Source organism: Theobroma cacao, chromosome 9, assembly GCF_000208745.1.
Source record: "Theobroma cacao cultivar B97-61/B2 chromosome 9, Criollo_cocoa_genome_V2, whole genome shotgun sequence".
NCBI classification, from domain to species: Eukaryota; Viridiplantae; Streptophyta; class Magnoliopsida; order Malvales; family Malvaceae; genus Theobroma; species Theobroma cacao.
In genome coordinates, this window is record NC_030858.1 from 8,443,183 (window position 1) to 8,515,271 (window position 72,089).

The window sequence follows — 72,089 nt, forward strand, 5'->3', positions numbered from 1 at the left end:
TTTGAAAGAATAAAACACATTAACATTGACCATTACTTTATAAGGGAGAAGGTTCAACAAGGTGTTACAATCCCCCAACATGTATCCACTACAAATCAGGTTGCTAACTTGTTTACCAAAGCTTTTCTGTCACGACCCGGAACTCCCCATCGAACTCGTGACAACCGCTGCGAAGCCTCGACAAACATTCTTCACCCCAAATGCCGATCGAAACCCCGCAAGGCTTAGCATCAACTTTCGCATCTCCCCGGTGAGCAACAATTATTAAATCTCGCATTTAAAAAAATTCATAAGTCATTTTCAAATAAAAACAATAAAATATTATTTTTTGGCTTACAAGGGCATTTTCATCATTTCATTTTCTTTTGAAAATCTGAAAACTTGCTAAAAATGTAGTAAGTAAGTAGAAAATATATATTTAATGATTTAAAAACAAAATAAGTATCTAAAACGTTCATTTGAAAGCAAAATGTTGACAACTAGTACTATTCAAAAATAATCAATAAAATATTTTATTTTCTAAAAAAAATAATATTTATAGAAAAATTCGTAAATAATTTTTCGCACATGAAATTAAAGTAAAAATTGTATGAATAGGAATACAGATAACCAAAATATAAGTTTGATCTGCAATGACACGTGAGCCCCAATTGACCAAGAGGATGTAAGACTATGAACTCTTACTTTCTATAATGCAGTCCCGAGCTTAGTTCTCGTCCTACTCGATTATCTACAAACTGTCCTGAGCCTGAAAAATGTATAGGAAGAAGGGGTGAGATTTTATAATCCCAGTGAGTAAACAGATACCATCTAAAGTATCTAAAGCCGAGTAAATGGAGACAATTAAAATAAGTCATCATACTGTAATTTCATTACCTTTCAGTTCATTTCAACCAAATAAAATCAATCCATATAAATCGAGTAATCAACTTGGCTTATGAATTTCTTAAAACTTTGGCTCGTGCCAAAACTCATACTCGGTGATACCTTGCGCAGGGCATCTAACCGAGTCCGCCAAGGCTATTAAAATTTTGTATACACTTAAAATATATTTTAGTTTGAGAAAAATACAGCCGTTCCTTGGCGTTGGCTGAGTTCCCCTTCACGTGGTGGTTTGGCGTGAAGTGAACCCTAAGCTTTACCCCAGGAGATACCCTACGCGCCTCTCCGTTCGAGGTAATAATATAATGGAGTTTACCGTGCCCCTCTAATAGGCTGGTCCACGGAACCCCCTCTGCAGTAAATAATTAATATATACTCCACCAATTCAATAAAATTCATTCTAGCATGGCATGGCAATTTATCGCAATCTAGCCTCTCAAGGCTGAATACACAATATAAATAATTCTGACACCAAAATCAGTTTAGCCATTCATGCTCATATATTGTCATAAGCCATTCAATTTAAAACCATAAATTTACAACACAAGCAGGCAGTCTCCAATTACTCTATTTTCAAAACCAATATTCGATTTTTCAGAAAATTTATAAAATCATTTTATAAAATCACAATTTCTCTTAAAACATAGCAATTTACCATTTAAACTCATTTTTTTATAAAATCACACAATTGTATAAAACTACTCTAGATAATTAAGACGATAATAAGTTTACTCACAGTATTAGGAGTAGAAATACTCCTATCTTCCGCCCTCGGGTGCAGTCTCTTACCCGAAACAATTGACTCACCACCTATCCATAATCCATGATACAAAATTCAATAAATTGTGTCAATTTATCATAAATTATTTCAGGCTCTTATCCATGCGTATGCACTAGATAGGATTTGAAATGTCTAGACAATCGCTTAATTGCGGTGTCCGACCTAACTCGCCTATACACGGTGTAAATTCCTAAAATCCCCAATTCGACTCCAATTCCATCCATTTCAATTTCAATTATCCAATTATATCCACAATACCTCAATGACTGTGAATTTGGTCCAATTTATCAGTCCGGACTATAAATTACGCTTTTACCCCTAGTGGGTAAAAATTTCAATTTATTGCACCGAAAATTCCCATTTAATTTCCAACCTCATAATTCATCATTTTTCCACCCAATTCTCTTAAAATAAAGTCAACCTCATCCTCACATACCATTGGCTAGATTCGGCCTAGGGAAATTCATGGAGAAGATAAATATTTTTCTTGTTGTTTTACTCATAAACATGCTAAACTAACACTAAACACTAACATAGCTCAAAATCAAATTTATCTAACAACTTTCTCTCTCTAAACCCATATGACCAGAATTCAAATCATCCTCAAATCACATGATTCAACCATGAAAAATGATGGAAAATGCATGGGAAAGGTAAAGCACAAGACAAATTTAAGAAATGTTACCTTTTTTCACTTGATTTTTGAATTTCCACCTATTTTCCCTTTAAATTTCTTAGCTAGGGTTTTATTTTCTCCTTTCTCTCTCTTGTTTCTTGCTTGGCCGAATGTTGAAGAAGAAGAATGGGTGGGCTGATTTTTTTATGCCTTTTTTATTGTTTAATGAAATAATATTATTTTATTCATATTTTAAATATTTTATTAATTCATTTTTTTTTCTAGCCATCCATTTGTCCTACTTTTTCCACCATGCATTCCCTTTGACTTATCCAAGTCTTAAGTGAAATTTCCAGATTTTTCCAAAGTTTTGGTGGAGCAAATTCTTCAAAATTACACTTTTGCCCCCGAACTTTTCAAAAATTACATTTTTGCCCCAAAAATTGAAAATTTGCCATAATGCATAATTTGCACTCCTCATACTCATTTCACACTCCAAATAATTAAATTTGATCAAAATCCTTTCAAAATTAAATTTTCGATTTCGGATGGTAAAATTACCATTTTACCCTTTTACTCCGAATTATACCGAAATTAAAATTTTTCACTTCTAAACTTCAAATCTTACTCCAATAAGTCAAATGGGGCCAAAATTCTTTTCTAAAAATTTTCATTTTGTCCCCAGGTGGTAAATGATCATTTTGCCCTTAGATAGCAAAAATTTCAATTTGACTCCAAATTGATCCCTGAACTCCGAATCACCATATTAAACCATTCTGGGACTTTAAAATTCTTAATTTCATTGTAAATTCTCTATTTGATCTAGTTCGAGGTTTAACTCAACTTTGTTGTACCTCTAGGTACAATACCGACTTTTGTAAAAAAAATTTTCAAGACTCTCTTAGCATGCAAACATGCTATCCATCACATGTATGTCATGACAAATATTTTTATAGAGTCGGGCTTGTCATTTTCTCCCCCACTTGGATCAACCATATGATCCTTCTTCTTGATTAACTTCGACATCCGGTTAAATATTAATATTTTAATATTATTTTATTTATAAAATATTATTTTATTCTAAAAATTTTATCTTGTCTCCTTTGTACCCAAAATACCTTATTATGCCTCACTTGACTTCCAAATCGCCTTTTATCTCACAAATTCTCCTCCGATAAAATTATTATTATTTTATTGTTATTTTGTCACTTGCGAAATATTTTATCCTAAACTACTCCTTTCGTCTTTTATCACTTCTAAACATTTTAATTGACCTCAATTTGTATTCGATCAACTTTATTTATCACCAAATCAAAGTATGGGATATTTCATCTTCTGTCTGCACAACATTATAATTTGTTGAACAAGATGAGTATAATTGATATACATGCACATCATAATACTTATCTTGAGGGGGAGTTTTAAAGATAACAAGTCTTGTAGCTAGTGTAAATATTTGAATCTCCTTTATCTATCTTGTAGCTAATGTAAAGATTTAAATTTCCTTTATTTTTTCTTTATCCTTAAGTTTGTTTAGATAGTTTGAATTTCTTTTCTTTCTTTTATCTTTTCCTGATTTTTTAATGGTTCAAAGCTAAAGCCAATCTATATTTAAACCATCATTGTAGATACTAAGAAATAGATTAAGAGAGTTTTTGTTTTCTTCATTTCTATTTATTGCAAAATTCACACATTCCAATTTCTTTTGACTCACCCCATCAATGGCAATCATCCCAAAGGCTAATGAAGTCTTCAACCAAATTGGGACACACTCATTCAACCATCCACCACCAACATACCAAACACCTCATATTCCATGGAAAATTACACAATAATAATAATAATAAATACACACAATCATCCTCTACCATACAACGCCAGGGGCATAACATTAAGTTGTCATAAAAATTAACTCCTCTAAGCTTCAAGGAATACTTTGTGGGTATACCATTAAGAATGGCAAACCACATAAAAAAAAAAAAGGAACCTTGAGGTGTATTAAGAATTTTCATAATGAAAAGACACATACCTTACATTGTCTCACTACCCAAAAACAAGCTTTTTCCAATTGAATTATCCGTTGAAAAAAGTTAAAATTATGTTGGAAATATGTTTTTTCGACGGATTTCTAATGGAATTTTTTGTTGAAAATTTCATCGGTAAAAGTCTCATCGAAAATACTTTCTGTTGGAAATTCGTCAAAAATTTTCAATGAAAATTTCCTTTGAAAAAAAGAGATAATCTGTGAGCTATTCCGTTGGAAATTTCCAACGGAATTTTTAGTTGAAAAAGCATTTCCCACAAAGAATTTCGTTGGAAAAGCATTTCCCATAGAAAATTTCGTTGGAAATTTCCAACGAACTTTTTTGTCCGAAAGACATTTCCAACAGAATTCCGTTGAAAATTTCCAATGGAATTTTCTGTTGGTGATGTATTTCCAATAGAAATTCTTTTACTAATTTTCAAGTGCAGTTCTGTTAGTATTTTTTCCAACAAAAATTACCAATTAAAATTTTGATAATAAATTATCAATTGATATCCATAATTGACTTTCAAAATATATAATAAAAACACACATTAAAATCTAAAATACAAAGTCAAGTTCATACAATTAAATATTGTCATAAACACACAGTATCTAAAAATGTTAAACACATAACCTTATATAAAGCTAAATGTGTTATTAAATACCTATACTAAAAAGTATTTAAGTCTAGAAATGAAAAAAAGACATCATATCATGAAATGTTACCTTCTTACTTGTCAAGATTTAAACTTGAAGTACCCATATTTTCTTATTTTGAAAGCGCATTAGTCACGATCATTGTTTCCATACGTGCCATAAATTCACTCATGTTTTCCGCCATTGCATTCTTAATTTCTTCACGAATTTTCTCACGTATTTCCTCACAAATCTTACCCAAGTTTTCTGATAGATTTTTCATTTTTTCTTCTAATGCAATTACGGGACTGGTAGCGTTTGAGTTGATAGGGCTACACGCAGACTCAGATGTTGCTACATTGCTTTGTGTTCCATTAAGTAAAGTTGTAACAGGCACCCGAGTACCAAACCCATATACGTGAGTGTGTGTAATCTCTATCCCTCCAATTGTTTCAGTCTAAGCATACAGATTAAATTCTGGCTAAGAAGATGAATCTTCACCATACTTCTGCGATAGTACAGAAGTATACATTTCCTACATAAAATATTAAATAAGATTAGTATTCAATTATATTGTCAATTTTGAAGTAAAAATTAATCCATTTTGTACATACTGCCCGTTTGGCCTGATTTGTTTTTAGCTTATCTACTACTTAAAAGCAGAAGTTAGACCAATCAAGATTTCGTAAAAAGCTCTTTAAAAAATAGCCTTTTTTTAAAGAATAAAATCTGAAAAAAATGGTTAAAAAAAAGCTCTAATTAAGAGCTTTTTCTTCTACTTTAAAAAAAAAAAAAACACGCCAGCTTATTAAGAGAGTTATTTTTTTCCAAAAAGATCCTCCCTCCCTCTCTCCCTATCGATCTTCTTCTCTTTTCTCCTTTTCTGTAAATCATCATTCTAGGATTTTTTTTGTTCTTACAAAAATTAAGAAAAAATAAGATCTAACATTCAAAACTGCATTCAAAACTGCATTCAAGTTAAAAAAAAGCTAGGCCAAACGGGCACATGCACTCGTAGATTTAGACTTGTTATCTATAAAATCACAGTGACTCGCCATACGCTTATGGGTGCGATTGAACACTTCCAAAAAGCTAACATCTCTTTTCATCTCAATTGCCTGCATTTATTTACAAATATATATACTCAATTATAATCCATATATATAAATAACATGTAAGGAAAAAGTAAAGTCAAACTACTAAACATACAATTTAAATGTAATTTGAAACAAAACCATACATATAAATGTGAAGTAAGATTAATTCATACTATCATTTTTGCATAAACAACAAATGGAACTGAACTGCTAGTGTGCTTTGGAATGCTTCCTTTTTTTGGCATTAAATGATTTTGCCTTACTTTTCTCGATTTGCTTTGCCATTCTTCTGTGCCCCATATCGTATCGATAAGGGCATCTCAAATTTCATTTGTGATCCATTCCCTTGACATGCCTTTGCAATCCCGAATGTTGTTTGTTTTGGCTTTTATCATTGCTTTATTCCTCTCTTTTGAAAGCATGTTCTTAACCAATCGGAACAAATTTTATCTCATATTCATCGAACCAAAACATCTTGATTTATAGGCCAAACACATTTTTCCTACATCAAAATAATATAATAAGTAAAAAAATTGATACAAATTAATTGAAAATAAAAACTTATAATTTAATTGAATAACAAACATAGTACCTGAAATTTTTTAAACATTAGCTCCTTTACATCATTAGGCACTTTCCTCCATGCCGGCCATGGACCATTGAAGTGATTTTTTATGATCCTTGTTATTGTAGTCGTGACCCCTCGCTCGAAAAAAGTAATTGTACAAGATAAAAGAAAATTATTGCATAATAAAATATATAACAAATATAACTATCTCATTATAATACAAGACAACATACCTTTCTCTAACAGGAGTTATACGCAATCTTTCGGATGGATCTATAGGAGTCTGTAATCCTACACCAAGCCCCATACCCCTTGACCTTGAGGATGTACCATCTACACTTGCACCTAAATCAATAGATGTGGATGTCTAAGGCATAACCAAATGTTTCAAAGGCTAATGTAAATCGTTTGATGGTGAAGCGCTATTGGGGTCATGCATCGATCCAAAGTAATCTATCACACCTCCCATCATTAATTGTCATCTTCATTAGCTTTGATTGAAGCTCACTCATAAGGTTCTCTTCTCAAACAAATAACCTTTGTCTAAAAGATATATTCCAATGGCCTTCATACCATACTTCTGTCAGTTAAAATTCTACTACGCAAGTATACGTATCCAATAGATAATATATAAGTAAAGTATAGTATTGATCCCACAGAGAATTGATCTAAAATTTTACTAAGTACTAAAATTAGAACAATTTAATCTTATCCAAATAATCAAAATTAATTAACTAAATTAATTAACTAAAACTAATTAACCAAAATTTAAACTAAAAAAATCGAAATAATATTAATTTGAATAAAAATCAAATCAAATAAGCTTAGGATTATAATATCCCTCACACTTTATCTAAATCTTAACTACCTTCCTTAACTTATTTCAATGGGTTGAATGGCTAATCTAGAGTCCTCAATTAAGGTTTCCCAACTCATGTTATAAAAATATCTATTTTAACCAAAACATTGTATCCTTATATGAATTGAAATTAAAATAGACTCATTAAGTTTAGGCTCTAATCTGGCTACATATGGCCTATAGGTATATCCCTATCCTATACGCAAATCAATTAATATGATCATATGCTATCTCAATTTTAATCTACACTAAACTCCCTTTCCCAAGTTTGTTTAGGTTCCTAAATCAATTTAATTGGTGACCAAGCAATTAAAAACATTAAAAACAAATTGGAATAAACAATTCAAATCCCATTAAAGATAAGTAAAAAAGAGATTAAAAATTTAGCTTACATATAGTTCAATTGCAATCCTAGAAAAAGAAAATTAACTAGTTATGATTGAAAAGACATATAATATTATATAAAATTCAACCACTGAGAGTAACAAGAAAAAAATAAAAGCTAAGGAAGAAACAAAACAAATATTTGTAGCCTTACTCTCCAAGTTTCAGCCTCCACTTTTAGCTTATTGAATCTCCCAAAAGTTGTCTCCCTCATGTCTCTTAAAAATATATTATTTATACTACCAAACTTAACCTATAGTTCCTTAAGTTAACCTACTAATTTAATAGGGCTTAAAACTGTAATATGAGGCCTAAACATCAATTGTCAGTTTTAAAATTACCATTCTCGCAACAATACACCCAGCCATTTTTTGATACGATTTTTTGTATCTTCGAAGCATAACTAGGTAAAGTGATCCTCATGAAAATTTAGCTTTGTCTCTTAGCTTTCCAATGGTCTAGGAATTGCAGCATTAGGAGTTCTATAGCACGAGTTATAATCAAAACACTGAAGCATATGCAAACAAACTTCTGAGTCTTTTAACACCTTACTTTTTAAAATTAAGCTCAATCTCTTTAAATCCTACAAAAATATAAAAACTAATAAAAAATAATCAAATTAAAGGAAATAAACATAAAATTAAAATGACTCACTTAAAATAAACTAATTATAAAAATAACCAAAAATACCTAAATTATAATTGAAAATTAAGGACTTAATTAATATTAAATAATAAAATTGGATTAAAATAATTCTAGAAAATAGAATTATCAACTTCTACCACCTTAGTGTCCTTATCATAAGCCACACAAAAAAATAAAAGTCTAACATATGTAACATTTATGAGTGTCCAAAAGTCATATATCCAATCAAAAATGATCTTGTTATTACTAATCACAGCATGAATCACCTTTCGTAACCGGTTGGCATGTAGTTTGGAAATAAGATTACTGGTCTAAGTAAAGGAGGAATTTAAACCCTTCTCAAGTTTCCCTGTCACCCAAAGGTCTGCAACAAACTCATATAAATGCCTATCAAGCTCCGAGATTTTTTCAAGAAGTTAAAATTAAATCCGTCAAGTCTCATGACTTTAGACCCATCACACTCGGAAACCATTTTATAACTTCTTCCAATGTAATTGAAGCTTCCAAACTCCTTACACTATCATCATATATTATTGGAGTTCTTTTTTTAAATGGGTCCCATGGATAAAGTATTTTTGATAATAAACATCTTCATAATTTTAACTGTTTTTAGCTAATAGAATTAAAATTTAGACAAAATTATCCTTAATGAAATCGACCTATTTATTTGACTCCGCGCCTCAACCTGAAAGCTATTAACGGGTCAAGTATATTTAAGTCTACACCTCAAACCGATTCAGATTCTTTGAACTTTTCTCGCCAGACTATTCATCTCTAGAGTATTCCTTACCAGAAAGAAAAACGTTTAAACATTTTGAGTATTTTGGAATAGTTTTTGATACAGAAAGAAAACCTTTGAGCATTTTTAAGAATTTTAGAGTGATTTTTGATATATAAAGAAAAACCTTTGAACATTTGGAGCATTTTTTGTCAAATAGGCATATTCATTAATTATGTTGTTAAATGGAATATGGTGTATTGTTTGAAGTTGTTGATCTTGTTAGATGAAATTCAGTAGTTTTGGTGGTTTTTAGGCATTACGTGACTAGTTTTTAGGCAATGCGTGACTGACTTTGGACATTGCGTGGTTGACTTTGGGCATTGCGTGGTTGACTTTGGGCATTGCGTGACTAGTTTTTGTAAGGTATTGCGTGACTAGTTGATAAGTATTGCATGACTTGTTAGTAAGGTATTGTGTGACTTGTTAGTAAGGTATTGCGTGACTAGTTAGTAAGGCATTGCGTGACTTAGGCATTACTTAAAAATCAGTCACGCAATACCTAAAACCAATCACATAATGCCTAAAAACTAGTCACGCAGTGATTGAGTTACACAATGCTTAAAAACCAGTCTCGTAATACTTAAAAATCAGTCTAACCAATTTTAACTCCTCAACTTTGGGATTCTATAAATAAACTAATAAACTCAAGAACCTAAAACACATACTTTTTTTTTTTGCTAAGCCATAAAATTGTGCATTTCATAAAAGATAGGTTACAAAACTCGATAACCTTCCAAAGCAAGACAAAATATAGGGTTCTTTTTTTAAATGGGCTTTATGCATAATGTGTTTTTGACAATAGACATCCCCATAATTTTAATTGTTTTTAACCAAAAAAATTAAAATTTGGACAAAATTACCCTTAATGAAATCTCTCATTTTTTTAGCTCCGCATCTCAACCGAAACCTATTAACGGGTCAAGTATGTTTAGATTTGCGTCTCAAACTTACTCATATTTTGTGAGCTTTTCTTACCAGACTATTCATCTCTGGAGTATTCCTTACCAGAAAGAAAGACGTTTAAGCATTTTGAGCATTTTGGAGTAGTTTTTGATACACGAAGAAAACCTATGAGCGTTTTGAGTATTTTTAAGCATTTTGGAGTATTTGTGATATATAAAGAAAAACTTTGGAACATTTTGAGCATTCATATTCGTTAATTATATTGTTAAATGGAATATGGTTTATCGTTTAAAGTTGTTGATCTTATTAAATGGAATTCGGTAGTTTTGATGATTTTTGAGAATTACGTGACTAGTTTTTAGGCATTGCGTGACTGACTTTGGATATTGCGTAACTGACTTTGGGCATTGCATGACTAGTTGATAGGCATTGTGTGATTAACTTTGGGCATTGCATGACTAGTTTTTGATAAGACATTGCGTGACTAGTTTCTGATAAGGCATTGCGTGACTAGTTGATAGGCATTGCGTGACTAACTTTGGGCATTACGTGACTAGTTTTTGATAAGGCATTGCGTGACTAGTTGATAGGCATTACGTGACTTGTTGATAGGCATTACGTGACTTGTTAGTAAGGCATTGCGTGACTTGTTAGTAAGGCATTGTGTGACTTAGGCATTGCTTAAAAATCAGTCACGTAATGTCTAAAAACTAGTCACGTAATGCCTAAAACCAATCACATAATACCTAAAAACTAGTCACACAGTGATTAAGTTACACAATATCTAAAAATCAGTAAACTCAATTTTAGGGTTCTATAAATAAACCAATAAACTCAAGAACCTAAAACACATACGTTTTTTTTTTTTTTGCTAAGCCATGAATTTATGCATTTCATAAAAGATAGGTTACAAAACTTCGTAACCCTCCAAAGCAAGAGAAAATATATCTTTATCTGGAGGCCTTGCTCACTCCTCTTATACAAAAACAAAATATACCCTTTTTACAAAATATTTCATGAACAATTTCAACTCAAAATCCCATAAAAAAAAATCAAAATCCCTAGCAAACATGCTTAACAATCATCCCAATCCCAGACACAACAAAACCGTGAACCACCATAAAACCCATCAAACATGCTTTAGCTGTTCTTTCTCCCTGAGCAAAATCGTTGCCTGCAAATAGCAAAATCGTTGCCTGCAAATAGCAAAATCGTTATTCATCACCCTTAAGAATCCCAAGATACACCATCCAAAAAAATAAAATAAAATAAGAAAGAGCTTGATGTCATCTTTGCGAATTGGATGGCGAGATAGACATATTTGAACAGAGAGAGAAATCGAGATTTAATTTTGAAATTTTTATCTGAGTTGCTGGGAGAAAGAAAATTGAAACCATTTTAATTTGTCTGAAATTGTTTAAAGGGTATTATTGTCAAGTCATGCCAAAAATTGACCAAAAATAGTTAAAATTATAAAAAATGATATTTTTGAATTGGGCTTATGAGGAAGGTTATTTCTCACAATTTTCTCCAAAATATATCCCTATCGGGAGGGCCTTACTCATTCCCCTTATGCAAAAACAAAACATACTCTTTTACAAACTATTCCCTGAATAATTTCAACTCAAAATCTCATAAAAAAAATCAAAATCCCCAACAAACATGCTTAACAATCATCCCAATCCCAGACACAATAAAACTGTGAACCACCATAAAACCCATCAAACATACTTTAATTGTTCCTTGTCCCTGAGCCCATCATCTTAACCAATCTGATCCAACTCATCAACATAGGCATCTCCATCGCAGCACACATTTTGAAGCAAGTCATCACCAGAAAGCATCCAGTTACTGCATTCATCATGTTGCTTGCAATCACCATAGAAGAGCAAAATCGCTGTTCATCTCCCTTGGAAACCCTAAGATCCGTCATCTAAAAAAATAAAACAAAATAAGAAAGAGCTTGATGTCATCTCTACTCTTTGGATGGCGAGATAAACAATATTTGAACAGAGAGAGAAATCGATATTTAATTTTAAAATTTCTGTCTGGATGGCGGGATAGAGAAACTTGAAACCATTTTAATTTGTCTGAAATTGTTTAAAGGGTATTGTTGTTAAGTCATGCCAAAAATTGGCTAAAATTAATTAAAATTATAAAAAATGATATTTTTTAATTGAACTTATAAAGAAGGTTATCTCTTACAATTTTCTCTATATTATTTTTAGTTTTTACAACGTATTTTCAATTTTTTTGAAGAAATATAATATTTTAGTGAAAATACAAAAGAACCAGTAATTAATAAGTAAAAATTAAAATAGGTATGACATTAAAATCATTTTAAAAAATTATACTCAATTGACTTGGGTCAATAAAATTAAAATCTGATGTGTTATAATTTTTTTCATTAACTCAACAGGTAAATGTGAGTTTTTGACTTTTTGTAGGTCAAATGCATAACTAATCAAATTAAAGAATCGACTCGTATCAAGAGTTGAGTCACCAAATCGAATGATCCGATCATCGAGCTGGTCTACTTTGGTAACTTTAGGATATTGTTTATTTAGTTTGATATTAAATAAAAAATAGTTTTTGTGAATGAAATTTTTAGGTGCTTTGATATGTTTCTGGTTGATTAAAAAGTTCATGTATCAAGCCATGTGATTATGCCACGTCACTCAATTTAACGATTAGAAATTCTAACCATAATGATGGGACTCAATTTGACATATGATGAAAGAATAAAATTAAATAAATTCACTGAAATTGTGATAGAGGTACTATAAATCCTTAAAATTAAGATAGTATACATATCAATATTTGACATCGAATCTTTTAATAGGGTTTTAAAATCAAAAGACAATTTGCACGCGTAAGTCGTACGTCCTAAAATAATTAATACATCATAATTATTATTAAAAAAGAAAAGAAAGAGGGAAAACGAATTAATTACATAAAATACATTGACATCTGCACAGTTAATACAAATATATTATATCATCCTTTGCTAGCTTCAGTACTTTTGCATTGCCAATTTGCCATGGTCTTGAACTCCATGCACTAGTAATTCCTCAGTTGAGAAGCATATGCGTAGATCTGCTCGGCGGAGTCTATTCTCTTTGCTTCCTCAGAGTTGGCATAAAAGAGGAAGTCCATGAACTCAAACTCCTTGAAAACTTGAGGATGTTCCTCATTTACAAGCTCTTTTGGTGCCTTGATTATCGTACCCTCCAACGGAATTGCAAAGGCTCCCAGTGAATACCGGTCTCTGTCTCCTCTCATCATCACTCTATGCTTCGCCGCTTTCATTCTGCCATTACTCCATGCCTTCATTTCAAGGTTTGTAATGTTCAATATATCAGTCTTCCAATCTCCATTTTTAGTTTAATTTTCAATAATTAGGTAAGATTTTGGTTTCCATTTTACCAAAGGTTAAAGAAACCAACTTTCTAGCTAGACTTGTATATATATATATATATATGTAATTAAAAATCAAACTCATTCATTTAGTTTAAAATTGATGTGGACACCCGCTACGAAACTGATCCGATCCAAATTCAATAATAAAATAAAATAAAATTTAATCATATTTGTATTTAATTTGTCAAAATTAAATAAATAAATTCAAAGTAAACTTCATAGTTAGATCATTTATAAATTAAAACAAATAATTTGTCTGTTATAAATAATACATACATTAAAAATGATATAAAAATTAAAATAAATATTAAAAAAATCATCGATAATTAAGTTCGGATAACATATGTTGTTCCAATAGAACAATTTTTAAAGTACTATAAAGGGAAGTTAAAATTGCCCTTTGGCAAATATCATGAAGAAGTGTTATTGGATGTAAAAGCTGTTTAATAATATTTTTATTTATTTAAGAAAATAAATATAAAAGGCTTAACTTTATTAAACAAAATCATAAGTTTTAAGGTGAAAAAATAAATAAAATAATTTTTTGTTAATTAAAAATAAAAAACAAATGAAATCAAGAGAAAAATTAGATCATCTAAAAGGATGAATATATATAAAAAAATCATTCTCTGTGTAATTTTATAAATTATTAAAAGATAAAGTGAGAGTGTTAAAAAATTTATTAAATAGTTATTACTACATATTAACACTTTTTGAAAAATTTTGATTTATAATTTCGTTATTAAATAATTTATAATTTAATTATGTTAGGACCAAATTCTTGGATGCCTAATAAGTTATGGCTTTATCATAGTCCCTCCTTCCCATTATTAAAGTTAGCCGAGTCATCAAACCTAATAAATTTTTGAAAAAAAAATGATAAAGGGCCAAAGGTGGCCTGCTACCCCTGGTAAGGATGTCGGCTTGTCGCTATTTCCATGGGTCCAGGAAGCAAGTAACTAGAAAGACAGAGGAACTGAGTAAATCTTGTGGTTTACTGCCTTCTGACAAAAATGAAAAGCATTTGTAACTGGATTCTTGGTACAAAGGAGTAGTTAACATAAGTTAAGGTCATTTAAACCAAATTATTGAGCATACCATGAGAGGATCTCCAACAAGAAAGACAAAGGAACAAGATGACGGTAACACCTTGGTCCACTCTCCGTCCTTAATTTCAATTTCCAGTCCTGAAATTTGATCCTTACAAACGATTGCACTGGCTGGTTTATCAGTATGAGCGTAGAGCCCTTTCACATAGTTCCCCGATTGAGGGGCCATGTATTTCATCATTCCCAGCAGCATGTAACATCTCATGATCAATTACTCCCATTTCTCCCCCAACTCATAACTATCAATAATCATCAACCAGATTATATGGTCAGCTCCTCCAATTGCTTGGCCATAGTGTTCACGGTTTGGCTGCTCAAAAGGAATGAACACGTTAATTAAGACTACAAAACTACTTAGAATTCCTTCAAATTTGTAACTAATCTAAGTCTAATTCGAGTATCTGATGGATGAGCTTTGATAATTACCAAAAGTGATGGTGGCCATCAGGCCACATAAGTTGAGCAAAGCTTTTAACCGAATCATGGTTGGAGGCATCTTCAATTCCGAAGCCCTCCTATAGAGAAGCCTGGCTGCATGGTCCAAAGTAGCTATGGTAAGGCTTTGGATTAACATTTTTCTGCTTTCTCTCCAACGGGACTTCAACAAGTTCTCCTACCAAGGAAAACGTCTCCTTCCGGAGTTTCCTTGGTATCCTTTCATACACCACCTGGAAACAACCGTAATTCTCACAAGCCTCTCGTACCCTCCTGCACAAACGTTGCCACCCTTAAGTTCCTCGCTCCGAATCCGGTGAACCCTCGGTCGGTAACTCGATAACTGGAATCTGAAATTCAGCATCGGAACCCATTTTGATTATCCCTAACAATATTAATTTCTTAGACTAAATTAGCTTGTATATGTAACAATGGTCTTTCGTTGTTGCCTCACTACCAGAGGGGCTCAACTCTTTTATATGGCATTGTTTCTAAAGGCGACAAGCAGATACCACCAAACTAGCACCTATGAACTTCAATAAAAGCATCTAAAGCAGAATCATATATATATATATATATATATATATATATATTAGTAATTATGAGTGTGTAGTATATATAATTAGNATATATATATATATATATATATATATATATATTGGTAAAATTCTGAGTGTGTAGTATATATAAATTTAGAGTCCCATTTGAAATGCAAGAGTTTCAGTTTGTTTAGAAATTCATTTTGTCCGTTTGTATGCCATGCACATTGATCGGAAGAGAATGAAAGTGACGTGTGGGAACTAGGAGTTGAGCTGGCTCATATTTGTTGCGATGAAGTCACCTTATGGACATAGCAGAGCTGCGCGTGAATGTCAGGTGCAGGTTGGGTAATTGCTGTGGGTCTTTTCTCGACAGACTTGGTGCTAATGTTTGGATATGTTTTGAATGAGCATTTATAAGGTAATATTCAAGTGTTAGTTCTCCGTCCTCGATATTCCCAAATCTGGGATATAATCTTTTATTTTATTTTTATCTTTTCATTATTGTAAACATAAAAGATCATAGTTTTTTCTATGGCATCTAGCAATAAATTGAGTAATTCTCAGAAAAAAAAAACACCTAATTAGTTTTTTTTTCTTTTTTCAAATAAAGCTTTTATAATTTCCCATAACAATTAAAATCTATGTGTCATGCTTCTTTTGGAAACACAATCACATATTTGGCTTTAACGCATAGACAAGCTAATAAGCAGAAGGCAAGATACAAACATATCTTTCGTCATATTAACCAAACCTAATATATTTGCGATGTTTCCATGCCTGAAACCCTTTTACAACTTAATTAATTTATTGGCTGAGCTGCATAACTGAACACCTACTTTGCCGAGTCCAAGTGCATTGCTTCCTCTGAAAATTTGAGGAAGGCCATATAATAGAAGCCCCTAAAAACTTGAGGATGGTCCTCATCTTCCAGCCCCTTTGGTGCTTTGATGATTGAACCCTTCACAGCCACAGGCACTGCAAATGCTCCAAAGGTATACCGCTCTTTGTCTCCACTCATCATCACCCTATGCTTCGCCGCGTGCATTCTGCCACTGATGATTTTTTTTATTTTTTACTGTATCTTTAGTGATGTCAGCAGCAATTGAGTTTAAAATTTCTATTGCACACTTCACCGTATAGAAGTCAAAGGTTTTCATTGTCATAACATTGAACGTTAACATCAATTAAGCAGTAAATCTTTACTTGATGATCATCAATTATTTCAAGGCTTTACCTACACTACCTAATGATAAGTATTTGAAGTGGTTGCCACCTTAAATCAAATATAGAAGTCAAAGGTTTTCATTGTCATAACATTGAACGTTAACATCAATTAAGCAATCAATCTTTACTTGATGATCATCAATTATTTCAAGGCTTTACCTCCTTAAATCAAGGTTATGAACAAATATGTGAATGTCCATTATGTTATGACCCAAGAAGTGCAAACCAAGTTAAACAGCCAAATAGGCAAGATACAAGAAATGTAATATGATTTGAACATTTAGATAGAATTAAATTAGGATTATAATTCAAGAGGTTGTTGCCTATAAATAGGTCTCTCACTTCATTTGTAAATACATACTTGAATAAGATATTCTTACTCCCTCTAAATACTTTCACTTATATTTCTCTTATAGTTGTTCTTTTCAGATTTATTTCATAACACGTTATCAGATCCTCTTTGACCTCTTAAGTTTCGAAATTATTTTGTTTATATCATCTTCAAGCTTCAAAAGGATTTTAATGATTCGGTTTTGATTTATAGTTTTAGCAAATCATGTAAGTATTGCTATTATTTTGTTTTCATCATCTCTAAGCTTTAAAAGGATTTCAATAGTTGGTCTTCAATTTTTGGTTATAACAAATCAAGTAAGTGACTTGATATTTCCTTAATATTTTTATTCCCTAAAAATCAACCTTAATATTAATTTTAATATCATATAGTATATATTATATTCTGTCCCTTGATTGAAAAGTGAATTTACTATTATATAACTATTAATAAAAAAAATCATAATATCCATTCCCTGAAGTGAATGTGACAAACGAGCTACTAATAAAAAATTATAAATTTGTTTATTCCCTGAAGTGAATGCGAAATTATTTAATAATAATGGTCATGGTCATGAATCTATTTATTCCTGAAGTGAACGCTACATCATCTAATAATTATGATCATGGATATGGAAGAGGTCGTTATAATAATTTACACTATCACTAGTTTAATTCTAAAAATAATTTTACCATCAGAAGTGGATGGATAATTTTACCATCATAATCTAAGGATAACTTTGCCACCAAAAATGGATGAATAATTTTACCATTAAAAGTGGATTGATGTCGTAACCCACTAACCCACCAAAAGTGAATAACCCATCAAAAAAAGTGGATGAATACTTTCAACCCACCAGAAGTAGATGAATAACGAAAAGGCAAAAATGGAAAAAATAAAAAGAATATAAAAAACGTATTATTGTTAATGTGGCATGAAAGACCATTGGTTACGTAGCTGTTGTGCGTCTTGAATTTTATCAAGCATCATTAAAAACTAAAATATCTTGTGATGATTTTAACAATAGCCAAGTTGATATAGCACATCAAAATATATGTCTACCCTAAAAGATGAATTGATTATATGATTGGTAACGGAAATATCCATTGTTGATTTTCTTGTCCTGAAAAAGGAATTGATCATTTAATTGATAATGGAAATATCCATTATTGATTTTCTTATCTTGAAAAAAGAATTGATCATTCAATTAGTATATTTTAGTATAACTATATTATGAAGATGTTTTAATATGTTTTCATTATATTTAAATGATATATTCTTATTATGTGTTTTAATTTTATATTTAATATTCTTTTATATTAACTTGCAAGTTTTTTATTGTATATATCTTATTTTATTTTAAAAAATATGAATATTCATATTGTTGGATCCAAGATCTATTATGTAAATATATGTCTAGTAGACATTACTATAACACACACTATATTTAAAAACAAGAAATATTTTTTCTACTTGACAACAAAAAAAATCATTGTCAATTCAATATCTGGTAGTACAAGATTAATTAAAGGCTCTAGAAGAGATAATATTTTACGACCTTGAGGAATAAAGTAATAGAGGATGTGTTATTTTCTATTAAGTCTCAAAGAAATTTATTAAGTTTTAAAGATATTCGTCTGAATAGATAGCATATTGAGACAACGAATGAAAGAGATACTTAATACCTCTATATTACATCTATTGTCTCAGGTAGAAAGTATGTGTTGAAAAAAAAATTACTCGTTCTGTTCTCAGAATTAAACTATACAAATATTAGAATAATTGAAACCCATAGTAAACCAGAAGTTGCTAATGATTTTAATATTTGGCATGACCGTTTGAACCATCTCGAATCAATAATGATGCAAAAAATGATTGAAATTTTATATGATCATTCATTGAAAAACCAGAAGATTTTTCAATCTAATGAATTTTATGTGTTGCTTGCTTTGAAGGCAAATAAATTATAAGGCTATCACCAGCTAAAGTTGGAATTGAATTCTCTATCTTTTTTAATAATATTCAAGGTTATATATGGATTTATAAATCCACCATATAAATCATTTAGATATTTTATGGTTTTAATCGATGCATAGACTAGATGGTCACATGTGTGCTTATTATTAGCTTGCAATTTGGCATTTGCAACCATTCATTTGCAAGCACATTTTTCTAGTTATATAATCAAGATTATTTGTCTTAACAATGCTAGTGGATTTACATCTCAAGCCTTTAATATTGCATATTAGTTAGAATAACTATTGAACAACCCGCTGCATATGTTTATACAAAAAATGGTCTAGCAAAATTCTTTATTAAACACTTCCAACTGATTGCAAGGCCATTACTGATGAAATTCAAACTCTTAATGTCTACTTGGGGGCATGCATTTTGGATATAGTAACATATGTACGCATTAAGCCAAATGAGTTATTATAAATTCTCCCAATACAACTGATTTATGGTCAAGAACCAAATATTTTTCATCTAAGAATTTTTGGATGTGCAGTATATGTTTCAATTGCTCCACCACAACGCACAAAGATGGGTCCTCAAAGGAGGTTAGGAATATACGTTGGATACGAATCTCCATTTTTAATTAAATGTTTAGAATTATCAATAGGAGATTTATTTATAACAAAGTTTGTCAATTGTCATATTGATCAAACAATTTTTTCAATATTAAGGGGAGAAAAATAAGCGGTTGCAAAAGAAAATTTCTTAGAATAAATTATCATTACCTACTTTTGATCCTCACACAAATCAATATGAACTTGAAGTTCAAAAGATAATTCTTTTACAAAATATAGTAAATCGGTTACCAGACGTATTTACTGACCCAAAAAAATAACTAAATCTTATATACCAACTGCAAATGATCCTATTAACATTAATGTCCTTGTAGGATAAGGCACGCTAAAAGCTTTGAGACCAATTGGTTCCAAAGATAAAATCTTCAAAAAAGAAAATGAGCAAATATTTAAGATGGTAAGAAAGAGGAAGTAGAAACTCTAGAAGAGACCCTTGACATAATTGATAAACATTTCAAAAGACATTCAAGTACTTGAAATCAATGAAAATAAAGAGATCTCAACAAATTATGTCATGATAGGAAAAGATGAAATCAGTTAATAAACGTCGACGATATTTTGTATATAATATAGAACTCAATATTATGAAAGCAAATGAGGATCTTGAACCTACATCTATTGAAGAATGTAGACAAAGAAATTATTGGCCAATGTGGAAAGACGCAATTAAAGAGGAATTGAATATATTTGTAAAACATGAAATTTTTGGACCTGTAGTCTGTACACCAATAGTGTTAAACAAATGAAATATAAATGGGTATTTGTGCGAATATGAAATGAGAAAAATGAGATTATGAGATATAAAGTACGGTTTATCGCACAAAGTTTACCCAAAGATTTGGTATTAAATATGAAGTAATATATTCTATATGGTGGATGCAATTACAATTCTATATTAACTAGCCTGGCAATATATGAGAAGATTAAAATGCGTCTAATGCATGTAGCTACAGCCTATTTATATGGCTCATTTGATATTGATATTTATATGAAAAACCCTGAAGGATTTAAATTGCTTAAAGTATAAAAATTTGAATTCTCAAGAAATTTACTCGATTAAGTTAAGTAAATCTTTATATGGATTAAAGCAATTCAAACACATGTGTGGCATAATCCCCTTAGTGCATATTTATTGAAAAAATGCTATAAAAATAATCCTATATGCCCATGTATTTTATAAAAAGGTTTAGATATGAATTTATTATAATTATTGTTTATGTTGATGACTTGAACATTATTGGAACTCCTGAATAGTTATCAAAAGCTGTGGATTACTTAAAAAGAGAATTTAAGATGAAAAACCTTGGAAATAATAAAGTTTTGCTTGGGTCTTTAGATTGAACATTTGGCAAATAGAATTTTTGTCCATTAATCAAATTATATTGCAAAAATTCTAAAACAATTTTATATAAAGAAAGCATATCCATTGAGTTCACCAATGGTTGTAAGGTCACTAGATGTGAAAAAAGGAAAAGACCTTTTTTGACCTCATGAGGATAATAAAGAACTTCTTGGTCCTGAAGTACTGTATCTTATTGAAATTAAAGCACTAATCTATCTTGCTAGCAATACATGACTTGATATATCAATTGCTGTGAATTTATTAGTAAGATATAGTTCTTCTCCAACTCTAAGGTATGGGAATAGAATTAAACATATACTTCGATATCTCCGGGGAACAATGGATATAGGCTTATGTTACTCAAATGTATCAAAATAAAATTCAATTAGTTGTGCAGTGCAAGATATTTATTTGATCCACACAAAGCTCGATCCCAGACAGGTTTTCTTATTCATATGTGGAGGTATGACTATTTCATACTGTTTTGTAAAACAGATGATAGTTGCTACTTCTTTTAACCATGCAGAAATTTTAGCAACTCATGAGGCAAGTCGTGAATGTGTCTGGTTAAGATCTGTAACTCAACATATTTAAGAAATGTGTGGCTTATCAACCAAAAAGGAAATTCCAACAATGTTATATGAGGATAATACTGCTTGCTTAGCACAGTTAAAGGAAGGATATATTAAAAGTGATCGAACAAAACACATAGTTCGTCAAAATTCTTCTTCACTCATGATCACCAAGAAAAGGGTGAAATTAGTGTTCAACAAATTCAGTTAAGTGATAATCTAGTAGATTTGTTCACCAAAGCCCTTCTTACTGCAACAATTGAAAAGTTGGTATAAAAGATTGGAATGCATCATTTTAAAGATCTTTATAATGCAGTCATTAGGGGAAGTAAAATACGCACTGTACTCTTTTCCTTCATCAAGGTTCTTCCCACTGGGTTTTTCTTGATAAGGTTTTTGATGAGGCATATTTCAAAAGCGTATTCTTGAAAAGATTATGTACTCTTTTTCCTTCACTTGGATTTTTTTTCCATGAGGTTTTTTCCTTGTGAGGTTTTAACGAGGCATATTCTTAATACAATAGACATTCAAGAGGGAGTGTTATGAAAAAAAATGTGAATGTCCATTACGTTACGACCCAAGAAATGCAAACCGAATCAAACAACCCAATAGGCAAGATACAAGAAATGTAATATGATTTGAACTCTTAAATAGAATTAGATTAGGATTATGATTTAAGGGGCTTTTGGCCTATAAATAGGTCTCTCACTTTATTTATAAATACATACTTGAATAAGATCTTTTTACTCCCTCTAAATACTTTCTTTCCCTTTAAATACTTTCTCTTATATTTCTCTTATAGTTATTTTTTTCAGATTTATTTCATAACAGAGTTCAATATTAAAATTTAATATCAAGTTGTGGCCACCTACTGGGCTAAAATAGTGACATAATAATAATTAATATAGCATAAGTAGTTTGATTGATGGATGAGAATAAAATAATTAAATATGCTAAGTGTTGACATCATACATACCTTGCATGAGACAATCTTCAACGATAAAGACAAAGGAAGTGGGAGATGATAACAGCTTCAACCATTGTCCGTCTTTAGTTTCAATTTTGAGCCCTGCAATCTAATCCTCTCACAGAGGAGTACACCAAAAAATTTATTAGTAAGAGGAAAAAGTGCATTGGTATAGCCTCCGGAAAGGGAGGCTAGATATTTCATCACTTGTAAAAGCATGAAATGTGTCATGAACGACTCCCGTCTCCCTCCTAAGTCCTAAGCCATAACTATGGATGATCATCAAACCAATCATCTAGCTTTGCTCCTCTCCAATCGCTTCATCATAGTGTTAAATAGAAAATAAATAACACATTGAAATTAGTCAGCAACATCAACACAGTAAATGAGCCCTTTAATCTACAAAAAAAAGAGTGAATTTGGATTACCAGAAGTGATCGTGGCCATTAGGCCACATAAAGTCAGCAAAGCTTTTAACAGAGTTGCAGTTGGAGGCATCTTCAAGTCCAAAGCTTTCATATGAAAAAAATAAAAGGCCTGGTTCATAGTGGCCATGGTACGCCTTTGGGTTGATATGCTTATTCTTTGTCTCCAATGGAATATTGAAGAGTTGCTTTACTGAGGAAAATGTCTCCTCTTGGAGATGACTTGATAGTTATTAGATTTTAATCTGTGGTAACATTGTAAATAAGTGCAGTGGTATTGTTGTAATTAGTTTAGTAGTCAGTTTATAGTTTTGTGATTGCCTTTCTTCCATGTACATAAAAATACTGCTTTCTTTCTCATATGTAAATTAAGTTTGAGTAATGATGATTCCAGAGTATTCTCTTCCAAATGGGTCTTCTTGTTTTTTTTTTATTCTTGAGATTTCAGCAACCTACGATCTTGGTTCTTACATGGTATTAGAGTGCATTGATCAAGCTTGAAATTTGTTCTTTGATTTCTTCCATTAACCTTCTTTGTTTGTTTACAATTTTCTTGATTCTTAGACTTCTTGTGATTTTTCAATTTTGCATTTCCAGAAACCTTAGATCTGTGATTTTTTTTTTAGATCTATAACACGATCTTTCTAGATCTGTGACATTTCTTTCTAAATCTTTTGATCAATTTACTCGTTTGGTTATTTAATTGTGTATCTGTTGAAAAACCATGGCTAACATTTCAACTTCAAAGTTCATTTTCTCTACTATTGATGATCCTTAGTCTCCATATTACATTTATCATTCAGATCATCATGGTTCAGTGATGATAAATCCAAAGTTGAATGCGAACAACTATGCATCATGGAGCTAATCTTTTATTTTGGCTTTGTCGATCCGAAACAAGTTAAGGTTTATTAATGGTATGATTGTTAAACTAGAACCCAGTGATGAGATTCATGTGCAATGGCTAAAATGTAACAATCGAATAGTCGCATGGTTGCTGGAATCGATTTCTCCTCTAATTGCAGCAACGATTTTCTACATCAACTAAACGGCACAAATTTGAGAGGTTCTGAAGAAGCATTTTGCTCAGCCTAATGATTCACGGATCTGTAATCTCCAGTTTATTCTTTCCAATGTCACACAAGGTATTCAAACAATCGATTCATATTTCACTGAGTTAAATGCTATTTAGGAAGAACTTAGGAATGTTAGGCCATTACCTCATTGTGACTACGAATATTATAATCCTAAATGTTTCTAGAAATATATTGATTAGTTCACTAAGGATAATGTGTTTAAATTTTTGGATGGCCTAAACGAATCATATGTTGCATTGTGATCTTAGATTTTGTTAATGAAGCCTTTTCCAAGTCTTGATAAGGCTTATAATATGATCATTAGAGAAGAAAGTCAAAGGAATCTGCGTATGCAATCTCAACCTCTAGTTAAAGGGTCTGCGATGATAGTAACAAGTGAAAAACGAAAGAAGTTTAAGCTTGATGTTACTTGTGGACATTGTGGTAAGGCTAGTCATGCCAAGGAAAATTGTTACAAGCTTTTTGGTTTTCCTTTTGATTTTAAATTCACCAAGAACAAGAATCCTTCTGCTAAGAAATTAGGTTCTTCTAATAGTGTGATGGTCAATGTTACAATTGCTGGTAATGAGGAACATGATAGTGCCGTATCTAAATTGTCTTTCACTTAGTCTCAATATCAAAAATTAATGATGTTAATCAATAAAGGTCATGCTGATTCTGGTGATAAATCATCCTTTTCCCTAAACAAAGGTATTCAGAACCAGTAACTCAAATTTTCAATTGTCAATTCTTCAATGGCAGGTATAATTGCTAACCTTTTTTGCTTTAATTCTGCTCATGGTTATTATGATGGATCATCTGTTAATATTTTTAGATATTTTTCTAATCATTGAATTGTTGATTTGGGTGCTACTGATCATATAAAATGTAGTCTTCAATTTTTTAGTTCACAAATTGTTATTTCCAATGGATTTGTTGAAATGCCTAACAATTGCAAGGCTTTAGTTACTCACATAGGAACTGTTCAATTGTTGGATAATCTTACCTTACACAATGTCTTGTTTGTTCCTAGTTTTAGGTTCAATCATGCTGATTCTAGTGATAAACCACCCTTTTTCCCTAAACAAAGGTATTCAGAACTAGTAACTCAAATCTTCAATTGTCAATTCTTCAATAGTAGGTATAATTGCTAACCTTTTTTACTTTAATTATGCTCATGGTTATTATGATGGATCATCTGCTAATATTTTTGGATATTTTTCTAATAATTAGATTGTTGATTTGGGTGCTGCTGATCATATAGAATGTAGTCTTCAATTTTTGAGTTCACAAATTGTTGTTTCTAATGGATTTGTTGAAATGCCTAACAATTGCAAGGCTTTAGTTACTCACATAGGAACTGTTCAACTGTTGGATAATCTTACCTTACACAATGTCTTATTTGTTCCTAGCTTTAGGTTCAATCTCATATGTAAATTAAGTCTAAGTAATAGTGATTCCAAAGTATTCTCTTCCAAATGGGACTTTTTGTTTCTTCTGTTCTTGAGATTTCAGCCATTTACGATCTTGGTTCTTACAACACCACTTCAAACACAAAATTCTTACAAGCCTCTCTCACCCACTTGCACAACCTTAGCCATCCATGGGTTCCTAGCCCCATGTCTTTTTGAACCGATCGACAACTCGATAATTGGAATCTGACGTTGAGAATTAGAACCCATTTTAGTACTACTTTTTTGCTAGCTAGAAATATGATTTAGTGGTAGATTTCAATTTTGTTACTCGTTCATCACTTTCCCAAGAGCTTTCATTTGATTCATTGGTTAATACATAATCTTTTTTTGTCCTCAATGGAATATCAAAAAATTATCTTACCAAGAAAAACGTCTCCTCTCAAAGATGACTTGATAGCTTATCATACATAACTTCAAACAACCAAAATTCTCTACAAGCCTCTCTCACCCACTTGCACAAACTTAGCCATCCATGGGTTCCTCGCCCCATGTCTTTTTGAATCGATTGGTAACTCGATAATTAAAATCTAAAGCTGAGAATCAAAACCTATCTTGGTACTGCTTTTCTACTAGCTAGTAATATGATTTAGTGGTAGATTTCAGTTTGGTCGCTCCTTCATAACTTTCCCAAGGGCTCTCTATATTGCAAGATTTCTTAAGTGCTCCAGGAGACACTCGAGTATTTGATTCATTGGTTGATACATAATCATTCTTTGTCTCCAATGGAATATCGAAAAGTTGCCTTATCGAGGAAAACGTCTCCTCTCATATATGACTTGATAGCTTATCATACACCACTTCAAACAACCAAAATTTTCACAAGCCTCTCTCACCTGCTTGCACAACCTTAGCCATCCATGGGTTCCTCACTCCATGTTTTTTTAAATCGATCAGCAACTCGATAATTGGAACCTAAAGCTGAGAATCAAAACCCATTTTGGTACTGCTTTTTTTCTAGCTACTAATATGATTTAGTGGTAGATTTCGGTTTGGTGGCTCCTTCAACACTTTCCCAAGGGCTTTCTATATTGCAGGGTTTCTTAAGCACATGAGGAGGCACTCAAGCATTTAGCTCATTGATTGATGTATGATCCTTTGTCTAAAGAGTAGAATTAAAATCTTCCTTCTCCAAATTAAAAAAAAATATACACAAGGAAATACAACCAAAGTAACACTTATCCAATTCCATAAAAGTATCTAAATCAGACTCATTTATAACTGTCCGAAATCTAATCATATATCAACGTGCAATTATGATGCAACCTTTAATAATCAGATAGTGTATTTTACTTGGAAAATTTAACTATTATGACATTTTAATCAATTAGTACATCATGACGATTTAATTATTTGTCAAATATAATTAAAAACTGCTCCCCATATATTTTGGATATTTCTTTTCAATTTTGATGAAATTGGTAATAGATAGTACTAATGATAGGAAACCCCTCTAGACAAGATTTGAGGGGTAAGATGTTTTAACAGTTCGTTATATCAAAGAGGAGGAATCAATAGTACTTTTGAAACAGTCCTCTCATTGTAATAGGGTGTGCATAGCTCCAACTTACAAACTATCTTAGCTCGGAGCCAAGTTTATGAATATTTAAGTTTTTAAAGCTTATATTAACAATTAGGGCTGCGACCCTATTTATATTTTTTTTCTCTCTTTTTGAATTGTTTTTCTTCTCTTCCATTGAATTATAATCATTGTTATAATAATTTTAATCTTATTTTATACATCGATTCATGATAATGAATCTAAAAATTATAAAGTTTGTAATACTTAATTACTTTTAATTCGAAATGATTAATATTTATAAAAATAATTTTTTATTTCTTTTCTATTAATTAGTATTGATGTGAAACTTTGATAATGGAAGAATTAATGTCAAGGGAGAGAAACAATTAAGTAGAAATTCCTTCTTTATATTTAAGAAAAGGAAATTTTGAATCTTACTCTTTGAATGGAAAAATCATACATCAACTATTAAGTCAAATCTTCCTTTGGGACATGAGGGTTCGATGAGTCAAATTTTTCTTTGGGTGATTTTGGTTTGTCGGGTTTAAGGGCTCGTTTTTGGATGGTTCTTTGTTTATGCCCTGTCCATGTTTGGCTGTCATAGTTAGGATACTTGTGCCTTCAGGGTAGGGAGTCTGGATGAGGGAGGGGGGGTGGCCTTCTTTAGAGGGATTTTTGCTGATGTTGTTCTGCTTCATGTTGGTTCTCCTTCCTCTAATGCTTCTTTGAGTGTTTGCTTTGTGAAAGAATGTGCATGAGTAAGGAAGAAAAAAGAAAGTTTTTTATTCGCGCTGAGGTTTTTTAGTTTTATTTATTTCTTTTTATCTTATCATTTCTTCATGTATCTTTTTTATGATGAGAAAAGGAAAAAGAAAAAAAAAGAAAAAAAAAGAAGAGAAAGAAGAAAAGAGGAAACAAAAAGAAAGTTAAAGTAAAAGTTAAGAAAAAAAGAAAAGGGGAAGCCTGTTTGCTAATCTTTTGTGTCTGTCCTTCTACTTCCTTTTTGGTGTTTAAGTTGCTGTCCAAAGGTTTTTTGCTTTTTCTGGTTTTGGTCTTGTGCTGTTCTAATGTTTTGTGTTGGTTGGATGTTGTGGGACACTGGCCTGAAGTGGATGCTTGCTGGCTTGGGGGAAGACGTTGGGGGGGTTTCTGTTTTTCAGGTGAAGACTTCCTGTCGCTGTGGTTGTGTTGTTGAGGCTCAGTTGGGAGGATGCTTCTTGCGGGGTTCTCCTGGCCTCTGATGGTGTTTCGTTTTTGTTGATGTCAACTTTGCGACAGCTGGTTGTTTCCTTGTTGCTCTTGATGTTGCTCGACCTGGTGTGGTGACTGCTGTTGTTCTCTCCATGGATGGCTACCGTTTCTCCTTTATGTTGGCTGGTTCCTAAAGGGGTAATGGTCTTTCTTGTTTGGTCTCCTGCTTGTTCCGGAAGAATTCAATATGTGGTTGCCGCTTACTTGCTTGCCTTTTCGGTTTGGTTTCTCCTAGATTGCCCTACTTAGCTTATATCGAGACTTGGAGGTTGTCCAACGCCTCCAATTGAACCGAAGGCTCCTGTTGCGGGGTTGTGTTGTCCAATACCTTTCATTGTTGACGCATCTATGGCTGCTCCTAGCAAGTTTCGCTTTTCACTCTGCTTGCGGCCTGGATTATTTATGTGCATTTTGGGCGCTTTTCTCCTTCTTCATGGCTGCTTGGGTCGTTTCTCCTTGATTTCTTTGGGTCCTTTTTTGTGGCTGAGTTACTTTTGTATAGGTTGCCTTTTCCTTGGTTACGAGCAAAATGCTCTGTTTTTGTGTGGTATAAATAGGTTCCTTTTCTTGTAATGCTGCCACTACTCTTGAGTAGCAGATAACTTTTGGAAAATGTACAGATGTCCTTAACCTCACCAACTCTCTTATGCCATTAAGAGTCTTTTGCAGTCAAGCTTAAGACTCGAAATGCCATGTTGGTGAAGAGATCAAATAAAATCACTTTTAAAAAAAAAAAAAACTATTAAATCAAATGATAGAGTATAGAATCGAATACCTTTGCTTTGTAACCATCTTTCATTGTAATTATCAAATCTTAAGTAGTTACTTCTACTTCGATTGATTTATTTTTTATAATTCCACTGTGATAACCTGCATGCCTCTTTTGCAAGATACAATTACATATTGTCTTATTAACCAAAACAGAGTATCGCTTTACCTATGCCTAAATCCTTTCTTTATGGTGGTCACCCACTCAAACAATTTCCTTACACTACTCTCTTTGGTTGAGCAGCAAATATGAAGAGCTTCTTTGAAGAGTCTATTGCCATTGATTCCTCTGAATCTGCATAATTGAGGAAGTCCATGAGATCAAAATCCTTGAAAACTTGAGGATGCTCCTCATCTACCATCTCTCTTGGTGCCCTGATGATTGTACCCTCCACAGGCACTGCAAATGCTCCCAAAGAATACCGGTCTTTGTCTCCACTCATCATCACCCTATGCTTCGCCGCATGCATTCTGCCATTACTCCACGTCTGCAATTAATTCAGTGTTGGTATTTATTCAACGTGTAAGCTGTTAATTAGGGTAATTGTATTTCTTGAATCAATTAATTTTAACTAACACAAATATTTTGGACCATCACAATTTATAAATTCAAATTAAAATACAACTAAATAGCATTTTTCAAAGTTCAAGGGGAACCCCATCGATGTATATACATCAAGTTGTTCCACCGTGGGGGTGGGTGGTGGCGGCCGCCGACGTTCATGTCAATGTATAAAGTTGTTACCATTACCACCAGTAGGTGGGTTTGGCACATGATGATAAAAAGATTCCAGCATGTTAGATAAGTAAACAAGGGCAGCTAGAGATGATATCATACCGTAAGTAGATCTCCAACGATAAAGACGAAGGAACCGGGAGATGGAAACAGCTGACCCACTGTCCATCTTTGGTTTCAATTTCAAGCCCTGAAATCCGATCCTCGCAAAGGAGTGCACCGTAGAATTTATCGGTATGAGGCAAGCCCACAGTTGTATACCCTGCGGAAGGAGGTGCCACGTATTTCATCACTCACAGTAGCTCGTAATGTGCCATGAACGACTCCGGTTTCCCTCCCAAGCCGTAACAATCAATGATCATCGAACCAATCACATGGCTCAGCCCCTCCAATTGCTTCATCAGAGTATTAATAGTTTGGCTTGTGGCATAAAAACAAAGGAATCAATAAATTAGTCAACGTTTAGAATGAACCAAATCTTGCTATTCCCAACGCTAGGAGAGTTCAAGGATTTCAAACCCGAGTTCATATCAATTAGTAGAACTCTTTCTTATTCTACATTTCCTATACTTACCCAATCATAATTCATAATTATGAATTGTGCGAGGATCCATCATTAAAGGTAAATGAAGCAAAAAAAGATTGTATCTGATACAGTGACTAGACTAGGACTAACCCAGTCGGACAAGCTACGTAGCTAGCTGGAGGCTATGTCTTCCTGGAAAAAACAACTTGGATCAAAACATATTAAAAGAGTTAATTTCGATTACCAGCAGTGATCATGGCCATGAGTCCACATAAGCTGGGCGAAGCTTTTGACAGAGTTACAGTTGGAGGCATCTTCAAGTCCAAAGCTTTCATAGAAAGGAAGGAATTCGCTACCCGGTTCATAGTATCCATGATAAGGCTTTGGGTTAATGTTCTTCCTCTTTGTCTCCAATGGAAGATTAAAAAGTTGCCTTATCAAGGATGATATCTTATCATACACCACTTCGAAACAACCATAATTCTCACAAGCCTCTCGCAACCTTCTGCATAAACTTTGCCATTTATCAGTTCCTCGCCTCAGATCTTCGGATTCTATTGGCAACTCGATAACTGGAATCTGAAACTGAGACTCAGAACCCATTTTGCTATTTCTTTTCTGCTAGCTAGTGATAAGGTTTAGTGCTAGATTTTGGTTTGGTCGCTCCTTGACTTTCCGAGAGGGCCTTCTATATTGCATATAATGTCTTGAGACGAGTACGACCAAACTAGCAGCTATCCAATTCCGTGAAGTTGTAAAGCGGATTCATATCTGTCCAAAGTACATCTATTAAATGTATAAACTTTTATCATTTGTATAGATTTTCTTTTCAGTGATTCAGATATCACGTGTAGTTATGGGTACTAGTTGGGTCCTGAACTATACAGTGACAGCATATCTACGTCAACCATAACAATTCACAGGTTGGGTCCTGAACGACAGAGTCAAAGCAGCCCTTCATCATCCATCTCCACATTCCGACTCCGATGCATGCATAAATTGGTTTCATTTTTTTTTTTTTTGTGTGTGTTTCCTATGACACTAATCATTGATTATTTTGGATTTAGGTATGATGACTCCTATTGGTCGAGGAATCATAATGTTAAGATGAATAGCGAAGAGCGAAGAAAATCAACAGGTATTCAGCCATAATGCTGTGAAATTGAAGTGAAATGTTTTGCCAGTTGCAATGCAGCTTGGTAAGCCATAGGATATGATAATGCTTGGAAGAGAGCATTCTCTCAAGTTTCCGCAGTAGCTTCATCAAATCTAATCTGGCATCTTATCTTAATCCACTGGGAAAGCATCAGAATCCGTACTGACAAAATTTTGGAAAATGTTAATTAACTTAAAGCAGGAATGTCCAAGTTAATGATTTAACGACACAAGGTTACATATGCATGCATACAAGAGACAAGGTTAGTTACTAGGGTTATGCGGAGCTAAAATTGGGACAAACCACAAAATGGACACATTGAGCAACCACAACAGCCACAAACTAACAATTGTTGCTGATTAAAAACACTGATGTGTATTTCATCTGGCTAGCAATCGTATCACTTCCACAATTTGACAATCTTGTCATGGCTGGCAGAAGAAACCAGCCCTGTCACAGGTGATACAGCCAATGCAGCTATTAGTCCGTCATGAGCTGCCAAAGTCATAGTCTTATTCTCCGTCATATTCCACAGCTCCAACGACTGCAGCACAAAGATCAAAATACTTGGTAAGTAAATGAACCCAACATGACTCAAAAGGCCCATTATTTCGTAACCAGTCTCCACCAACCAAAAGAAACAAAAAAACAAAACTCTTTTTCCCTCATTTCTATTTACCCATACTTCTTTCTCTCTCCTCAACTTTTTCTCATCATAACAGGTTAGATTATGGATGTGCATACATTTGAATTATAAGAAGATAAATGAAAACCAATAGCTAGTCGATGGAGCCGAACGAGTCTTAAAAACATTTTCCAACAGTCATAAGTGCAAACCACTACAACAAGAAAAAGATTACTTGGAAAAAATTAGGGATTTACAGATGCTGTAACCCCTTTTTCATATTCCAAAGGTATTTAAGAAGGATTCACAAATCACTGGTCCTGAACCTTGTGAAATAGATCCCATGTACTCCCAAGTGGTTTATGGGGAAGCTCACAACAAATTTGATGTGATCATTCATGCAGGTTCTCCACATGCATGATCAAGTATTCATGCAGGTCTTATTCATGTATGTTTAACTTAAACAGGCTACAAGGGAATATCATTACAATGACCATAAAATAACATAACATTGCCAAGGTATAATAACAGCAAATAAACAAATGCATGTTAAAGAACAAAAAGAAAAAGTTACTTGCCTGGTAACAGCCAATGACCAGCAATGATGGATATGTAGGATGGAAAACACAAGAGTGAAACTTGTTCCCATTACAGCTCAATTCATGAACACATTCCCCTTCACTCCCCGATCCAAGTGTCCAAACTCTGACAGAGTCCTCACTGACAGATGCTAGAAGCTCACCCGAAGTGTCCCAGCATACAGAGTGGATCGGTTTAGTGTGTCCCTGTTATTAAAAATCCAAAATCCAAGTTAGTCATGCTGCAGCAGAATAAATCGCAGAAAAAAGATCTTAAGAACAATGTATAGATAGAATTCCAAAGGGACAAACCATCACAACACAGCAAGAGCATAGGACTCCATACAGTAATACAGATGTAACCATCATTGGATCTTTAGTCAAGTAGTCAGTCACCAGACAACAAGCCACAGTTCAGCTCATATCGTAAGTTTTGAACTAAATTGATCTAGTTGTAATACAATATGGAAATTTGGCACTTTAAAGACTTTTAACAGTGGCTTGAAACATGACCCAAACAAAATCTAGACTCCAAATCCTTTATCCGTCCACTTGAAGCTTCACTGGAACCCTAATTATGGGCTACTATTGGCTAGTCTAAAATTTTTTGTTGTCAAACGTTAGAAATGTATGACCATTGAGGCAAATCTCTCAGTGGAAAATATCAAGATAATTCAGCTATCACAACATATTTTTTAATGGGGCAGTAGAAAACCAGCATTTAAACCTATGCATAGATCAAAATCATACCCATACATGTGGCCATAGTAGGGATCAATCTCTCCAAGAAACAAATTGACACTTCTCAGTTCTCAAAAATTCAGTTGAAATCAATTGGAATTCACTGTTCTAAATTATTTGTTCAATTATTTCAAGAAATTTATTCTAGGAGCCCCATCTAAAATTTATATTTTAAATAAATTTAAATGGAAAAACTCCCCAAGCTTTATTATGTTTATTTCATTTTTTTCAAAAGAAGATAGCATCTCTTGTTCAAAGACTGAAGCTTTTACTTCGATATCATTTATGCATGTATTTTTTTCCTCAACTGATGCAAACTGATAATGACTTGCTTCCTCTTTTGTTGTTCTACCTTCTTTTATTTCAAGCAAATTCCTTAGGGTTTCTTTCATTTTTTTTAATAATCCAAATAATTTACCTGCAATGAGTGTCGACAGGTTTGAGTTTCTGTGTCCAATATAGACACAACATTCTCTGCAGCTGCAGCAAGATACTTTCCAAGGCGAGGTTGAAATCTCAACTGGGCTGTACCACCCTGATCCACACAAAGGAAACAATCTTTATAGCTGCCCATCCACATCAAAGAGAGGCCTAAATACAATTTATTCTAATTGCAAGCAAATCTAATGCAAGATCATACCTTGAATACTCTTGCACAGCTCCCATTGTTGATACTCCAGTATCGTATTTCACCATCACCATCACAAGAGCAGATAAGATCATCCTTACTTGGGTGGAAGTCAAGTGACATAACAGTAGCAGAATGGCCCATAAAGGTACGAAGTGAATAACCAGGCTGCAGACAAAGCCGAGGCAATAAACAATCACATCCAATAAGAGTTAAAAACAAAAAACCTAAGGAGGCAAACCAAGCACCACCCCACCCACCCCAAAAAAAAATCTATGGAGATTCTCATCCAAAGAACAAATCCATGAAATGCCATAGAAAGACTTTAAAAGCAAGCATGAGAGAGAAAGGAAACAGCTGCAAATTTAATAACAACACCAGTATTAAAGGTTCGCCCAAACTTAAATTCCAAACAGAAGAATATTACCCTTACGTTTACATTCAGGAGGAAAGACCAGCGACACTGAAAGTATGAAGTATGAACTACTTCTTCAGGTTAATTTATATTAATCATGAAATGAGAATACTGAATAGTTGCCCATTATAGAAACCTACTTTGCATCAAAAAGAATACTATGTTATGCATTTACTAGATATTGAAACATCATAACAGTAATAAAGGGGAATTTTCATAACAAATTTTCAATGTTGCAACAACTGCAAAATTAATAACACCACCAGGACTACAGGTTGATTCAAACTTGAATTCCAAACAGACGCATATAACCCTTCAGGTTTTACATTAAGGAGGAAAGAGTAGCAACACTGAAAGTATAGGTATGAACTACTTTTTCAGTAAAATTTATATTTATCACGAACAGTGAATACGGAATAGTTGCCCATTATAGAAACCTACTTTGCATCACAAAGTATACTATGTCTAGATTTTGAAACATTATAACCAGCATAAAGGGGAATTTTCTTTCATTCTGCACAGTGCTAATTGCATTGTTGGTAAGAATTAAAAACCACTCGCAGCAACCCACATCCACCTATGCATTAAACTAGTAAGTATAAGAAACAATTGGTTGCACCCTACTAACAAATGACATAAAAGCTAAAATCTGCAAAATAGAAGCACCTTAATTGATCTAAATGCAGATTAGACAGCAATCCAGAAGAAAAGACACTTTAGAATGGCAAAAGCATGTGCATGCACAGATTTTTTAAATGAAAATTTCAGTGAATAACAACATGGTGCATCATGCATACGTACAAGAAGACATGATCAGCTGAAAACAATCATAATAAGTAAAAGAAAAGAAAAATGTCCACTAACACTGTCAGCATCCCAAACTCTGACAGTTTTGTCAAATGAAGATGTTGCAAGCCGTGACATGCTTGGACTGAAACGAACATCAGTAATTAAAGATGAATGTTCTTCAAGAGTAGACTTTGGCTTCAAAGTTTCTGTGTACCATAATACAGCCTGCATTTTGATATAAAAATTAAAAAATAAAACAAAGAAAGAAAGATGCAAATGATTTCAGTTCCCATCATAAGAAAACTAAAACCAATTATAAACCAACGATCAGAGTACACTTATCCATCTCTCCTCTGGGAACTCACCTTTTTATCATGGCCACCACTAGCAAGTAACTTTCCGTCTGATGAGAAATGACAACAATTAACTTTGCTTGTGCTTGCTCGAACAGAATTTACTTCCATAAATGTGAAACCTGAAGTCAAATTCAAATTCGGTACATTTAAAACAGGACAATTTTGAATATGAAGTGTGAACTTATCCACTTGTATTATGTAGTAATAGAGTAATAACGATGGCCCATGCAAATCGCAATAAAATAATATAAAATGAATGTGTATCACTCAAAATTACAAAAATAAGGATAGATGCACATGCCCATACAATTACACCTTTTTTTCTTCGTGATACAACTAGAATTTGATAAATAAATGAATGTGGCAAGATCATGATATTAGTAGCAATTACTTAACATGTATAATAACAATTCAGTGAGTATAATACCAACATGTACAAAGTTTAATGAGATTTACAATTTCTATACTTAAATGAACTTAGTGCATTCGAACAAGGATGTACCAATTACCATAATAATTTGCAAAAACAATTAGCAAATTATCTTGTTATCCCCAAGAATAACTCAGGACATGGACAACGTCAACAAAAGAAAACTACAATGTTAGAGAAAATTTAACAAATGATAACCATAAAAGTTATATTTATACACCTTTACTGACATCCATACATCGGCCAACGGTATCTCTAGGATCCGTATCATCATGGGATAAAAAAGACTCAACATTATCATCAAGAGATCCATCCTCCACAAATCGTTCCATATCAGCCTGCAATTCAAGATCTTTATCATCCCACTGCCACAATGGAATGCCAATGAGAATTCATGCAAGGAATTTTTAATTCCTCCACCAACACGGGAAAATAACTAATGGACTCACCAACTGATTTGATGGTGATGTAAGTGTGCCAGCACCATCAGTGCCAAACATCATCAGCGGCTTGGAAGAACTGCCACTATGAGGCAGGGCAGGCATTGAAATCACATCTCCAGGGGTGTGCGTTGATGGCGTGGATGGTGCTGAACTTGGCGAAGGTCCAGCTGTGTTTGCTGTCCCTGAGCTATTGGCAGGGCCTGAAGAAGACACTGGCTGTTTTCTCTTTCTTCCATTCTGGTTTTTTGAAACCTTAAATAGAAATAAGGAGATTATGTTAGGAACCTGCTCAGATATTTACTTAAGCTAAGAATCAGAAGTCAATAACAACTTTAAATTAATGTCCACCTCCATGTCCCTGCAACATAACTAACAAATGCAATCCAAACTTACTCGACCAGAAAAAACAAACAGGTTTTAAAGCTTTATAGAAATGCACTATAGGTTATTCTTGAAATGTTTTCTATCGGATAAGTATTACAAAGAAAAAAAAATTGATGGTAACAGTATGGTTTTTGAAGCTACCATATTATACTCTTAGGAAAGAGCTGCTTCAGCATTTATGGTTCAATCCAAATTCCTTTAATAAAAATGGTACCACTACTCTAAGAGGGGAGGAGGAAGGAGAAGATTCGATGGTAGATTCAAAACCTGAGGAAGTCTACTAGCTAGCAATGTCATCAACAGGGACATTACAAATCTCTACCATGCAGTGCAAGTAACACTGCTACAAGGGTGCTACATGGAAGCAGACACAACCCTCAGTGGGGAATCCTTTTGGCCAGATGAATTAGAGGTAACCAGAAAAGGACAGACCTGATCATTCCCTCGAAATGAGTTTGACATGCCACCATCCACAGTGACACTTCCACCTCCACCAACTTTATCTTGTTGATGTAAACCTGGATTAGAACTCTGTGATTGCTGATTTGAGAGTGCATGCTGCTGAAGTTGCTGCTGCTGTGAGTTACTATTCTGTTGCTGTTGCAGTTGCTGTTGCTGGTGCTGTTGCTGCAACTGAGCCATTTTTAACTACAAGGCAAATGAAATATCTAAGAAATGGAAAGATCATAAAACTTATGTGACAACAAAAAACGTAGCAAATGGGGAAATTTAAAATTTCCATATAAGAGAAAGAGAAGTAAAAGCGCCCTTCAGAGAGACAGTAATACCTTAATTAGCATATCTGTATCTCCCCGAGGCATGAGAGGACTGCCTGCCTGCAAAGGTGATACATTTGGAACCACGTCACCAACAGAATTAGAAAGGCTATCCTTTCCAAGGCCCATGGTCCGATTATTATTCAACAGCATTCTCAATCTCCTATTTTCATCACTGCCAGATGGTGATGTCAGATTCTGCTGAGCAAGCATGAGTTGCTGCTGATGCTGTGGTGTCAACATCTGAAGTTGATGAAAGGGCTGGGGAGCCTGTATAAAAGGTTTTTGCTGCTGAAGGAGCCCAGTGCGCAGTTGTTCCAGACCCTAAAAAATGGATAAAATGAAAACCATTCAGAAGACACACTTGATGAAAAGTAAAATTTACAGTTCAATACTACAGGTGATGCATAAAAACAGAAATAATTTCAATCAAAAGATAAATTTATTGACAAAAATGCATACAAAATATATATAATTACAATATTCAGAGTTACCAGTATTTCATAAAGTGTAAACTTTATAAAACTCACCGTTAATGGCCATCCTTTCAAAGTCAAATTATTTCCGCCTTGATTTGACCCTGAAAGAAGCATGATATCACAATATTTACTATTCAAATTTCATAGAAAAAAGAGGCCAGCATATCACAAGGACAAGGAATATGATGAGTTAAATACTATCATCAGTGCACTATTTTTAAAGGGAAGATGCAATTTAAACAGAACCCTGAGAAAAGTGAAACAAGCCTACCCGAAATTCCAATTAAAGATCCATCTGGACCTGCAGCTCTGGGATTCAATACTGGATTTATCTCAGTCTTTATGTCCTGCTTTCAGATAAAATTTCAACAAATGATACTAAGAGAAGCAACATGTAATGAGATTAATTTGAGGTGGCCCTACCGGTGTTGTTCCTGGCAATTGCTGACTTCGAGCTTGAACTTGAGGAGACATAGCACCAGCTGTACCATGCAATACTTGCCTGGAATTTGCATAATGCTAGATAAATTTATTGCTGAAAACAACTAAGTGGTGGATGTTTGAACAAACCCTAAATATGTAACTGGTAATTTCTGATAAAAAAGCAGGTGAAACAATTCAAAAATTGTTTCATTGGCATTCAGCGGCATAAATTCATGTAAGAATAGATTGACCACAAGATTGAAGTAACTTAGCCCTAAAAAATCTATTGAAAACGTTATGTAGCCGTTTTGCAAATTGTCATAATTAACATCCATAAGAATTTATCTTAAATGCTCTTTACAAAACAATTTGCAGCCAAAAGCTCTTTACATAATAAAAGAAGTGTAAAATAAATCACCCTGAAGGTTGGCCCGTTGCTGCCGCAGGCTTCAATATCGAGGCATGATTTGGATCCAAGAGCTGGCCAACATTCTCTCCGTACCTTTGCTGTAAGGAGTTCCTAAGGTGGTTAACAACTAAAACAAGAAAACATTTCTAAGAAAGAAAAAATAATACACCTACCTTTATTGCTGCATCATCTAAAGAATCCCTTGGAAGTGGCAATTTTAATCTTTCCTCATACATCTTTGTCGCTATGGCATTAGCAGTTCCAGCTGGCTGACGCATGAGAGAGTCATTTCCAACAAGTCCATTTGTACTGCCATTGAGGAGGTGAGGGCCATCCCTTCGCTGCTGGGGCGGCTGCTGGGGCGGCTGCTGCTGCTGCTGCTGCTGCTGTTGCTGTTGCTGTTGCTGCTGCTGTTGTTGCTGCTGTTGCTGCTGCTGTTGCTGCTGCTGTTGCTGCTGAGCATGCCTCTGCAATAGAAGCTGGTGCATCTGCAGTTGTTGCTGCTGCTGCTGTTGCTGTTGATGCTGAGGCTGTTGAGGTTGCTGCTGCTGCTGCTGTTGCTGTTGCTGCTGCTCCCGCGCTTTAATCAACTGTGTCTGCCATATCAGTGCACCATAAGCATCCCATATTTTAAGGAGAAATCATTTGAAAGGCTTATCATGGATTTCAAAATCCATGCTACAAGTACCGTAGAAAATGAAAAATCTTAAAATATTTGGTAAATAATTACAATTCTTAACAAAAAATTAACAGTCAAACACTTCTCCTGCCATCAGTTACGTTCCTTACTTTCAACGATGAAACACTTTTAGTTAGCCAGTTCTGCAACAAAGCAACCCACATAGGTTCTCATAGGGCATTAAGTTAATAGTCATTATGCAATAAGCCTTCAAGAAAGGAATCCAATTTCCAAGCACAAAACACAATATGCAACATCTGACTAACAAACCCTGACTAATGCCTCTATTAGATGTCATTTGTCAACAAACCAATAAAAACAATAGTAAGAAATACAACAATGAGTTTGATGGATGAACACTCCAGAGCACACTGATATAGCCATGAAGCTTGTTCAAAGGAAACTGCCCAAAATTACTTATGCAAGACATAGAAGACATAAGACAAGGAGGTCTCCCTTTGTTTCTTCTTGTTTGCTTCTCTCGTTTCGGCATCCATGCACATGCTAGAGAGAGAAATTTCATTTAATCATGACAACTCCAAGCAGGTTACCATTTAAATGTTTTGAGGTAAAAGGACTGATCTGCCACTTGAAGTTTACAAAAGGAAAGAGCTGATTTTGTCAGGGACAAGAAGCCCTATCATACCTCCTAGACATTCAATACAAAGGGAATGAGGTGTGAATGAACACCAAAACAGAAGTACAGATGGGCTTTAATCTCAAATCCAACCCTTTCACAACTACCCCCCCTCCCCAACAAACAATGCAAACCAAAATGTTGAAGCTACCAAATATAATAGAAACAAATTGAAAGTTTAGAATTGGAAAAATGAATAAAACCAAAGCCAACCTCAATATAAGATGCAGCAACCTCTGAGTGCTTCTCATTAGTCCTGGCGATGAATATGTCCCAGAAAACAGACCACCATTCAAAGAGAAAACCTCCAGGTGCATCAATAGCTGGATATCCAGGTTCAAAATCAACATCAACATCAACATCAATGAAAATATCAAGTTTTCTAAAGAAAAGGGGATGTTTAGGCTGAGAAAACAAGAACCTAAAAAATAGAAAACGCCTTCTTCGGCTCTAAAAAGAAACTCTTGAACCCACTTAGCTACTTACCTACAGGATCTGATGATACTTTTCCTTCAGCTTGAAAAGCCTGAGCTGAAGCCTTTAAATCCCTCTTTACTAAATAATCATGGATATACACATCTAACCTGTTATTGAGAAAAAACATGGCCATACCGTATCACTTATGAGAGCAAGAAATCAGAATTTACAAGCCTAACTGCAACACTATCAGCAAAGAAAACCAAATCCATAGTAGAAAACGTAAACCTCACATAAAATCTGATGAAGGACAGCTGAGAACAGCTTTATACAAATTTGGAATTTAACATGATATTGCCAAAAAAAAAAGAGTAACTCAGAAACAAAATACCACCAATGGGAAAAATTAATTTTTGATGCAACAGTCTTTTCAAAACAGAGCAGTAACATTAAACACACAAAACCCTAGACCAAATTTGTTTAATTAAAAAAATAAAGAACAGAAAAAATGCAAAACAGCAGAACAGTAACTACAAGTTTCAGAACAAACAAAACCCTAACAAAGACCAGCTTCAAAGAACAAAACTTGGAATCTAAAAAACTTCAAAAAGAAGAAGCAAAAATCCAGAAAAGCTTACATACCCAGAACCCAAATCAAACACAAAAAGAAACAACTTTAAACTCCAAAGCCACATTAGAAACTAAAGAAAAAAATCTAAAACCCAAAAAAGCAAGCTTTAATAAGCAGAAGGGAAAAAGAAAGAAGTTACATTTTATCAGCTTCCCAGTTGGTTTGAGACATCTTGTTGAATCCAACAACAGCCCAAAAACACTTGAGAACAGCTCCAGATTCCTAGGTACTTGTCTGAACGGCTTCTCTTCGAGTTTAATGGCTACCCAGAAAATATAAATACTAACTCATTATTGCACTACGACCCAAAAAAAAAAGAGCCAAAATTCAAAACAAAAACAAATAAAACTTATTTCAGTAGTAGAAAGAGAAGAATCTATGTAGAGGAATATAGAAGGCAAAGAGGCAGAACCTCTCTAATTTTAGCAATATGAATATTAAAATTTTATTTATTTATTTATTTATTTATTTATAGATTAAGAAAAGAAAGAATAAGGAAAGCGAAAGATAGATAGAGATACCTGCAATCCCAAAAACGTTTATTAGTTTTTTGAGAGCTTTCCCCTTTTTTTTGGTTTTTTTTTATTTTTTGCAGTGAATTTATTTTCTTTTTTTTCTGTAGCTTTGGGTGGATTTGGGTTGCTGTTGCAGATATCATAATGGCTTTGTTGGTTGAATTTACCCAAAAAGCCCTCTCAACTTGTTTAATTTTCAAAATGAGACTGATTTCATGGGACGACTTTATCCTGAAATGACCATCATAACCTTAACATTTTCTAAGAATTATGACAAGTTTTCTGTAGAAACCTGTGGGATAAGTGAGGTTTGTTGGGAACTTTTAGTAAATTCAGTAGCAAATACAATTCTATGACCTTTTCCATTCTGGGGGTTCACTTCTTTAATATTTATGAACAAGCACCAAATTTGTTTCTTATTTATGCTTTACATCCCCTGTTGTTTCATTTTCACTTCGAACTGTACCCATATTTTTGCCCGAATCTATTTTGGTGGGTAGGCTAACCTTTATTAAGAAACGGTTCTATTTTTTATAAGACTTGTCTAAAACGTTCTACATAAATTGTTTTCTTTCAAAGCTTGAATATATTAAGCTTTAAAGTTCAAATATAACCAATAACACGTTATTATCTTCAATTTTGTTAACAAATGCTTTAAGGGCACTCTTAAAAAATTACCATGTTCGATAATATTTTTTTTCTATTATTTTGTAATTCATCACACTGAGCATCGAGGTTTGCATTCCGTACAAGAATATCGATGTAAATACTACATTAAAAATTATACTTTTACAGTTATTGTACTTAATAATATCTTCTCTCAACAGATTAGAATTTGTCACACGAACTATTAATTACTACATTTAATATAAAAATATTACCATAAGAAATATCATAACAATTCTTAAAAGAGTAACTTAGTTATTAATTAGCAAAACTGCAAGTTTGTTTTACAAAATGAAATAGAAAGAGAATGAAAAAATAATAATAATAATTATTATTATTATTATTGGATGAATAGAATAAAGTAATGATAAAATATAAAAAATATTATTTAATTCAATTCATAAAATATAATTACCATTCAGATAATATTTTAATATTTAGTTAACAAAAATAGCTTCAAAATAATAAATGAATAAATAATAAAATAACATAATATTATTATTACAATTTAACAAAATTTTTGAGATTTTGGAAACTCATTATTTTTTTTCAATATATTGTAATTCATCACGTTAATTGTTAATTACTGCATTAATATAAAAATATTACTATGAGTAAGAGTGCCTTAGGCACTCGTCAGCAAAATCCTAATCCCTTAATCATGCCTTGTTACTTGTGATAAAAATAATAATAATAATAATATTCAAGTAAAATGACTATAAAAAATAGTAACATCCTATTTGTTTTGCATATAGTTAAACTTAAATTCTCTATTGATACATATTTCCAAAAAAAAAATGTAAAAACGTTCTTAAATTTTAGTATTTTGATTAAGGAATGCTTCTATCTCATCATATAATTTTAAGTTGGATTAACAATATAGAGTTTTCAGACACTAAAGTTTTGAGAATCATTTTACAATATCTTTATATGAATATAAACTTTTTTTTCACAAAAAGTTTTTAAATCTAAATTTTTCATTTCAAAATTAAAATGTAACCATATTAAAATATTATAACATCGAAAATAAAGGTGTCTAAAAGTCAAGTTATCCCGTTTATATTTACAAAGTTAAGCGGACTCAAGTCGAGTTTGGGTAAGATTTTTTAAGATAGGATTTAGTCTAGTCCTCAAGTTATTATCATGTTAAAAATAATTATTTTTATTTATTTTTTATTTTAAAATATAAAAATATTTCAATAATAAATATAATTTAAATGGATTAACCTGATCAAGGCTTGAGTTTAAGTTTTAGAAGTGTCAATCAAGGCTGACATTCAATCCATTGGCACCTCTAGCTAGGAAACAAATGTCGCTACTGTGAAAAATGTGAAGAAGTATAGCAGACTATGCAAGAATGTATGAAAAAATTCAATTGAAATATTTCAAATTTTACAATCAAACTCACAAAAGAAAAAACATAGTAATTTTTATCTATTTAAATACCATGCAAAGAAATATACTAGTAATAATGTAGGTGATACCATTCTTGTGAGTTTAGGATTGAGATCGTCTCTATTACTTTGTTATCCCCTACATTTTAATATAGGTAGGACTTATGGATAATATATAGTAAATGGTATATGTCCAACTCATAGATCATATATATTGTGAATTAAAATAATTATATAAATTATTTAATTAGAATTATTATACAATATTATTATCAAGTTAGATTAAAATAACAATAATTAGAGTTATCATATAATACTATTATCTAGTTAGAGGTGTATGTTTGGATTGAGATATGCTCTATTACTTTCTAAAGTTATTGTAATCTAACTAGATAATGATATTGTATAATAACATTAACTAAATAGTTTGTATAATTATCTCAACATTTGTGAATAGTAATAAAGGATGTATAAACAAATAATTAATGAAAATCTTTTTTTCATAGAAAAATTGGAAAAACAAAAAATAAGTCTCATGGCCCATGGGAGGATAGATAACAAAACCAAGCATATTGACATCTTTATCGCGGGCATGACTAAGGGATATTTTCACCATTCATAAATTATTATGGCTAAAAGATATGGTAGATATCATGATACATGCACTCCTTCATATTTCTTCAAAAACCAAAAAGCAAATATGAAATATAACTAATATTTTGTGTAATATTTATATTAGTAAAAGTGTAAAATGGTCATATACTATATATATGTATATATATATATAATATATATATATATATATATATTATGCCACGGGTTTAACAATAAATGACTTTAAACTCTATAAAGTTTGTTTATANGGTCATATATATATATATATATATATATATATATATATATATATATATATATTATGCCACGGGTTTAACAATAAATGACTTTAAACTCTATAAAGTTTGTTTATAAAATTCATTTACACGCTTACATTATAAAACACCACATCAAATTTTTGAATAAAATTCATTGATAGTTTGTGACATTTTATAAATGTTTTATTTTTATCCCTGACCAAAAAACTTTACATTTATTATTTACTCTCTTTTCAAAATGTTAAAAAATTCCATCAAACCTCTAACCATCCATCCAAAAATTGATAGAATTATAGACAATTTAATAAGATGAAATGAAACATAATTTTTGTTGTCATAGTATGGAGTATTTATAATAATTTTATTCAAACTTTGAATTACCTGAAATAGTTGAATATACAAAAACTCGATGATGAAAACAATATATATATAAAACAAAAAATAAAAAAATTTACAATATAAAAAAAGAAACAACATAATAATTAAAAGATAGTATTTCATTTACAATTATCTTAAACTATAATAATCTAATCACAATAAAAGATTTTGTGAAAGCTTATTATTTATAAGTTTTATATTAATTATCATACACGATAATCAATAGTTAAAAATTAAATTCCGATACATCATACATATCTTGATTTAACAACTTCACTTCAAATTTAATTATTTTTCACAATCCTAATATTTATTGGATTTGCATGACACAATTACTATACCATGAAATTCTAAGCAACTTTCTACTAACAATAACAATGGCTCTTAATAATTTAGGATTTCATTTTATATTCTAATAATTTAACATATAATCATCAAGATCCATCAAGATGGAATTAGAACATTCTTAGGGAAACCACAATTTTAGATTTCCATTTAATTATTTTGAATTTAGGGATGATATCCTCACGTTCAAATAGTAATATACTCAAATTAAAGTGAATTAGGTAAATTTTGATTGATGAAGTAAAGGAATGAGTAAAAAATCTATTTTAACCCACGAAATCTCAGTGTTTTACTTTTAGTTGGTGGAACTTCAATAATTAACGTACAAATTAAGCAAACACCTTGAAAACATATATATAATTATCACTCCTCGGTGACGTTGTAAAGGAAGAGTCAAGCATTAAAAATAGCGGAGTTTATAATTTCTTCGAACTTTCTCTTCTGGGCAAGTAAATTATTCTTAAAATTTAGTTTCGTAAGGAAGAAGCCTATGAAATTCGATTAAGGTGAGTCAACTCAGTTCCAGGAACCGCTTACTCAATAATCTAATTTAATATGTGTTAGCTCAGACCCTTTGACCAAAGAACCGGTCGGGTCAATTCCAGGTGCTTTCCTTCTTCGTATAAAAGATTCAATTTTGCACCAGTGAGCTTCATGCAATTTCATTTACTAAGTTGGCCCTGTATTTCTTTGATCATCATTCAATTAGTGTTAACATACGCATAAACTTCAACTCAATGGGTCAAGTATGAGCAACAAAAGAAATATCAAAGTCTCTACGTAAGACCAAGGAGATGATGGAAAATTTAAATAATTATTATATGATCATATTCCGAACGTCTAATCAAAATAAAAGCTGTTAGGAGAATAATTTGCTTGGCTAAGGTAAGACCACTGAAAAACCATTCCATTGCTAAGGCAAGCCATATTGTGGAGACAATGTCATGGGAAGGGATAATAACAACAAAAAGGCTAGGCCGCTTGTCTAGGGAAAGATTTTTCAGGGTGGATAAAGGCTTTGAGTCTGATTGGATCGGAGTTTTGTTGGGCCAAATATTTGTTTCTGGGTTTAAAGGTTGGCACGATTTTCTCAAGAAGCATCAAGGGTTGCATCACTTTGGAGTAAAAATCCAGCCCGGTTACTTGGGCTTTCAATGCCTGTGATTTGCAGTTTTTTGTGGTTGATGTTTTCAAGCCATGTGTAAGTTGAAGCACCATGGCAAATGCCAAGGTTTACCTCTTGACTCTTGAGACTGTTGTCATTCCAGGACTCATTATTGTTGTAGCATGGTCTGCCAAAGCCAAAGGACAAGCAGATGGGTAAATTAATGACAATATTAAAGTAGGAAATTCATAGACCATTGCTAAGTATATGTGCAAAGAAGAGCAAACACCAGCTGCAGCAAGCAAGGAAGTGTTAAAATTTACTAGAATTAATTAAATTACTAACATATTATCATTTTCAATGATAAAAGGAGTAGTAGACTGATATTGTTGAGATATACAGAGAGCTGAATGTGTGTTAGCAAAAGTGAAGCTGGGAATACCATTCTAAGCTAAAACATGTTCCACGAGTATCAAACCCACCTGTCAAATTGTACATATATGTATACATATGTTGATGTGCAGTAGTGCAAAAAGAAAAAGAAAAGAACAAATCGAAGACAGATAATGCAATTGAAACATTAAGGAAGGAAAGAGGTCAAGAAGTATGGGCATTGTAAGGTCTCTCTCTTCCTATAGCACTTCTCCTCTCATGTCAGCTGCTGCAAAAGCAACATGCCACTGGGATCAAGTGGGCCCAAGATCAAAGAATCAGAAAAATTTCGAAAGGACTCCGTGGGGGGGAGAGAAAATTCTCTTCCTTTTGGGGACCCTCCCTTTCTCTTGTATCATTATCTCATCACGATCCAAAGAAAGACCAAGAAAACTACTAAGTCCAAGAATTTTCCAACAGCAAATGAATTTTGTCCTCTGCATGAACGAGAACATATGAATAGAAAATTCATTTATCAGTTAAAAAATTTGTTTTTCATTAGATTGCATGGGTAGTAGGGGGCGCATGTCATTGGCAATTTGGCATGCATGCACAACCATCAGTCTTTGATCAGTACGTTTGCATGCCATGTCATGCCAACCTATACTTGCATAGATACGCTCCTGCATCGAACATTGAGTTCCACTGAGCCCCAGCCTCCACAGCCTGCGCGTGCATCCACGCGCAACCCCATTGATTTGAACCCGACTTGTGATCTTCAAAACCCCGCCTGTGGAAAACGCTTCCATTGAAAGCCACGTTAAGCATGAAGACCATAAACCGGTGTAGCTCGGGGCGAGTAACAAAGAGAGTGAGAGTAAGAAGGGTGACATCAGCTGGGGAGCATGCAAAGGAGGGATATGAAATGAATCTATCGAGATCGAGAGAGAGAGAGAGAGAGAGAGGTGCCTGTTTGATCATTAAACCATGCAATCTGCCTCCTCACTGCAAATTGGTCAGTGAGAAAAGAGTGACGTTAAGTTGTCCGAATACCGTAACGCGTGCATTGGAAGCGTGTGATAGGGATTTTCCGAATTCAATGCTCCAAAAAGGCCACCTTTTGTTTTTTAACTCTCCCATTGGACTTTTCCTTCCCCACCCTATGGTTTTCCCTTCAGTATTAATCTGTCTCTCTCTCTCTTCCCCTATTGTCTTATGGCGGCAGAGAGAAAAGGGCTGGTTTGCATCAGCAATCAGCAAAGGGATTGTGATGTGGAGCTGTAGAGATGGGAAATTAAGATGATGGTAGAGAGGCAGAGCTGTCAATCCGTTCTGAAAGCTTCGTACAATATCGTCAATGGAAGAGAGGGAGGCGTCAGAGCCCCATCATTGTCTCAATTATCAGCGTGAAGGGGAAAGAGAAAGATGGAGAGATTGCATATATCTATATATATATATATATATTTAACAAAGAGAGAAGAGAGAAAGCCTGAGACTTGGCATGGTGTGGCTGGTATCAAATTCATGTAGAGATACGGACACAAACAAAGTTTTGTGTTATGTACTGTGCCTGGCGGTGTGGATACTGTCTGCGCAGGTGTGCCACAGTATAGTTGAGCTTTTGAAAACCCAATTGCGTGTGCATTGCCCTTTGTCATTGCAACTCACTTCGGTTTGGCTATTTGTAAAAAAGCTCAAATTTTCTCTCTCTATATATATATGCAAGGAATACTCAACATATTTCCTTTCATATTGTACCTAATTATACATTCAAGATTCTTATTTTATACTATGTTTGGTCATGACTTTGTTTTTAACAAGATTCGAATCATGACCAACTGTCTCGGGTGACCACATATCTTTGTCATTAGACAAAAGGAAGTCCTGGAATGAAGCACCAAATGCCTAAAAATCTTACAATATCTTTGAAATTAAATGACAGATATGATTAGAGAGCTAATTAAATGCACAAGTAAAAGTAGACTAGAAGCATCGAATGGATTGAATGGGTCAACTCTGGGGGTGAGAAAAATCAAAAGATTATTGGGATGACAAAAGGGCGTTCCATCCAACTGTATTAACGCTTCTTGTAGCGACGAAAACTACCTTTGATGAGTAAATAATGAAAGTAAGCTTGCAAAAGGGGAAGGAATCCGTATGCCTCTTTATTCAGTAGTATATCCATTTTTAGCAAAAGATTGAGAGCTATCAGAACTTATTTTATTCTAAAATTTCAATTAACAGCCAACCGCTAGACGTCAGCCACATCTATAACATACTTAAAAGGAAGTTTCTTTGGGACTTCCTCTTTTACCCACGTGAAAGGTATAAAAAAAAATAAAAAAAAAAAAAAAGGATAAAAAGAGATCCGTGTGTAACGCACGGGCCATAATTTAATGGTAATAACAAAAAAGATAGGTTGTTATTCTGTCTATTTTTCTCAATATTAATTAACATTTTTTATTATTTTATATAGTTACAGTACAATTTTTAAAATTTCACAATCGACGAAAATCTATTCAAATAACTACTTCAATTCAAGGATTTTCCTTATTAAGTGGATACATTCGTACTTTTAAAATTTATTTATGAAGCTTCAAAGCTTTAGGGTTTGTGTGTAGGATAATTTTTCATAATTTAAATTATTTAAATTTATTTTTTAGCAACCCAATAGAATACCAATGTAATTAACAATGCCATAGGTTTCAATTTCTCAACCAACCTTTAATAGTGAATTTGAGAGAATGATGGAGAGAAGTTTATTCTAAAGTTGAAGGGAGGGCGAGAATTTGAATATGTTTTTTATTTATAATGAAATAAAAATAATGTATTTATGTCAAAATAATGCATGAGGAGTTAAAAGAAAAATACAAATATGTTAGTGAGATGTGAAAGATGTATTTTGCCTCGGTTTTTTCGATATTAGGGAAGGAAAAGATTTAGATATGGAAATTGGAATTGTAACACAAGGTACACTTCAATTAAATTATATCTCAACCACCCATCTGAACTATATCAATGAAAGCTATTTATGCTTTAGCAAGAACCCATTTGAAAAAGTTGCTTTGATGCTACCTTTTGACGACCCTAGTTAGAAAGGCAAAAAAATAAGAGAAAACCCTATACTCAAAACAACCAATCTCAATAAATCCTAATAATGAAGGGCACTATCTAAACCCTAATGTTGTTAAAGGCTTGAAGCTACAGCAATAAAGTCGGTCTATCCTTGATGTTATTAAGAAGGCATTTTTAGGTTCTACAATAGCTTTAGAGAGAAACTTTTGGTGCCTTTTACTTTCTTCGCATGCTTTTGGGCATGCATGTTATTTAATACTTTGTTAGAACAGAAGACAATACACACAAAAAAGGCCTTTTCCCTTTCTTTCCTTGCAAGGACATTATATGTGGACTTTGTTATTAATACTCACATTTAGAATAGAATACACATAACAAAAGGGCTTTCGATTGTTTCTTGGCTTGGAAATTGTTGTACCATGACTTTTCATCAAGGCCAGCACATGTCATGTTATTGGAGTCCCTTCCAAACAATGTGTCCCAAGATATTTCTGTAATCCCATTTTCGATTTTTTTTTTTTATTTTAGAGATTTTGAGATAATCGAAATAGAATTAATTGATTTTCATTTAATTATACAAGGTTGTCCTAGGCCCTTGAGCAAATGTTTGATGGGCCTTTCCATGGGGAGGGTTACAAAGGTTTTTTCCTTTTTTGAACTTTGCATCAGTACATGGGGGATGGGGTACCCAAATCACAGCACTATGATACGATTCAAGGACAATTTATTCAAAAAAGTTTCAAAGTAAAGTACATTCTATTCATGAAATTATTTTGTACAAAGTTGACAAACTTACATCATCATAAAAACTCATAAGAGGTAAAGGATGGATGCAAACCCCCCTCATACAAAATTGGTGCATTTACAATATTTAAAAGAGGGGCTAAAAAAACCCAAAAAAGAAAAAAGTCATCCTCAGTAAATTCCCCATCTAACCGAAATCTTCTTTTTTTTTTTTTGTTTTCAGAAAGATCAGGTTTCCTTGAGCAGGATAACATGAGAATTACAACTGTTGTTGTTACAGTCTTTGATTGTCCTCCATTGTTCAGCAACGTCTCTAGCAATCTTAACGGCGTCAGAAGCCGTTCCTTGCAGCCCTCTTCTTGTAAACCCAACTGTGTACAATCCCTTCTCTCCCTTCCATCCGTTGGGAAACGGCGTTTTCGGCATGCCATCTTTGGTGAAAAAATCACATCCCTATATTTCCAAGAAGGGCACACAAATGAGAAAGTTACTACTAGTAAAAACAACATTAGCTAATCAATTAGTATTTGAATTGATGGAAAAAGAGCAGGAAATAAAAAAAAGGCAATTCAGGAATTTTCTAGGGAATTTCTAGGCAAATGAATCCTAAAAGAACACAATATTTCATGATACTTACACATCATAAACCCCACAGAGAATTTCAATTTTTCCCCCTAAACCCTAATAAAAGAAAACTGGGTTTTATTCGAAATTAGAAAAAAAAGGGAAAAAAATAAGTGGAATAACCCCCAAAAATGAGGCTAACTGATTTTGTGCTTTTCTGCATGGAGAAAAGAAGAGATTTGTAGACTTGTGGCCTCAATGCATGTGTCCAAGGCAGAAAGTGATGTGTGATTCACAATAAGATAGAACTAAAAACTAAAGAAAATGTAACAGCTCATTGCTTACCTTGAGCCAAGTAGGCACATTGCTTTTGTACCCAGTTGCCAGGATTATTGAATCAATCTCCTTTTCTTGTCCATCCATAAACTTTGCTCCATTTCTTGTTATCTCTTTCACACCTTCCATCACCTGAAAGAAAAAAAAAAAAAAAACCCAACAACATAAACTAAAACGCCTCAAGATAATGGGAAAATGTCATTGAACATGAGGGTCTAGTTTGGTTGGTTGGTGTTTACCTTAATTTTACCAGATTTTATCTGTGATAGTGCACCAACGTCGAGCACCGGCGTCTTTCCAGTGACATTCTTGAGCTCAATAGGACCGGTTTTCGGCCGTCGAAGACCTATTTGGTCTGTGTTGCCCAGGGTGAAGTTGGCTACCAGCAACAGGAATTTATCTACTAGCCTCAAAGGGAACCATCTGAGAAGTGCCATGGCTATACCAAATGTTGAGAAACCAAACATCTCCCTAGGCAAGACATGCACCTGTAGTATTAAAACAGATAAGAATATGAGCAACAATGAAAACGATGCAGAGTACAAATTAAGATGTTTTCAACAATGATTTTGATTAAAAAGTCAAAAGAGAAGTTAAGGTGCTTATGTAACATTCAATGAACTAACCGTGTTTCTAACAACCATATGCGGGGTCGCATTGTGCCGACAGAGGTCCAAGCTAACTTCCATGCCAGAATTGCCACATCCAATTACCAAAACCCTTTGGTTTCTAAACTCAGAACCAGACTTGTACAAACTGGTATGAACAACAGGACCGTTGAACTTGTCAATCCCCGAAATGTCTGGTATTACAGGCTCAGCATTTTCACCAGTAGCAACAATAAGCCACCTTGAAATGTACTCACAGTCTTGAGTTTTAACCCTCCAAAACCCCAAAACATGATCGAACTCTGCGCTTTGCACAGCTTGCTTGAACCTAGGTAGGATTGAGAAATGTGAAGCATAGGATTCCATGTAAGAGATAAACTGGTGCTTGGTTGGGTACTTTGGGAAATTTTCAGGGAAACCAAGGAGTGGTAATTCGCAAAACTGTTTGGGAAGATGGAGTTTGAGACGATCATAGGTTCGATGTTGCCATAAGGCAGCTATGCAGTCGCTTTTCTCAAGAATAAGAGAAGGGACGCCTTGCTGAGTAAGGCAAGCAGATGTTGCTAGACCAGATGGTCCTGCACCTACAATGATAGGCCCATGAACCCCAACGCAGTTTGCTTGAAACTGATGATGGTCTTGTTGATCTTTACAAGAACCCATGTAGGACGATCCCAAGAAAAAGAATGATAATAGAAAGAAGACGGAACGAAAAGGAAAAGGAAAAAAGAAAGGATAGTGAAAGAAAGCTTAAAAAGAAACAGAGGAAAACCTCAGTAATTTCTTTTTACTTCCCCTGTTCTTTTCACTCTGTAAAGCTCTGTTTTCTTTCCCCTGTTTTCTCACGGCTCTTTTGCTTCTTGAGAAAAATCTTATGTGGATGAGGTCGGATTTTTAAAGAGAGAGGAAAAGCGTTCAGGAGAGAGCGGGGAAAAGCAGGAGTCAATGGGAAGAGAAAAACAAGACGTGGGGTGATGTAACAGAGGGTTTTTAATGCCGAGAAAAGAGTGAAAGAGAGAGAGAGTGAAAAAAGAGAGAGATAGTAATAGGTCTTTACGAGAAGTGAGTGATGGAAAGAGAAAATGAGGGAAGTTTAAAAAACTGTAATTAATTTTACCAGTAAGAGAAAGAGTGAGAGGAAGAGGGAGAGGAAGGTGTTAATGGAAGCGTGAAGGTTAAGGAAAAGGATTTGTTCTGTTTCTCAAGGTTCTTTCCTCTCAGCTTCTCCCTGCAGAGTTGGGGTTGCGATGCAAGTAAGCAAATGACCAAAGAGGAGATATAAATACATTTATGAACGGCCTTTTAATTATTTTAAGTTTAAAATTTTTGAGCTATCCTTCCATCCCACTCGCAGAGGCATACAGAAACCACACTTTGTGCCATTTCTCACTCTATTAGCCTATTAGGGCTCATTTGCCATAACGTTCGATTTTTATCTATTTATCCATTTAGAACATGTTTGATTTGAATTTTTTTTTAATTTAAAAACTATTATAAAGTTTTTATAAAAAATAATAGTTTTTAAAATTAAGTTAAAACTATTTGATAAATTTACTTTTTATAAATTTTTTTTTATAGATAAGCTGTTTGAGAAAATAATTTATATAAATTTTAATTTTAGTTAAAATTACCATAAAAGGTATTTAATAAATAGCTTTCTATTAATCACGAATTTTATTGTTCAAAATACAAAAAATTAACTTATTTTTTATCTATTTAAAATAAAAATTTGAAAATACAAAAAATATTTTTATATAATATAAAATTTATAATTAATAATAAATCATAAAAAAAAGTTTCACAAATAATACATAGGTAACACATAATTCATAAATAACTTATAAATTAATGATTTCTGTTTTCCATCAATGCAGTAGCTATTTGGTTGCGAACTCTACCCATATAACTATCATCCAATGCTCTTCTAGAAGTATATGAACCCATTTCTTCATTATTACTTCTTTCTTCTTGACTTTTAGGAATATAATTAAGATTACGATCACATTTGTCAAACTCTTCATCTATAACACCACACTGTCTAATGTAGTTATGAAATGCCGTTATTGCAACAATAATCTTTTCTTATTTTATCAACGAAAATGGCTTCATATCACGTAGAATATGCCACATATTCTTCCAAACTCCAATTGTTCGTTCAATGACATTTCTTAATGAAGAATGTGCATGGCTGAATGTTTCTTCTACACTTTCTAGCTGACTGCAACATCTAAAATCAGGAATGTGATATCTTTCACCTTTATAAGGTGCTAGATACCTTTTTATATTAGGATAACCAACATCCACTACATAATATTTACCTAAGAAAAAAGTTTATACAATAAAATATATAGAATGTCAAACTTTATACAATAAAAATTATAAGTTGTACCTTCTTGAGCGTGAGGGAACACGTTTTTCATTTCTTCAAGCACAGTTGAAAAGATACGGGTGTCATGTGCAGTGCTAGGCCAACCAATAATCACAAAAGTGAATAGCATGTCAAAATTACACATTAACATGACATTGTGTGTTGGATACCCCTTTCGACCAATAAAACGAATTTGATCATTCGCAGGAGGAATAACAGGAACATGTGATCCATCCATAGCACCAACGCACCCTTGAAAATAAAGCTAATATCTACGATGATTTTTAATTTTGGATGGAACTTCTGCAAATTAAAAATCTGAAGCTTTGACAATTTCATTGGCCAGTAAACATAAACTATTTAACACTTCACCGAACTTCCTACTTACAATCTCTCCCAATTTTTCAAATTTATTTTGGACATTACGATTTTTTTCGCTGTGTGAACAAGTCCAAAGAAACATAGCAACCGCCTCCAATGCTGTCATGTCTTTAGATGGATATAACAATCTCTTATTTATCAATGTATCTGTAAGTTGCAATACAGTATATGATTCCATCCTAAACATTCTATAACTTTCACTTGGAGCTTGTAAAGTTTCACGTACCCAATTCCATCTATTAGAATAATTGAATTTGTTTCCTTGTTTCATTAAGTATTTCATGTGATATACAATTGCAATAGTAGCTCCTCCATACATGTTTTGATAAAACCTTGCACATTTTCTTCTCTTTACAACTTGTATTGATGCTTTGACTTCATTAGAAGACATCTGTTTAACAATATCAAAATACATAAGTAGAAATCTAAGTATAACAATTAAAAAAAAAATATTATTTGAAACAAATCAAATAGTACAAATAACAATTCAAATAAATATAACATGGATAATGGCAATTTAATTAAACATAACAAGTAACACAAATACAAAAATAAAGTAGTTTAAAGTTCAACATCAACCTAAAATAAATAAATCAAATCCTAAACTAATCAACTAGTCCCACCACAATTTTTTGATAGATTATGCTCATATTGAATCCAGTTTAGCTTATCACTTAAATCTAGCAAAGAAATGAAAATGAGTCTATTTTCTTCCTTTTTAATCAATTGTAGTGCAAAATTAAATTCATTTGCACTCAATCTCCCCTCATTTTGTAGAGATTTCATTACTCTAACACACTCTGGAATACTATATTGTCCTGTGGCTTGTGATGATATTGAAATTTTAGCATATTCAGCTGCGTTATGACTTTCTGTTGCCTTGCACAATCGTTCCAATGTTCTTTGCAGGCTTGTTGTAGTCCCAGTTTTTGCCTTACCCTTTGCCACTTTTTTTCCCATTTCTTCTGGCTCCATTTTTTTCCTCTTGATTTGAGTGTTTACTATAGAGTCGTTATCTTCATCACAATTAAATTCTTTAGCATCAAATTCAACATTGTCTTGTAACGGAGTTAGATTTGTAGATCTGACATTATTTTTAATTGGTATACCAATCGCTGGTGTCCATGCATTTTGACTAGTGGCTACTGTATGCTCAAATATAAATTCCAATTCATCAACATGTTCCAATCCTTGATATCGAAATCTGGCATATTTTGGATTAACCTACACAAACATTAAAGAGAAAGAAACTTTTAAACGAGGTACATATGTAAAATTATTTATTGTAGATGAAACATATAAAATTTAAAATACTTACTTTTATTTTGGCTTTCCACCATGTGGCATCAGCTTCAATGGTTCCCGTCTCATGGTTCCAACCCAAACCTGTCTCTTTGCCTTTCAACTGTTTCCTTAAGGCCCATTCATTCCTTAGATTATCCAGTTTATTTTTCAATTGCTTTTGGGTATAGTCTTTATTAGCACGAGTATTAAATTCTTGTACTACAACTTCCCATCTTTTAGATCTAAATGAAATTCCTAATTTTCCACACATACGAATCTCATTCGTACAAACTTGAAGTAAGATTTTAGTAATGACCAAATCCCACTTTGCATGATGTTTTGGTTTATCTAAAATTTCAAAATTAAGTGGAGGCATTTCTTGACTAGCCATAAACTGCAACACGGCATATAAAGCAATAAATATTGTGTCATCACTCAAACAATAAGACACCTAAATTTATGATGCAATCAACAGAGATTAGAAAATGAATGCTGTTATTTTTAGCTTACTGTTTTGATAAACTTAGAATAATAATGTCTAATTCATATTATATCATGGTTTGTAAATTTTTCCTATTCCTTAAGAACTGCCCTGAATTTATGTGCTTCACTTGCAATTTAGCAAAGGTTAAGGTGTGTTAGGGGTTGACTTGTTTAGAGATTGTGGCTTGAAAATTGAATGCAAGCTACTAAAGTGATGGTTGTTTTGGATGTGCTATCGAATCATTCACTGGATAAGGAGTACTTAGGAGAGAAAATGGAGCCATTGTGGGGGGAAGATCCAATTATAAAGGCAACAATTGGAAAACTTAATGGAAAATTGAAGGAGATTGAAGGGATCATTGATGAAAAGAATGCAAACGATAGTTGGAAAAATAGAAATGGAGTTGGGATTGTACCATATGAGCTTTTGAAGCCATTTTCTAAGCCTGGTGTTACAGGAAAAGGAGTTCCGTACAGCATCTCAATATGAAGTATGAGATGCTCATTGAGCTTCTTTTAAGAGACCATAAAATAAATAAGAGATGTAATGAAATTTTCGAATGTATCGGCCATAATTGCCCAGTAATATTTTCATCTCAGTTATTTGGACACTTTTTTTATTTTTGGATAATTGTGATTTCACTTTTCCAAAATAAGCAACAGGAAAGAAATACTACTAGCTAGTACAACAAAGTTGGCTTTGCCTGCAATGAAACAAGGCAAACTATCCAGCAAACTATAAAGTAGTTTGAACAAGTGTGAGGACTAATATTTCCTTGTTTAATCACCAATTCTGACATGGCATTTCATTAATTAATATGGCAACCAACTTAGACAAGGTATCTAATATTCTTGCTTGAACATCAGCTAGTTAAAATAAAAGTAAGCAAAACAATCTCTATAAGAAATATGGTTTAGAGCTTGTTCAGTGTGGAGTTAATTGTTGAAAGCTACAAATCTTACTGCCTTATTTTAGCTTATGTGCTCGTTTATATGGTTAAGGTATTGCTTAGTATTAGCCCATTTTGTTTCTCTAACGTACACCAACAACGAGTTAGTGTTCTTAAATCAAAAACACTTGGAGCATAATGTAATTGCTTCAAAATATAGAGTACTCTTCACTAAGACCCATCTCTTGCTATTCCCTATACTGCAATAAGTGCGAACAAGATATCAAATCTATAAGATATTAGCTTCTTTGTATAATAGTTTAGATTTTTTTTTATTAAGCTTCGATTTTGAGTAGGAAAGAAGAAGTCTTGATGTGTATTCTGTTGGCTTCAAAGTTGAAAAAGAATAACAAAATCAGAACATGAGAACAAATATCAATTTATTTATTTAACTTTAACTTTAACTTTAACTTTATGTATATCAAGTATCATATATATGACTTATTTAACTTTAACTTCTCAATTTTCATCTAATTTATTTCAACAACTATTGACCTATTTGACTTATTTCAATTATAATCAATAAATATTATATATACAAAAAAAAGTTAAGAATAAATAAATATCACATAATTATCATATCAAACAATAAATTGAGAAATATCAAATAATAAAGAGAGTTTCCAAAGCCCAAGAAATATATGAATGCAGTTTTTATTTTTTGGTTTTCGATCCTCTTAATTTTTGTAAGAACAAAAAAAACCCTGATTTGTAGAAAGAGAGAAAGAAGAGAGAGATTAATAGGGAGAGAGGAGAGGGAGATCAATAGGGAGAGAGAGGATCTTTTTGGGAAAAAATAGCTCTCCTAATAAGCTGACGTGTTTTTTTTTTTTTACAAAAAAGAGAAAGCTCCTAATTGGAGTTTTTTTTAGCTTTTTTTTTTAGATTTTATTCTAAAAAAAAAAGCTATTTTTTAAGAGCTTTTTACGAAATTTTGTTTGGCTCAGCTTCTACTTTTAAGCAATAGATAAGCTAAATATAAGTCAGGCCAAACGGGCACTTATTGTTGCTTTGCTCCTTGTTTATCTTCAATAAGATTTTCATTTAGAAATAAATAAATAAATAAATAAATATTATTTACGATAAACAAACTTTTACTTACTTTTTTTTTTACTTTGTTTACGAATATCAGTATCATACATGGTTTATAGAACTCAAATTGATTGACGATGCTAAGAAAACCCAACAAACTACAATATTTGCCCATACACATGACAAATTAAATCATTTTCAACTTTATATTTCTCCATGTTATCATTCATGTTTTTAGGAACTTTAATGTAAGTAAAAAGTTATTTTCAACTTTGACTGCCACTTATCCCAAATTTATTTTAAAATTGTGCATATATACATATGTGGGGAGGATTTTTTTTTTTTAATTTGGAAAAAGGAATTTGAATTTTACCCTTTTTTAGAGAAAAATCATATACCTATCAATAAACTAAAAGTTCAAGTTCAAACGTAAAAAGCTGAGAGAGATTTTGAGAGCTTATTGGGTCTAGTCTTTTTCAGTTTAAAAGCTATTATAGAGTTCTTATGAAAAATAATAGCTTTTAAAATTAAGTTAAAATTATTTGATAAGTTTCTTGGCAAAATAAATTATATAAGTTCTAATTTTAATTAAAATTACTATAATAGGTATTCATGCTATCTTCAATCACTTAATAAATAAAAGCAGAACGAGCTTGTTTCTAATTTATATACAATATCAGATGTTAAAAGTCAAAAAAATTAATGAATAAATAGAACAACTTTTAAATTTGTACAGTAGTAATAGTATTAGATTTTTGGTGAAGAAAAGAAAATACCTTTAAATATTTCTTGCAAGTAGCTTTAAATTTTGAGTTTTTTTTTTCTCTTAATCTTTATAAGAATAAAAAAAAACCTTAGATTTTACTATTCTATTTCTGAGTTTTTTTTTTCTTTTCTAGTAGCCTTTGTAAATAAAGATAGAAGAAAAAGAGATTATGATTTTGCGATGGAGAAAGGGTGATTTGCAAAGAGAGGGAGAGAATAGAGCGATTGATTGAGAGAAACGAGTATTTTATAAAAAGTTAATGTGTTTTTATAAAAAAAAAAAATAGAAAGTTCCTTTCTCCAGCTTTTCTTTAATTTTTTTTAAATTTGTTTTTTTTAAAAAAAATTTTCTCAAAAGTCTTGTTTGACTTCATTTTTTTTTAAAGAAGTAAATAAGTTGAAAAAAAATCAGATCAAATAAGCACTAAGGTAGCATTTGGTATGAGAGAAGTGAGAGCACATTTCTTACAATGTATTCAATTAAACTACATTACAGTATTTATTTTGTAACAAACCACTGCAATGTAAGATTACAATGCAATCATATTACAGTCAAGAGATGTAATGTGATTGCAGTTCAAAACCAATGCAATCACATTACATTGCATTCTGCAATGTTATTAAATATATTTTTACCCTTCAACTTTATTGTTTTGTTAAAAACATTTTATAATGTTATAATTAAAATAAAATATAAAATCTAAAAATTAGAAATTAAAATAAAATAAAATATAAGAAATTAAAATTTATATAATATAGGTAAAAGAAATTAAAATAAATATATAATATAAAAATTATATTAAAGATATGAAAATAAAATATATAATATTATGATAAACATGAAAATAAAATATATGATATTAAAATATATTTAAGAGATGATATTATATAAAAATTAATAATAAAAAATACAAGTATATTAAACTTATATTTTAATAAATAGGGGTAATTTTGAAAATTAATATTACATTTTCAATAAAATACTTATAAACGAAACCCTGTAATGTTATCTTCTTTGTATTTTAATCATTACTTTGCTTATAAACTAAACACTATAATTTTATTTTCCCTGCAATCATATTAATTGTAATTAAATTAACTATAATCACATTGTATTGTAAAACACCAAACATCACTTAAATGTAATAAATATAATAAAATTTAATTTAATTGACAGTTTAAATTTAAAAACAACTATTTGTTCAATTTATGTCATATAATGCTCAATCTTATTAATAAATATAATATTTTAGGAAATTTTTTCTTTAGTTTGTTTACATGAATACATCCCATTTATGATTAATTTTTAAAATTTGTTATGATATTATATGATAAGATATGATATTTGATATTTAGAAATAAAATTTAGCACCCAATACATATTTCGATTTAATAACTATAATAAAAAATAATTTAAATAAATTAAGTTTGATTTCATAATAATTTTATATAACTTAACATTTTTTGTTGTAAATAATAAAGATTTGAAATATATTTAGATTTTAAATATAGATTATAATCAAATATGTTANGCGTAAGCAATAGTAGTTCAGGAAAGGTGCTTGTGGAGATGAAGAGATGGTTTTGGACCTTAAACATAAACATGGTTTTCAAGATGGTTGTAGGGAAGAGATACTCTGAGGCTGAAACTTCGCACGGGAAAGACGAGAACGATCGACGCAGAAAAGCCTTGAGGGATTTCTTTGAACTGACGGGAACGTTCACGGTTGGGGACTCGCTGCCTTTCTTGAGGTGGTTGGATCTAGGAGGACATGAGAAGGCCATGAAGAAGACGGCAAAAGAACTGGACCACATCCTTGAGGAATGGTTAGAGGAGCATAAGCAGAAGAGAAATTCAGGCAACGCGGAAAGTGAGCATGACTTCATGGGCATGATGTTGTCGCTTCTTAACGATGCTGCAGGGCTCCCTAGCTATGACGCTGATACAATCAACAAAGCCACATGCCTGGTGAGTTCTTACCTAACTTTTGCTCCAGAATCAATATTTTTTCCTGTTTGCTTTTCTGGTTAATCACAAGACCACTCCAATCAAGATCCAACTCAGTTGTCACACTAAAACCAGAACCGAGACAAATCAAGGGTTCGTTTTGCAGTAAAATATTTTTTAAAAAATATTTTTAAGACTTATGCTTATTATTTGATAAATAAAAAATTAATTTTAAATATAAAATATTTTACGAGTTAACAAAGTTAATAACAGAACGTAAGATATTTTTCAAAGAATAACAAAAATACTTTTATATTAAATTTATGATAATAAATTTGATGAATATTAATATTTAATTTAAAATATTAAAAAATAAAAATATTAATATTTAACTTTAAAGTAATTAATTTAAAATATTAATATTTAAATTATACAACACTATTAAAATTTAAAAAATAATAATTTGATGAAACCATTCAATACAATTATATTTTTATTTATAAATGGAATAAATTTTACTAACAATTATAGTAAAAAATATTTTAATGATCATCATTTGATGAATACATATTTATAAGTATAGGTTTTGGATGTCTTATATAATTGATAAACATTAATATTTTTATAGTGAACACACATAAATAAAAGTTTTGGATTTTTTACGCAATTGATAAATATTTATATTTTATAGTTATGATAAAAAAGTGATAAGATGGAATTTTTAAAAAAATTAGAGTTTATTTTCATTACAGATATATGATTAAATGCTTTGAAAAAAATTATTATTGATTTTGTCTATTTTCATTTTCATTTTTAGTTTTAACCCCAAAGAAGTGAAAATCAAATAGAAATATTGTTTTATAATCAACTTCTATTTATTACTTTTAACACTTAAATAACTCCACCATGATAGAAAATTTTTTTCATAGCATGATCCAATCAATAAAAAATGTTTTCGATAGTTGATCAAAACAATAGAAAATATTAAATTTTTCTGTAAATAATTTTACATAAATTTTTTTTTCATGCAATAAATCATTTTCGATTACCAAACAGACCTAAAGAATAATGTCTTTCCTATTGATTGCTAAATTAGGATTTTTTCACTGCCCTCTTTTCCCTCCCTATTGGTACTTTGCTTGCAATAAGCAAATTGTTTATTCCCCCCTTTCCCTTATCAAATCTTTTTATGAGAGAGAGAGATGAGCAGAAGATGAAAGAAGTTGGAGAGGTGGTTGTAAATGTGCGGCGTCAACTGTGTCCAGAAATTTTACCTGACGAAACTTGCTAATGTATTATGAGTAACGCATATTGATGTGTCACCTTTTTTTATTTATTTATTTAGGGGGTGTGCAAATGGTTATTTTAGTTAGTTTAATTTTAGATATCTAATAACCAAACTCATATTTAAAAATAATCGAAATCGAACTGAATTATATAAATAACCGAACTAATTCAATTAGTTCGTTTCAATTTTCAAAAATCAAACTTGACAAAAATTTTATTTTTTTTGTTTGTATATATTTATTTATGTTGTATTTTTTTTAATAAATCAATACTACAAAAATATTAAAAATGATAATAAATAAGATGGATACTCATATAATTAAAAAAGAAATAAAGAGGAGAAGAGATTAGGTTTATGATTTATTTTTCATGCATAATCTTCATAATACTCTTACTTAAGTTAGGTTAAAAATTTTCCTAACCGAAATCGAACCGAATTAATTTTAATAACCAAACTATTCTAACCGAACTATCCAAAGAACTGAACTAACCAAATCAAAAAAATCGAACTCATTTCGATTCGATTCGATTGTTTAGATCGATTTACATTTGCTCACCTTATCTACTGGCTCGATGAACATGCATAGTGGCTTCGTGGCTGGTGGCTGATGATGTAGGGCTAATTCGCTATGGCTATTCCCTTTTCTTTCTGGTCAAGTACTAATGGCAGTTAAGGGCGGAATTAAATAAGGGAATGAAATCATTGTTTTTTTTTTTGCCAAGCATGTAATGAAATCATTGTATTCGATTTCTTTTAGTAGTATATATATAATCATGAGTGATGAGCATAAATATTAATCTTATTTGAACTAGTTAGTTCACTCTTCTTATCGTAATTATTTCAAATTCAAACTTGAGAGCTTACACTGCTTTTAGACATATTTGCGATTCAAATTGAAATTTAGGATGGGTATTGCTAGTTTTCATTTATTTATTATCAACCTTAGCTACTACCTATGCATGTAAATAGGATAAGGTACACAACGCTCATAATTCATAAAACTCTTTTATGAGCAACGAAACTGCTTACATATTTCTTTTGTAGCTAGCTAGGACTTTGTGTAATTAGTTAGTGTTGCAAAGCGTGTTTCGAAATGGTAGTAATTAAATGCAAAGTTTGGTTAGGCGCAGGAAAAGTCTAATCTCCAAATCCTTCTAAGATAATACATAGCATGGAGTTGTCGAAAGCCTGAAGAGAGGAGATGTGAACAAACGTCAATGAATCATAATGCTCGGATGCGGGGATCTAAGGGGCTTTAAATTGACCGAATATTTATAAGGAACAGAGGAGAAAATCTAGGGTGTAATCAAAGCCGAGTACATATATATATATATATATATATATCTATCTATCTATCTATCTATCTAGGATTAGGATCTCCAGGGAATATATACTTACGAGTTGGAGCGCACATTGCCGCTGGCTGCTATGACTATGATCTTCCATGCCATGTAGAATTGGCGTGTGGTGCATCATCAATTGGTATAATTGCTCATACTCTCATGTAACACAACTTGCATGCCATATACATCCTGTCTTTCAAGATCAGAAACGTGTCTTGACCAATAAAATAAAGCCCGAATAATTTCTGCTTTTTCTCCAAACTATTGATGATATTCCAAAACCTTTTTCTAAATAGGTGTTGAAGATAAGTCATGAGTCAACCCATTGATTAAAGAAACTACATATATATGTCCTTAGTAAAGAAGAGATATATTAAAATAACAACTAAAAATTGGTGGGTGGAGATTGACCAACAACTATATATATATATATATATATATATGTACAGATTGGCTTAGCTAGGGTTAATTAATACATAGTTAAAATAACCCTTTGGATTGATTCAGTAATTGAGTTGTGTTGCATGCTTGAAATACCTAAAATAAAAAATATTGGACTAACCTAAACCTAGCCCCATCCATTCCATTGCCGCCCCCTACTCTTATTTAACTTTATTTGAATTGTTTTTCAAGCATCGAATCCTCCCCCTTGACGCAAAGATGATCAGTTTTCTTCAAGAGAAATGTTATCATTCATACATTGATTCAAATTAGTATTATAATAAAAAGATATGTACTTTTGTTAGAATTTTTCTCAATGACTACAAATTTTCTTACCTGGGATTGCAATGATGATCTCCAGATGTTGGTAGTTAGTCGCATTAACGCGATATTAATAGAAATTCAAGCATATGATATCCAGTAGTTGGACCTATTCATAAAGTGATTTAGGTTCATGTGATAGTACTTGAAACAGCAAATAAATGAATAATTTATGTTTGATCTTGATGATTATGATAGTAATAAAATCAAAGGTAACACAAGGGATTTACCGACAAAGGTTGAATTGATTAATTTATGGATTATGCTCATCATTCGGAATTTGAAGAGGGAAGACCGAAATAATGAAAGTCTATTCTAAATAATACAAAGGGAAAATTTTTTTTTAGCCCTTAAATATAAAGTGTTTAGGGAAATAACCTTTCAGATAATTTTAATTATTTTAAGCTAAGAAAAGAGATTTTGAGACAAAAATACCCTTAATGAGACATCTTCATTGACTCGCACTTTCATACACACTTAAAATGAGAAAAATAAATTTACAAAGAATTTGTTCCCTCTAATTTTGAGCAAAACATTCATTTTTTTTTTGAGAAGCTTGTGCAAAACAAAATCATATTGCAGGAGACGGTTTTTTAGATATTTCAGACATGACATTCAGATAAAACGAGAAGGGTGATATTAAACTGAACGAGGAATAGGTTGTGATGAATCCAAAGCTTCGAGAATGATGTGAAACCAGAAATCTTTGATACGGTGGTGAATCGAAAGGAGAAAGATGTGAATCCAAAGCATAAAATGGTCGTGTTATAGTAGGCCATATGTGACACTGCTGTGTCACGACAGGGTTTATAGTTTGTGAAATGGCATGGTGAGAATGTGTGACACGTCATGGTGAGAATATGGGACACGACAAGGTTTGGACTTTGTGACATGCCATGAAAGAAATATGTGACACGGCAAGGTGAGAATATGTGACACGACTCGCAGGGAATATGTGATATGACATGGTAAGAATATATGACATGCCAGTGTGAGAATGTGGCACGCCATGGTGTAAATATGTGACACGCCATGGTGAGAATATGTGAGAAGGCATGGTGAGCATATGTGACACGACAGGATTCAGAATTTATGACATGCCATGGAAGGAATCTGTGACACGACAAGGTTCAGAGTTTGTGATACGCCATGGAGGGAATCTATGACACGAGAGGGTGATAATGTGTGAGACGACATAGTGAGAATATGTGACATGGGAGGGTTTAGAGTTTGTGACATGCCATGGTGAGAATATATGAAACGACATGGTGAGCATATGTGACATGGCTGTGACATGGCAGAGTTCAGAGTTTGTGACACTCCATTGAGAGAATCTGTGACACGGGAGGGTGATAATGTGTGAGACAACAATGCAAGAATATGTGACACGGTTGTGATACGACAAGGTTTAGAGTTTGTGACACGCTAAGGTGAGAATATGTGAGACGACATGGTTAGCATATGTGACATGGTTGTGACACGGTAGGGTTTAGAGTTTGTAATATGCCATGAAGGGAATCTGTGACACGGTAGGGTGATAATTTGTAAGACCGCATGGTGAGAATATGTGACATGGTTGTGACATGGCAGGGTTTAGAGTTTGTGACACTCCATGGTGGGAATGTGTGACACGACATGGCTTGAATATGTGACATGCCATAGTTTGAAATAGAAAAAAAAATGTGGACAAATAACAAGGAAACCGTTTGAACCTCCACTGAATGAATGAATATTATAAGGCCATTTCATTTTAATTATATATTTTTCAGAATTTGCAAACGTCTATGTGAAGGAACTAAGAGAGTTTGATTCATTACTCATTCCCAAAAAGACTAGAATGTTCGACTTCATTCTTTGTAAGCTTAATGACATCATAGCAATAATGTCGGTTATCAGTGAAGAGGTCAGTCAATCTCAAATTAAAACTTTCTTCTGTTCGTTCATTTTTTGCTGGATTGCTGTGATATGTTCATGTTTTTGCATTATTATGTTTTAACTGTTTTCTTCCTGGTTTTATGGTTTTTGGGCAAATTGTGTAAATAGAGAACTACAACATTTTTTTTGTTGACATAACTTATGGTTGTACTAAAGTTTTGAAGGGGGTCTGCATCTACATATCGTGTAACACAAACTACAACATTTGATTTGGTGTGTAGTGGGTTAAGTAGTTTTTGGGGTTTTTAGCTTATTTTTTAGGGTTTTTAACGTGTCACCACATTAGGTATTTTAGGGCAGTTCGTGTAACGAGTAAGTAATTACAGTGATTGGTGTGTCACCACATTGGGTATTTTAGGGCAGTTTGTTTAACGAGATAGTAATTATAGTGACTGACATGTCATGACACGCCATTGTTGGCGTGTCACCATGCTACTTAGCGTTGGCGTGTAACAACATTTGACTTGGTATGCTTAACGTGTAACAACATTTTACTTGATATGCATGGCATGTAACAACATTTTACTTGGTATGCATAGCGTGTAACAACATTTATTTCTTTCTTCAGTATATCGTGTTGCACATTATGGGTTAACTCACTCATGCATGTGAGACATGTTTTGCAGATGCAGTCCGGACAATATGATGATCTTGATAGTTTGCTTGTTGTGTCGAGGGAGAAGTGGGCGTTTAAGGTCTCTATTAACACCCACTGTAAGTGGTCTCAACTGCATTACATCAATAAGACACTATAAGAGAAAGGATAGTATAATGCAATTAAGCGTACGTGCTTCGAAATGCTGCTGGATGTATATCCACAAGGTTACTTTTGCGCTGATCTCCTGCATAACATCATGATTCGTCGAATCACTAAGATAGAGTCAATGAACCATGAGCTATGGTTTGCCATTGGCAAGAGCAAGGCGAGTATATCAAAGTAGGAGTTCTACTTTATCACTGAACTCAAGTTTGGTCGAATGCCCGATGTATTCACATAACCGTACGAGGCTGTTTTCGATGGAATTCATGCGAGATACTGAAACGGGCAGCAGAGCGTTAAGTTACAGGCATTGCTTGATACATTCCGAGGAGGCAACTTTCAACGACCAGGAGACGCGACCAAGATGGCACTCGTCTTGATCGTGAATAACATTTTATTTGGTCAAGACTACCGTAGACAGGTGATGCCTTGGCTTTTGTCATTGGTGGAGGACATCGATGCTTGGAATGTCTTCCCTTGGGGTCACTATATATGGAGGTTGATCGAGGACTACCTATTGAAGGGGTTCGAAATGTCTACCTTAAACTTGTAGAAGGATAATCGTTTATGCTACAACATTTACGGATTCGTGTGGGTGATACAAGTACTGTCATGTAACATTTTTCAGTTTCTTTTTGACATAATAATTTATGGTTGCACTCGTTTATCATTTACGGTCTGATAATGGTTACATTTGACTAGCTGTTCTGGGCAATGAAGGCAATTCTTGCCTTCCAAAAAATAGTTACCCCCTCTACTTCGAAGGACAATGTTTACCCACGTATGTGCAAATGGCAACACAATCAGAAGTCGAAAGACTTATACAAGGCGATTGATAAGTTAGAGTCATCTTAGCATGTGAATGAACAACTATTAATTTGTGCTGTAAATTTGTATAATAATTTTCCCTAAAATTTAATCGCAATACCTATTTTGCAGTTATGGGCACTCGAAACCTTGGAGTGCACATTGGATGAGGTCACACGTTAGTATTTTGTGGACATTGATGTCCTTTTATCTGAAGGCCACTAGTACGTGCTGATAGGGCACATGGAGGATCGAACAGACTGGGGTTTAGGTGCGAGGGAAATGAGGAGAAACTTGAAGGAGAAAAGAACCGCTGATGCCATGAAACGGAGGTGCACCGCCACTGCTGGAGACGATGAGCTGTCGGGCCCTGAGTTGATGGAGGAAATGGACGACCATGGCAATGTTAGTGAACAGTTGGTATTGACAGTTCTAACAGTTTATGTTCAATAATTTCATATGTGATTATCGAAGAACATATTTGTGTTTGCAGTTGGACCATGCAACTATAGCTCCTCAACTACCGAGAGGCCCTCATCTGAGGCACAGTTCTAATGAGCCGTCGGTAAGATCGATTCTAATGTTTTGTGTTCAACATTTTCACATATGTTTATCGCGTAACACAGTAGTTTCTGTTATTACAATTGATGGATGCGACGACAACTCCTCAAACAACAATCGGTCCTGCTCAACTGAACAGTGCTAATGAACCGCCAGTAAAGATGTTAAGGTTCTAACGGTTTATGTTCAACAATTCTAGATATAATTATTGAATAATACAGTAATATATCTTATTGCAGTTGACCCATTCAACAAGAATCTATGACGGAGTAGTCACAAAATGTCAATTGGGACAGATCATGCATAGGCATAAAAAGCCATGTTGGAGTTGAAGACTTCAATTCAGTCATCGACTCTCACAATGCAAACATTTGAGGACTGTATTGTTGGTCGGATTCTAGACGGCCTAAAATCACAAGTACGTTATTCTATCTTTACTTATATATTGGTGGTTTACGTTTAGCAGGTGTAGTCCTATTTTTTATTCTCAGTTTATGGTTTGTGGTATTTTATGAGTTAATGGATTTTCCCATTTGTCTCATCTGTAGGGCGGTGCTTCATCTCACCATGATTATGAGCACCAAGATGATGCTGATAATGGGCAACATGATGAACCTGGTGTTCACACTTACCATGACGTTGTTGGTGTTGACAGAGAGAATGTAACTCATGTTGATGACGTTTTCAATGACGCTGTGGCAGGGGATGTGACCTTTAAATCAGTTGATGCTAAAGGTGACCATGTTCCTGAGGTCGATGCGGTTGTTGATGCATCTGTGGGTGGGGAGGGGGACTTTCACTCAGTTGAGGCTGAAGGAAACCATATTCCTCAGGCTGATGCAACAGTCGAGGCAGCAGCAAGAGAGGATGGTAACTTTGTATTAGTTTAGGCTAAAGGGGATCATGTTCCTCAGAGCACTCCTGAAGGTAGCGGGTCATGGGTGTCGTCACCAGAGTTGTCTAATGTCCACCATCGTGAAGCACTCAATTTAGACCCAACTAAACGGGCACGGGTCAAAATGGCCAGCAAATACATGGCAAGCCCGTACGTTGACCCGACAGTGAGCCGCCGAGATCTGAAGAACTTAATGGCGAAAACATACGAAGCTTTCAAGAAAAACGAGTGTGTGAGGTAAACTCATAAATAACATTGCAAATATTGTTTTTGAATGAAACATTAATCCACCAAGCCTTTTGAAATTCATTATGTTATATGTGTAGGCGTAACGTTGGGATTTTAGATGATCAAAGGGTTGACTTTTTCACAACATTAGAGGATCTCAAAGAGGAAATGACAAGTGAACAAATAAATGCATGCCTCAGTGTTCTGTGTAAGTGAATAATAGGGCCAAAGTCTTAGTTGTACAACACCTCTGCATACATGGTTGATACGATATTGTTCGTAAGTTTATTTGCACATATTTCAATTATGAAAATACTAAAGTTTTGGATTGCATGAAGTGTAAGCTAATATAGACATGTTTCACAAGACACCATTCATATGCTTTAAACCGCATATCAAACTGAAGATAGACGGTCCATTATGAAAATTCCATATGAGTTGTGGGGGTACGTGGAGTGTGAGAGGTCGACATACGGTAAAAAATGAGAAGATGTCGATTTCATCCTTGCACCTTGTAATGTGGGTGGGCTTTGGGTGGTTGCGAAGATCGACTTGGTCAGGTAGAAGATCAAGGTGGTGGACTCTGCAAGAACTTCAGCTGCTAAGGCTAACAGAGTGCGTGTGACTCAAATGACATCCCTTACGACAATGATGCGAATCATCTGCCACCAATTGGGTTATTTCAACAAAATGCGTCGAAAGACAAGAGATTCGATGTCGATGCCATGGGAAATTGATTTGCCAAAAGCATTAGTGTATCGTCAGAATAATAGTGTCAGTTGCGTTATGTTCATTATAGTGTACATTGACGATATTTTGCAATCGGAACCGATCAGAGTTAAGCAGAATATGATTGCTAATATGCGTCACCAATACACTTTGGAAATTTTTAGCAACAGTTGTGAGAGCGAACCCTAAACCCCTACGCCATGAACATATTCGGAATTGTATGTAGATTTTTTTGTAAGTACAATTAATTTTATTAATTTTAATAATATTTGTACACTTTATACATTAATTTTTCAATTCAGACACAGTGCCTATAATGAATAGAAGCTTATATAAATTAAATTAATTGGTTGTTTTTCCTTCAACCTATGAGTTTTTTACTGATGGCAAGCCACAACAAGCCGTAAATGACATGTAATAAGCTACAGAACTCCAATCAATGTGATTCCTATACCATTGGAAAGCTAAGATGAAGGGCTATAATTTTTCATGTTTATCACTTTACCCAGTTCGGATCCAAATATGGTCAAAATATGCTTTAGAAGTAGCTTGATTGTAGTAGTTGTCCCCTTCAGCACAAACCCCTCACCAAACAAAGGCTTCAACGCTGCAGCACCAAGCTCCCAGCACTGCAGCGTTGTCCAGCACTACCAACACTGCCATAGGAAGTAAGCAAAGCGTGTCACCCCAATAATACTGTAACCACGTGGTGTGTCACTTCATAAATCTGCTAACACTCAGCATGTCACCACAAGATGTCATCAACATCTAACAATTGGAGCGTGGCATGTCACCCCACAATACTGCAACAACTCAACGTGTTACCCCATAATTCTGCTACCACTCAGCATGTCACCCCATAAATTTGCTACCACTCAACGTGTCACCATAAAATGTCATCAACATCTAACAATTGGGACGTGACGTGTCACCTCACAATACTCCAACAACTCAGCGTGTCACCCATAATTCTGCTAGCACTTAATGTGTCACCCCATAAATTTGCTACCACTTAACGTGTCACCACAAAATGCCATTGACATCTAACAATTAGAGCATGTGGCTGATGTGGCAATGTGTCACGACCCGAAACTCCCATCGAGCCAATGACAA

The 72,089-nt window shown here is 33.0% G+C and overlaps 2 protein-coding genes, 2 long non-coding RNA genes and 2 pseudogenes across 6 annotated transcripts; 1 reads left to right on the forward strand and 5 right to left on the reverse strand.

Annotated features, from left to right (window-relative positions):
* On the reverse strand, window positions 708-2,393 carry LOC108663476. 2 transcript variants are annotated; one of them, XR_001929535.1, is made up of 3 exons: window positions 2,349-2,393; window positions 1,619-1,692; window positions 708-748 (listed from the first exon to the last, which is right to left on the reverse strand). It is a non-coding gene; the product is annotated as an uncharacterized LOC108663476 (long non-coding RNA). The 2 variants fall into 2 exon arrangements; XR_001929536.1 differs by lacking the exon at window positions 708-748 and adding an exon at window positions 1,195-1,234.
* LOC18588949 lies at window positions 13,239-15,516 on the reverse strand (annotated as a pseudogene).
* On the forward strand, window positions 24,093-29,030 carry LOC108663479. Its single transcript, XR_001929539.1, has 2 exons — window positions 24,093-24,281; window positions 28,316-29,030. It is a non-coding gene; the product is annotated as an uncharacterized LOC108663479 (long non-coding RNA).
* On the reverse strand, window positions 29,220-31,514 carry LOC18588952 (annotated as a pseudogene).
* LOC18588953 (transcriptional corepressor LEUNIG) lies at window positions 31,807-42,108 on the reverse strand. Of its 2 annotated transcripts, none has more exons than XM_018127791.1 (19): window positions 42,005-42,108; window positions 41,623-41,781; window positions 40,922-41,019; window positions 40,649-40,758; window positions 39,293-39,715; window positions 39,129-39,217; window positions 38,711-38,789; window positions 38,559-38,634; window positions 38,339-38,388; window positions 37,821-38,132; window positions 37,465-37,680; window positions 36,655-36,900; window positions 36,426-36,543; window positions 35,785-35,894; window positions 35,495-35,644; window positions 34,228-34,383; window positions 34,006-34,122; window positions 32,847-33,053; window positions 31,807-32,187 (listed from the first exon to the last, which is right to left on the reverse strand). In XM_018127791.1, exons 2-19 carry the CDS (start codon window positions 41,652-41,654, stop codon window positions 32,044-32,046), a joined length of 2,733 nt encoding a protein of 910 aa, XP_017983280.1. In that variant the 5' UTR covers window positions 41,655-41,781; window positions 42,005-42,108; the 3' UTR covers window positions 31,807-32,043. The 2 variants fall into 2 exon arrangements, with proteins under 2 accessions (XP_017983280.1, XP_007013778.1); XM_007013716.2 differs by having other exon boundaries at window positions 36,426-36,570.
* Window positions 50,956-53,690, reverse strand: LOC18588955 (probable indole-3-pyruvate monooxygenase YUCCA4). The gene is made up of 4 exons (XM_007013720.2): window positions 52,476-53,690; window positions 52,089-52,337; window positions 51,859-51,981; window positions 50,956-51,402 (listed from the first exon to the last, which is right to left on the reverse strand). Exons 1-4 carry the CDS (start codon window positions 53,118-53,120, stop codon window positions 51,178-51,180), a joined length of 1,242 nt encoding a protein of 413 aa, XP_007013782.2. The 5' UTR covers window positions 53,121-53,690; the 3' UTR covers window positions 50,956-51,177.

Coding starts and splice junctions, on each gene's coding strand:
- LOC18588953 (XM_007013716.2), bottom strand. CDS start 41,654: ATGTCTCAAACCAACTGGGAAGCTGATAAAAT. Junction 35,645..35,784: donor GTGGTGGCCATGATAAAAAG/GTGAGTTCCCAG, acceptor ATCAAAATGCAG/GCTGTATTATGGTACACAGA. Junction 32,188..32,846: donor TGGTCATTGGCTGTTACCAG/GCAAGTAACTTT, acceptor TTTGTGCTGCAG/TCGTTGGAGCTGTGGAATAT.
- LOC18588955 (XM_007013720.2), bottom strand. CDS start 53,120: ATGGGTTCTTGTAAAGATCAACAAGACCATCATCAGTTTCAAGCAAAC. Junction 52,338..52,475: donor ATATGGTTGTTAGAAACACG/GTTAGTTCATTG, acceptor TTAATACTACAG/GTGCATGTCTTGCCTAGGGA. Junction 51,403..51,858: donor ATGTGCCTACTTGGCTCAAG/GTAAGCAATGAG, acceptor TTGGAAATATAG/GGATGTGATTTTTTCACCAA.